The sequence below is a fragment of the Antechinus flavipes genome, chromosome 6, assembly GCF_016432865.1.
Source record: "Antechinus flavipes isolate AdamAnt ecotype Samford, QLD, Australia chromosome 6, AdamAnt_v2, whole genome shotgun sequence".
Lineage (NCBI taxonomy): Eukaryota > Metazoa > Chordata > Mammalia > Dasyuromorphia > Dasyuridae > Antechinus > Antechinus flavipes.
In genome coordinates this window covers 241,646,430-241,718,518 of record NC_067403.1, presented here as the reverse complement: position 1 = coordinate 241,718,518, position 72,089 = coordinate 241,646,430, and the positions used below count along the sequence as shown (strand labels likewise).

The 72,089-nt window shown below is 37.8% G+C and overlaps 1 protein-coding gene across 1 annotated transcript; it reads left to right on the top strand.

The window, feature by feature from the left end:
• Positions 1–26,231: 26,231 nt before the first annotated feature.
• NUP160 (nucleoporin 160) lies at positions 26,232–70,920 on the top strand. Its single transcript, XM_051963812.1, has 36 exons — positions 26,232–26,362; positions 27,801–27,909; positions 29,453–29,663; positions 29,952–30,174; positions 30,997–31,075; positions 31,789–31,903; positions 32,371–32,529; positions 33,257–33,334; positions 33,502–33,599; positions 35,050–35,134; positions 36,225–36,293; positions 42,722–42,805; positions 43,106–43,276; positions 43,466–43,565; positions 43,815–43,980; positions 44,798–44,925; positions 45,032–45,192; positions 45,933–46,066; positions 46,316–46,386; positions 46,494–46,653; positions 47,795–47,864; positions 51,397–51,495; positions 51,823–51,942; positions 56,947–57,042; positions 57,198–57,292; positions 57,369–57,465; positions 57,552–57,657; positions 58,457–58,617; positions 61,299–61,359; positions 61,697–61,807; positions 62,016–62,139; positions 62,531–62,632; positions 64,013–64,154; positions 68,816–68,941; positions 69,588–69,692; positions 69,902–70,920. Exons 1-36 carry the CDS (start codon positions 26,260–26,262, stop codon positions 69,986–69,988), a joined length of 4,206 nt encoding a protein of 1,401 aa, XP_051819772.1. The 5' UTR covers positions 26,232–26,259; the 3' UTR covers positions 69,989–70,920.
• The last annotated feature ends 1,169 nt before the right edge of the window (positions 70,921–72,089 follow it).

Below are 72,089 nucleotides of genomic sequence, written 5' to 3'. Positions count from 1 at the left end.
CCTCTGGTTCTCTTACCTGTCTTACCACTTCTTCTCAATCTCATTGACCAGTATTCTGTTCGCAAACCTCTGTTCTCAGTTATTTTCTCTCTATAAATTAGTTCCTCTGGTTCAATATCAGAAATGGAAATGATTTTTCTGCTGGAAATGACACTAAAAGATGTATTACCCTAAGGACCATAGACAAAAAAAAAAACCTGAGAGAAGCGTCTTCAAAGCATTTGGCAACGGGCAATCAAGAGTCAGACTCTAGAAAGGAAAAGACTCTGACAGGCCACCTGGGAAAACTTTCATCATGTAATACTGCATCCAAGGAAAACTGCATGATGCTCTGCAAAGAAAGAAAAGACTTTTAGAACCTAAAGTACTAAGATTGTGAATTATCTTGGCCACATATGCATCTAATATGTGTCCTTCACTAACCACTGTACTCTGTTTGAGCTCAATCTTTCCATGGATAGATACTGTATATATTTGTGGGAAAGTATGCCCCAATTTTATGAGAAGACTTTTGTTGACTGTTCTTGCTATGCTATCATACTAAATGCCATAATTAAATATTAATTAAGTCTATTAACTGATTGTTAATGTGAAACATATTGGTGGGGGTTCATGAGCAATAATAATAGCCACCTTTTATGGGCCAGAACTTGCAACAAGGTGCTAACTCACTGGAATTGATAGAAACAATACTTATGTACTTAAGTAAACACCTTTAAGAGATCATATATAAGAAGCTCTTGGAGCCTGAATCAGGAGTCATTTGAGATTGAGAAGCCAGAGACTGCAGTCAGGAAGAACTGGGGATTCGGAAGAAGAAAGGCTGAAGCTGGAAGAGGCAAAGAACTAGCAATAGGAGCTCTTGGAATCAAGGAGAGAGAGAGGCCTCTAAGAAAGCTAACCAGGATATTTTGGAAGAGACAATAAAGGACTGGACTTTAACAGCTGGCTGCATTTGAGGTGATTATTACACTGAACTGAAACTAAGGCTGCCTCCAGAAGCCCCCCAGGAAACCTGCTCCCAGAGAACATCATATTTTAGACAAGGAGAACATTACAGCCATCCACAAGATTAATTCTAAAACTAGAGGTAGCAGCTACCCTATCCTTCCTTCAAGTTGGAGTAATAACCCAGAAGTGGTATTATATTTTGTTTTTATCTATTTGTGTGCACATAGCAAGGAGATCTAATTAATCACGTTTCCCCCACCCCAATTCATCTTGTAAAATCGTAAAATGTAAGATTGCTAACAAATACATTGAGATGTAAGGGTTTACCTCTCTCAGACTTTTAAATGGCTGGCATTCCCTGCTGGTAAAGTTTCTATCTCCCTCTTTGTTACCTGTCCCTTAGAACCTGTCATTCCATCAAGTAAACTGGAAGGATTCAATTGATCAATCCTCTAACCACAAATGTAAGCTATTAGAGAGCAAATATCGTTTGAGTTTTAGATCCCCAGCGCCTTGTATGTGGTAATAAATTTACATATATATACTTGAATGAATTAATAAAGTGTATATATACATATATACACAAAACACACATCTATACATGTGTATGTGTATGTATATGTGTAGATAATTGTGTGTATAAATAAATATATGCATATTTATAAATTTATATATAATCCCCCTGTCCAGCTATGACACTTATGAACTGTGGGAGCATAGTCAAGTCATTCTATATGAGTCTCAGTAGAAAGGACACTGGATCGATTCAGTCAAAGGACCTGGGTTCAGGTCTCATTTCTCATACTCACTACTACATGATCCACAGCAAGTCATCTCCTCTCTAGGATTCACTTTTCTCACCTATAAAATAATAGAGTTGAACCAGATGATGATCTCTGAGGTCCCATAGGACCACTGTTTAGTCAGAAGGGACTTCAGGAGTCACCCAATCCAACCTTCTCCCTCTAAAATCCCTTCTAAAAAATGGACAGAAGAATCCAAGGACTTCTTTTTTTCACAGGGCCTTGGTGGGGAAGATGTTTTGCAAATGGCAAAGCAATATGGAAATCTGAACAATCGTCATTCTGGCTTGTGGGAGTTTAAGAAAGCATTTGTTACTCTTTAATGTTTAAAATAAGACCCGCCACCTGCCTTTCTCAAGGACCTGAGTGAATGAAATAATGGTTTTGCTTTTTCTCTGCTCTCTGAGTAATTCAGTTGGACAGATATTTGGAGTATCAATCAATCATTGCAGCACTGAAAAAGAAATATACCACACATCCTGCAGCAATCGTACAAAAAAATGAAGTCAAGATTTCAGAGACTTGTAATTGTTCCAGTATTTTTCCCCCAAGATTCCCATAGAATTATGAGCATGAAAATAGGTGTGAACATTGGTGCACTTTAAAAATTAATGAGTCGGCCTGCCACGGGCTTGAGATTGGTATTGTTCAGGGAAAGAAGTTCCCATTCCCTGATGTTGTTTTGGGCTGAGCTGACCTTGTGAACCGAGTTTCTTTTCAGATGGGTGTATTTTTCCTCACTGCAAATTTCCTTCAATTCATTAGGAGAGGTTCTAGCCACTTTTCTGGAAGTCTGTGACCTTGGCTTGGATAGTGTTTTATATACACCGACGATAAGTTCTTGGATCATTAGAGAAATGATCGTTTATTTTTTTACATTTTCTATTTTCAGTGCCATGAGTGAGGTGCCATGGGGAAGTGCACTAAGTTCTAGAGTCAGAAGTCATTTAGTCAGTTCAGTCATGTCCTACTCTTTGTGACCCCATTTGGAATTTTCTTGGCAGAGATACTGGAGTGGTTGGCGATGTCCCTCTCCAGCTCCTTTTACAGATGAGACTCTGAAGCAAACAGGATTAAGTGACTTGCCCAGGGTCACTCAGCTAATAAATGTCTATGACTGAATTTGAGTTCATGAAAAGGAGACTCCTTGATTCCAAGCCCCGTGTCCTAACCATTGTGTCACCTTCCTGCCTGCCTCTTGTACCTATTATCTATATATCTTTGGGGCAAATAATTTCATCTCATTTTCAGCTTCCTCAGCTTTAAAGTGAGAGGGTAAATGAGATGGCCTTTAAGGGCCTTTATAGTCTTAAATCTATGATCTTATGGGGACTGAAAGGTTTTTTTTTTCCTCTGCCTCTTATAATAGTCTCTTAATCATTCAAGGGGAATAGAAGGGAAAGGGAGGGGAAAGGAAAAAGGAAAGGGAAGGGTAGTGAGGGAAGAGGAGGGGAAAGAAAGGAAGGGGAGGGAAAGAAAGGAGAAGAAGGAGAAGGAAAGGAAGGGAAGGAGAAGGGGCAAGGAAGAGGAAGGAAAGGAAAGAAAGAGGAAGGGAGGGAAGGAAAGGAGAGGGGAGGAAAGAAAGAAGGAAGGAAGGAAAGGAAGGAGGGAAGAAGGAAGGAAGGAAGAGAGGAAGAAAGGGAGGGAGGAAAGATAAGAACAGAGAAAAAGGGAAAGAAGTGGCGTTTATTAAAGATTTATTCTATGGAAGGGAAGGAGAAGGGGCAAGGAAGAGGAAGGAAAGGAAAGAGAGAGCAGGGGAGGGAAGGAAAGGAGAGGGGAGAAAAGAAAGAAGGAAGGAAGAAAAGAAGGGAGAGAAGAAGGAAGGAAGAGAGGAAGAAAGGGAGGGAGGAAGGAGAAGAACAGAGAAAAAGGGAACGAAGTGGCATTTATTAAAGATTTATTCTATGCCTTTTATTATACTACCAGCATGTACTAAGTACTAAGAGATACAAAGAAGATCCTACTTTCAGAGAATGCACTATAATTAGGAAAACCATAAATGTAGGAACACTGAACTGCAGGATAGAAGAAAAGGCCTGGAGACCCCACTGCTACCGTTACAATGCTGATGGTAAAACCCTGAAGTCCTTAGAAGGGGTCTGCCCCATAGAGGAGAAGGAGAAGGGAAGGAGGAGGAAGCACAGATACTAGTTCCAGCTATGGCCCTCCAGCTGCCCCCAATGTCATCTGGGGCAGAAAGACCTATTTTCAAACAGCTATTTAGATAATTATATTGGTGAAAGTGAGTTGAAAGTTTAAAGAACTCCATCCCTATGCTTTTATTCATTATCATTATTTCCTTTTGTAGTTGATATGAGGGAAATCAAAAAAAGAACTCCCTGGGAAAGATGAGGGGAAGCAAAACTTTTCAATTCCTATTTTGCCCCATTTTAGTGTGCCAGGGAGCACAGTCTTTGGATTACACAGGACAGAACAAAAAAAAAAATGGCTAATAGGAATTATGAACCCAAATTGTCAGGAAAAGAGTAAAAAGAGCACCTGGCTACCTTGATAAATTCCAGTTATCAGATCCAGGAAGTGTACTCCAGAGTACTTAAAGAACAGGAGATCTGACAGATATGGATCCTGGGCCTTTTATTATTTATTATTATTATTAAATAAATATTATTTTTTATTTTATTATATGGGAAAGACTGTGTCCAACAGGCAAGATGGTACAGGACTAGAGGAAAGAAAAATGTCTCAATTTTCAAAACAGAAATACAGTCAGCAAGTTCTATACCAATTAGATTGACTTCCATCCCTGGCAAAATTCTAAAATGCACTATTAAAGAATTCATTAGTGGACAACAAGAAGTGACAACTACAATGAATCAGCCCGACTTTGACAAGAACAAGTCATTACAGACTAACCTCAGTTTTCTTTTGACAGGGTCACTGAACTGCTAGATCAGGAGAAGGCAGTGGATATCATTTAACTAGATTTTATCTAAGCATTCAACAAGCTCTCCTATTTTTCTTATGGTCAAAGTGAACAGATATGTTAAGAAGAGTAAACAACAGGGACCACCACCTCCTGAACGAGATTAAAATGTAATTGAGAAATATCTAACAAAATAAATGAAAATATAATAAAACATAGATAATGTGAATATGTGGTTTTCTAAGACAATTTGGTCCCCCAAGGATCCTTGTATATACATTTAGTGGTAGACTTTCATTCTGAGTTTGACATCACTGCTCTAGCTAATAGTCCCACTAATGATATCAGAACTGATTGGGTAGATCCGAAGTCAAAAATGGTTTGCTGTCCATTCAGAAGGACATCTCTAGTGAAATGCCCAGGGGATTTGTACCTGGACCTGGGCTGTTCGACATTTTTATCAAATGTCAGAGAGTCAAAAAGGACCTTGGGATCCAATTAACATGAAGCTAGGAAGGGAAATCAGGTTTGCCTAACTGACCCAGACCCAAGTATTTTGAAGGACTAGATCATTGGGCCAAAACATGAAACTGCACAGGATCTGTATAAAACCTCCACATGGATTCTGAAAACAAACTTCCCAATGAAAAAATCAGGGCTAGGGGGCAACTAGGTGGCAAAGTGGTTAGAGCACCAGGGAACTCAGAAACTTAGCTGTGAAAAGGAAGGGAAGGGAAAGGAAAGGGGAAGGGGAAGAGGAAGGGGAATGGGAAGGAATCTAATGAATTTTAGATTACATTGAAAAGCAGAGGGTCCAGGTGGCACAGTGGCCAGGGTGCTGAACTTGGAGCCAAGAAGACTTAGTTCAAAATGACCTGAGATACTTAGCAGCTAAGCAACTCTCATGTCGTATTGTTTTGTCTGCCTCAATTTCCTCAACTATAAAAAGGGGATAATAGCACATTCCTCCCAGAGTTGAAGGATAAAATATGTGAAAAGCGCTTCACAAACCTTAACATACTATATAAGTACCAGATATTTAAAGTCGTTATGATTATTAACATATTAGTATAAAATAATAGTACATTAGTAGTACTTTATTACCTTGTGTTGTCATATATGTATTATTATATTGATAAGATTAGTAATTTAATTATTTCTTTATTAGATATTGTAATTAATTATTATTATTTATTGTTGTTACTTGTCCTTCCTTCTCAAAGAAGACCATGACAGCAGGGAGTTGATGCTATACATGCAAGGAAATTGGATTTAAGTAAGGGAGAAATAGGCAAAGTCCCCAGCTTCACTCTTTCCTCCAAATCCATCTGGGTCCACTGACAAGATTAGTGGGGCAGCTAGGTGCTTCGGTGCACAGAGCACTGAGCCTGAAATCAAGAAGACCTTAGATAAATCTAGGCTCAGATACATGCTAGATGTGTCACCCTGGGCAAATCACGTCACCCTGTCTGCCTCAGTTTCCTCATCTGTAAAATCAGCTGGAGAAGGAAATGGCCAACCACTGCAGTATCTTTGTCAAGAATACCCAATGGAGTCACGAAGAGTTTGGACACAATTGAGCAACCACTACAACAATATTAATGTTATTAATAGTCCTGTTATACTCTATCCGGATCATACCATATCTAAAGTATTCAGTTTAGTGTATCACATTTTTTAAAAAGACCTTGGTAACTGTTTGTAGTGGCTAGAAGCTGGAAAATGAATGGATGCCCATCAATTGGAGAATGGTTGAGTAAATTGTGGTATATGAACGTTATGGAATATTATTGTTCTGTAAGGAATGGCCAGCAGGATGAATACAGAGAGGATTGGCGAGACTTACATGAACTGATGCTGAGTGAAATGAGCAGAACCAGGAGATCATTATATACCTCAACAACGAATCTGTTTGAGGATGTATTCTGATGGAAGTGGATCTCTTCGATAAAGAGAGCCTTAATTGATCAAAGATGGGCAGAAGCAGCTACACCCAAAGAAAGAACACTGGGAGATGAATATAAACTGCTTGCATTTTTGTTTTTCTTCCCGGGTTATTTCTACCTTCTGAATTCAATTCTCCCTGTGCAACAAGAAAACTGTTCGGTTCTGCACACATATATTGTATCTAGGATATACTGTAACCTATTCAACATGTAAAGGATTGCTTGCCATCTAGGGGAGGGGGTTGAGGGAGGGAGGGGAAAAATCGGAACAAAAGTGAATGCAAGGGATAATGCTGTAAAAAATTACCCTGGCATGCGTTCTATCAATAAAAAGTTATTAAAAAAAAAAGACCTTGGTAAAATTGAAAGAATCTAGAGTAGGACAACAAAGGCCTTAAGACATTGTGGGAATCGTATGGAAAAACTGGACATTGCTGAAACCCAGAGAAGAAGGAGTTTGAGGGAGTGAGAGCGGAAGTATTGCTATCTCGAAGCATTTAAATACTGCCCCTTGGAAGAGAGATTAGATTTGTTCTACCTTCTCAACAATGGGGTGATTCAAGACAAATCCAATAGACTTAGAATGGAAAATGCCATCCTTATCCAGAGAGACTGAATGTGGATCAAAGCAGAGTATTTTCACCTTTTTGTTTCTTTTTTCTATCATAGTTTTTTTTTTCCTTTTTGATCTGATTTTTCTTGCACAACATGACAAATATGGAAATATGTTTAAGAGGATTGTATACATATTTAACCTAGATCAGATCTCTTGATATCTTGGGAAGGTGGAAGCAAGGGAGGGAGGGAGAAAAATTTGGAACATAAAGTCTTACAAAAATTAATATTGAAAACTATCTTTACATATATTTGGAAAAATAAAATACCATTGAGAAAAAAAAAAGATTTGTTCAGCATGGCTCCAGAGAACAGAACTACAATTAAAATTAAATTAAAATTAGCTTCCCATTAGCTGTATGGTATCCCCCAAGATAGTGACTTCTCACTAATATTCTTCAGGCAAAGGCTGAATAAACACATGTAAGATATTTTGTAGGGAAGGCTCTGGATCAGTATAGGGTAGACTGAACTAGATGGACAACAAGGTTCTTTTCAACTTCAATGATTCCCAGAATGCATCCAAAGGAAGAAGGTCAATGTCATGTGTTATTGCCTAGAGGTAAAGGACAGGAAGAAGCAGAAGTCAGAAATGTGATGAATGTTTATGTGTATAATCATAAATCATTGGAAATTGAAAAGAGACATCAATATCTCCATCTAAAGCGTTTGCTCTGAAGATGAATGTTGAAAACTATCTTTGCATGTATTTGGAAAAATAAAATACTATTGAAATAAAAAAATAAAGCATTTTCTCTGGTTCTCATTGGAGGTGAGGGAGGCAGTGTTGTTTTCATTAGACAATGGGTAACAAACTGGATAGAACACTAGACCTGGAGCCGGGAAAAACGGAGTTTAAATCTTCATATCAGCAAGCATTTTGCAAACCTTAAAATGCTACAAAAATGCTTAATTTAGTCGCTTCTGATTCATCACGACCACGTTTCTTGTCTGGAGCAGTTCTGCCGCTTCCTTCTACAGCTCATTTTACAGCTAAGGAAACTGAGGCAGAGTTAAGTGACTTGTCCAGGGTCACATAACTGGTAAAAGTCTGAGGCTGGATTTATCGCCCATGAAGAGTCTTCCCCATGATGCTATGCACTATGGCGCCACCTAGCCGCTCTCCACGCTAATGCTAGCTTGGACTAAATTCAGTAGTGTCAACAATTGACAAAAAAAAAAAAGTTGGATAACGTTTGCAGTAACTGAAGCCATGTGGAAAGGGAGGAAAAGACTCCAAAGGGAAACGTCCCCTAAAATAACTGACCCCTGATATTGCTAAATGAACAAGACTTCCACCCATTGGGACATGGCAATAACTCATCTGTGATCTGTAATGAGTGAAAGCCTTCAGATGGAGAACATTCAAAGCAGAAGGGCTATCTGGGAGCCCCTGGAATAACTCACAGGCTGACATACAGTATTTTACAGGTGAAAGAAAACGTGTCAAAAAAAATAAAAAAAAAAAAAGAAAACGTTTCTCTTTATCTCTGCCTTTAAAGGGCAGAGGAGAAAATATTTGATCCTCAGAACTTTGATTATTGGAAAAAGAAATGCTGCCTTTTTAAATTAAAAAAAGCAACTGTGGGACCTCACAAGTAATATTTGGATTGGAAAAGAGCTAAAAGGAACTAGGATACTAAAGGGTTTAGTTAATGACGCAGAAAGCACAGACTAGGAATACAGAGAACAAGGAAAGACTCATCGCTTTAGACAAAGGAACATTTATAGAGTAAAAAGATAAAGGGCTTCTCAGGTAAAGGAACAGACAATGAAATAACCCAGCCATTAAATACAAATGCATCAAATTAATTGATGTTTGAATTAATTAATTGTTGAGTTAGTTAATTAATATTTGAATAAACATTTGGAGCTTTGGTGGAGAAAAAGCTACAAATAAAATAAAAGCATGTCCACAACATTAGATTAACTTGTATTTTAAGTCTGAACAGTTTGCTCCAAGGGTGCAACAAAGCTACAGCTCCCGGCTTCAGGCTCAGACTTGGTTGGCCATCGATGGGTAACAGATGGTGCCCACTGTACCCTGTTTCCTAGATCCTGAGGAAGTTGGAACCGACACCCTCCACTGCCTGCATCACTGATTTCAGTTCCCTCACAGATGCTGATTTGTAGCTCACGAGCTCAGGTGCTGGGATGCCCCCTCAGACTTTTTAAGGCTCTCTAAGTCATTTCAGAGCACTCGAAATCATAAAACTACAAAATTTTTAAAGGAAGCAAGTGAAATACTCTAGTCCTGCCCTTTGCTCCAAAGCCTAGAGACAGAGGTGGTTGAGTTAAGCATATAGCTAATACACTGGAAGTCTGTCCTTTCACCTGGGAAGTTCATATAGCTAATATACTGGAATCCAAAGCTTCAGCTTGAAGTTCCCACTAATTGAAGTCAACAAGCATTCATTAAAGGTCCATTAGAGTTCCCATTCATTGACGTCAATAAGCAGTCATTTAGGGACCAGCTAGGGATGAGCTAAGAGTCCAAAGAAAGGCATAAACATTCCCTGCCCTCGAGGAACTTAAGAGTCTAAGGAAGGAGACAACATGTAAACAACAAAGTGCAAACAAGATATATATTGGACAAATTTGAGATTATCAACAGAGGGAAAGACCAAACATTAAGGGACCCGTGGGATGCCTTCTTGAAGTTTTTAGTGGAGACTTGAAGAACAGCTTCCTTTTTGGAACCATAGAAAAAGAGAATCATGCAATCTTAGAATAAGAGTTTAGACATAGAGGTCCTCAAACTATGGCCTGCGGGCCAGATGCCACAGCTGAGAATGTTTATCCCCCTCACCCAGGACTACGAAGTTTCTTTATTTAAAGGCCCACAAAACAAACTTTTTGTTTTTACTATAGTCCGGCCCTCCAACAGTTTGAGGGACAGTGAACTGGCCTTCTATTTAAAAAGTTTGAGGACCCCTGGTTTAGAGGATTGGTCTCAAACTCTGGGCCAGGAGCTCCTTTAAAATATTCTCAAGATGTTCCGAATCAGATTTCCAGTGAGGGAAAACCCATTATCTCCCCAATGGCTTGTGCCCTTGAACCTTCTCTTCCCCTATTTAAACATCAACAATATGCTCAATTCATTATTTAAGCACAATTCCGAATCAACCAAACTGTACTATTGTCCAGCCCTTATCTCCCCATTTTGTCCACAAGGATAGAATGAGAGGCTTTGTCAAATGCCTTGTTGAGATATGGGAATCAAATACCTGTATATCTATCAGATTGGGAGTTCTTGACAGCAAGATTTTTTTGTCTTTCTTTGCATCCCCATTTAGCACAGCGCCTGGCACATAGTTGGCTATTACCACATAATTATTTCCTCAACTCACTTGACTTGATGTGCCATTTTTCACTTCCCATGAGGCTATATAAAATGCATACCTCCTGCTCATGGTGAGAGGCAGTTGGAGCCCATGGAACTCGAGTTGGAGTTCATGTTGAAAAATCTGGCTTCCCTGTTTGCCACCCATGTGATCTTGGCTAAATCCCTTTCATCTTTCTGGCCCTTGATTTCCTTATCTACAAAATAAGAGCACTCTTTGCGTTGCCCAGACAGATAAAAGTAATTAGACCTTCAGAAACAGCATAATGTATTGATGGGTGAATGAGTAGACCTAGTATTGTATTTTGGAGTACAATGTAATCACAATGTACTTCTGGGCAAGAAATTAGACCTTTAGAAACAACACGATGAGAGGTAGTTAGGTGATGCAGTGGATATGGAGCACCAGCCTCAGACACTTATTAAAGCATGATCCTGAGCAAGTCACTTAACCCCGATTGAAGAGAGAATGAAAGAATGAGTGTAACATGTTGCTGGACTTGGAAGCGGGAGTCTTGATTTCAGATCCTGAATCTGATACTTAGCAGCCATTGATCATAAGGAAGTCAAGAGAAACTTGAATTTAAATCCTCCATCTGATATTTTTTTGCCATGAAACCTCAGATAGAATTTTCCTCAAGGACAAAAAAAAAAAAAAAAAAAAAAAAAAGCTAAGCTTGAATAGAGCTAATTATGCTATTGGAGAGGCTGAGGCTGATGGTTTGATTGAGTTCAGGAGTTCTAAACTACAATAGAGTAAAAGCCAACAGGGTGTTCCTGAGTAGGAACTATTCAGTCTAGCACCAATATGTAAAAGGAGAAAGGTCACCAGATTGCCTAAAGAGGTGCTAACAGTCACAGGTTGGAAAAAAAAAATGGAGCAAATTAAAGCTTCCAAACTAGATCCCAAATTGGAGTCTCAAATTAGATTCAAGTCTGTGAGTGGCTGCTACATTTCTAGTCTGGGAAAGAGAGGAAGGAGAGGAAAGAAGAGGAAGAAGAGGAGGAGAAAGGAAAATGAGGAGGAGGAGAAGGAGAAAGAAGAAAAGGAGAAAGGGGAGGAGGAGGAGGAGAAGAAATTTGTTACTAAATATCACTAGATTGCTGTGAACATCAAGGAAGACTGTATATTTAAGCACTTTAAGCCTCAAATAACTATGAATATGTCTATTATCGTGATACTTTTATCTTTAAGGGAAAGGAAAAGTTTTGATTCTTTCTGTGTTGTTTTTAGAAGAAAAATAATTTGCAAAAGGCTTAAAGTAAAAAGTCATTAAATAATAGACTTGTCGAACCCTACCAGAGACCTCCTGAGTCGATCATTTTACCAGACTGCATCTCAGTTTCATGTTCTGTAAAACCAGAGTCTTGATACTGCTAATCCAGTTCTCCTAAGTAAATCTTGCAAGAATTAATGAGTTTATGTGACTTGTGTTGGGGGTTTTAAGTCCTGGAGAAGTTTTACAGAGAAAGGCCATTTAAGGAAGGAACTTTGTACTTGGCCAAAGGTCACATTGTTTTTGTTCAAAGGTCTGTCGCATCCCAAGAAAAGAGCATTTCCTCGTCTGGATGGCTTCATGACAAGTGGGGTCCCAGACTCGCTAAGAAAGAAGAGGCAATAGAAAGGAAGAGAGATTGTTCTTCTTGGCCGAGAGTCAGAAACACACAATTCTAGCGACGGACGTTGTCAGCGTTGTAGCTGAGACAGTCGCATGCAGACAGAAAAAGGACTTTACTGTTACCGGTCTATAAACAGGATCTGTAAAGGAAGCAAAAGAAATATAAACAGTGGCCAGGGTGGCCTTGGGATTGCCTAGAGAAGCTTGGGCAGGCCCTGGCTGGTAGTGGCGCTGGGGGCGACAAGTGATCTCCAGTGCTAGCTCAGTATTTGGACAAGGCCAGAGGAGAGGTCCAACAGAACCAAAGTACCGGATGCAGGGGTAGATCAGTCCTTTTAATGAAGGCCTTAGTCCTTATCCAGATCACAGCCCATTTAGAGATCAGAGATCTGGAAATGACTTTTTTCTTTTGAATACTTAATATCTTTCAGTATTTGTGGTAAATTGGAAGAGAAAATGGAGGAGCACAGCTCTTCCTATTTTTATGTTGTAGCTTTTTTTTTTTTTTTTAGGGGGCAGAACTTCATTAATTTCAATAAGGATTAATTAAGCACCTACTAAGCACCAAACATGGTACTAGGTGCTAATGACATGAAGCAAAAAATGAAAAAGTCCATGACCTCAAGGAACTTATATTCTCCCAGAGGAAAAGAACATGTGCATGTAAAAGTAAATATAAAATACAAATATGGGGGGAAGGATTTGGATGCTCTTCAAGAATGAAGGAGGAACCACAGACTTGGCCACATAACAGGCACTTAATAAATGCTCGAGGACTTGACTTAACATAACATAATCCTTTTGGGGAAGATGCTAAATTGTAAGAGATTGTCCTGAAGAGTTCAACTCTGAGGGACAGCTAGCTGGCGCAGTGGATAGAGAACCAGCCCTGAACCTGAAGTCAGGATCTGAGTTCAAATGTGATCTCAGACACTTAACATTTCCCAGCTGTGGGCCCCTGGGCAAGTCCAATTAAACCCAATTTCCTCAGCCAAAAAAAAAAAAAAAAAAAAGTTTTACTCTGGGCAGAAATATAATGTACCAGAGACAACAAAGTCTGACCCTGTATTTTAGAGGCTAGGCTCCCTAAGGACTCACCTAGCCTATGTGAATCCAGAGTTAAAGGCCCTTTGTAGGCCTTCCTTGGCCAGGGGAGCTTGTTACACGTTCAAAAGAAATACAAGATGTCCCGGAAGTCTTAGAGTAAATTAACGCTATTGGGGTCTCAAACTGCATGCATAAGAACACTGATACCTAGAGTCATGGTGAGGTGTGATGGGAGAAGCACCAGATTTGTGTTGAGAGCTCATCTGTTTTAATCCTGTCTTTCTTGTTGCGTACCTTTTTAACCTTAGAAAAGTCACTTAAGGTCTTTCTCTTTTGCTCTGATTTTTCTTTCAAAACATGACAAATATGAAAATATGTTTAAAATGACTACATGTAAAACATCAGATTGCTATCCTGGGGAAGGAAGGCAGGGAAGAAAAAATTTGGAATTTAAAATCTTGTAAAAATGAAGGTTGATGACCTTGGACTAGTCACTTTGCAGTTAAAAAAAAAAAAAAAGTGAATGTTGAAAACTATCTTTACATGTAATTGGGAGAAAAAAAATACTATTGAGAAAAAAAAATGTCACTTAATTCACTGGGCCCATTTCCTGATGTGAAAATCCAGCAGGTTAGATGAAATCATTTGTTATTTTACCTGTGTGTTCTTGGGCAAATGACTCAACCTCTCTGGACCTCAGTTTCTTCAACTGTAAAATGAGAGAGTTGAACTCAATAACCTCAAAGGAACAAGATTTGAACTCAGATCTTCCTGACTCTAGTGCCTGGCACTGTATCCACTTTGCCATCTAGCTGCCCTTTATAAACCTTATTTTTTTTTTCTTTTTTTGCTGAAGAATTGGGGTCACACAGCTAGGAAGTATTGTGTCTGAAGGCAGATTTGAACTCAGGTCCTCCTGACTTCAGGGCTGGCATGCTATCCACTGCGCCACCTAGCTGCCCTTACCTTAAAATCTTAAAGGTCAGCTATCATTAAAATTGGGCAATTACATGGCACAGCGGATAAAGTGCTGGACCTGGAGTCAAGAATTCATCTCCTGAGTTCAAACCTGGCCTCAAACACTAGCTAAATGATCCTGGGCAAGTCATTTCAGCATCAGTTTCCCCATCTATAAAATGATCTAGAGAAAGAAATGGCAAATTGCTCCAGTATCTTTGCCAAGAAAACCCCAAAAGAGGTCATGAAGAGTAGGACAGGACTGAAACTACCCAACAACAGGCCTTCCAGCCTGCTCCTCTCCTCCTCCTGTTCAGTTGTAGGTCCAGATTTGGTTCCTGCCCTCAGGCATTTGTTACTAGCTGAAAAATAACGATTAATATTACAAGAGATACCCTCCAGGTACTCTTTCATTACTATTCTTTTTTTTCTCATCCTCTTCCATTCCATAGCTATTTTTTACCTTGATACTCTGTAGACTTTCTATTTTCCTTCTCATCCTTATAAAAATAGGATCCTTTCCATATACATATGGAAAGGATCCTATTTTTTATATTTATATTTATATTATATATATATATATTATTATCTGCTATCTGTTCCTTATGTTTTTAATTTATTACTTTACCTGTCCTTCAGCACAAGTATCGTCAGTTCATCTTGAGAATTCTGAATTAAAAGGTTCCATATTTAGTGTTAATATCGTCAAGAAGTTAATGTTGATTAACAGTCTGTGATGGTCGCTGCAAAAGCAGAAGGGGGCATACCCAGGCTGAGAGTCATTTTGTAATTTTATTTTATGTGTGGCCTTGGATAGCCCACTAGAGATGAGTCTCTCACTGCTTTTCCAGAGTGGTCCTCAGAAGGCAAACACATCTGAAAGGTCTATATCCAAAAAATGGCTATTGTTCATCTTTCATCCTCAAAGAAAACCGATGACATCAGGAAGGGGAATATCGTGACTTGCAAGTGAATTAGATTTGACTGAAGCAGAGTTGTACAAAGTCTCCAGTCTCACTTTTCTCCAGAATCCCGTGGCAAGACATAGCTCAAGACAACTGGTGATAGTCTCCTCCCAAAAAACGTGTAAGCAAAAAAGATGGACTAATCATGTGGTTACAGTGAGGAATCACCAATGTACATCACACGTGCTCCATTGATAGTCTCACAAAGTCAAGAGAAAGCAATGGTGATCCTAGAACATTGCTGGAACTCCCCAAGGAGCAGAGTGTGCTGCTGAATACTTCTAAACTTGGAATGGGGAAGACCTGGAGTGCCAGATCCTACCTTTCCTTTTGTCTTATACCTGACTCCCTTGCACCTACCTTCCATCCTTGTCTTCCAGCCTCATTATTTCTCCCACAAGACAGTTCATTCCACAAGCCTTTTCACTGGCTATACCCCATGTCTAGACCTCTCCCCCTCCTTATTTCTTCCTCCCAGCTTCTCTGGTTTCTTCCCAGTTTTGGTTAAAATCCCATCTTCTGCAAGAAGCTTCTCCCAAGGGTACTTTGGAGAACACTAGTGCTTTCCCTCTGAAATTATCTCTAATTTAACCTACAGGTTAAAATAGCTTGTTTGTACACAGTTGTTTGTGTTGCCTTCCCCATCAGAATGTAATCTCCTCCAAGGCAAAGATTGCTTTTGTCCTTTACATGCCCCGAGTTTAGTGCCTGGCACAAAGTAGGTGCTTAATAAATGCTTGTTGGCTTGTTGAATTAGCTTCTATTTCCTCAGTTAAAGGATTTATTCTCAATGCCTCTAAAGCCCCTTTCAGCTCCAAATCTAAAATGCCAAGGAGATAGACAAGAGTCACAAGGGCTGTATAGTCATGAATGGGCCCTCTTTCATACTTATAAAGCATCTTCATAAAGAACTAAAGGTTTAAATGGTGCTGTTTTTCATTTATGTCCAACTCTTCATGACCCCATTTAGGATTTTCTTGGCTGGAGTGGTTTGCCTTTCCTTCTCCAGCTCATTTTACAGATGAGGAAACTGAGTCAAAACAAGCTATAATGATTTACCCAGATCACACAGGTAATAAGGGAACTGAGACTGGATTCAGAGATGGATCTTCCTGACTCCAGGTCCTAGGCTTTATCCACCTACTTGCCCTAAATGCTACCAAACAATATTTACTAAGGTCTGTTGTGTACTCAAGCACTATAATGGCTATCATGGAAGATACAAAAGAAGACAGATAAAGGAGATTTCTCAGAAAACAAGTGTTCATTTGGACAGAGCAAAGCCAAAAGCTCGCTTTGGTAATAACCACTAGGTGGAAGCATAGTTTCATTTATTGTTTAAGTTCATTGCAGTCAACAAATTCTTGCTGAGCAGCTCTACTTTATGTGATCACAGATATCCAGAGAGAGAGAGGTGAGGCACAGGAGGGAGATCTTAAAGGGCATCAGTCAAACCTTTCTCTGAATAGAATTTCCTTCTACTAATTTCCATATACCCACTGCTTCCAAGACAGCCATTTTGCATAACTTTAATGATTGAAAAGTTGTTACCAATAATCTGTCTCTCAAAGACTTCTATCCATTCCTCCAAGTTCCTCCCTCTGGGGTGAAGTAGAGGAAATTCAATCTTTCCCTTTGGACAAACCGTCCAAATATTTGAAGACAGCCTCTCCCCTCTAAGTCTCCTTATGTTCATGTTAAACATACCTGGATAGTGCATAGCAAAGGGTCCAGGTCACTCACCTTCTTTCTCCTTTCAGGCAGACTCCCTTCTTAAAATCTAGTAGTTTAGATTTTAGATATAAATTAGATTTAGAAATCTAAAATCTAGTATAGTAAAAGCTAGTAAAATACTAGCATCTGTGGTGTCCAGACTAGTTCTCTGGAGGATCTTGATGTCAGCCTGAGTCCTTAGTCTTAGGAGAGGAGTGAAGATAGGACTCACATGGATGGTCAAACATAGAGTCAATTTATTCCAAATTCTCTCAGCCTTATATACCCTAATACCCTTATGTAACCAAAGCAGCACTGCTGGGACCACATAAACAACTTGCTATTGTATGTAGATATCTCTTTGCCACCTGGTATCACTTTGCTTCAACTATAACAAAGGTTGTCACAGCCCCCTGACTTCTCAGGAAGGCTAAGAGCCCTTAGAAGAGACAGGGAGTCGACCCAGACATTGTCAGTAGATTCCCTTTGGGCTGAAGGGTCTTATACTTCACCCAGAGTTCACCTACTATCTATGGCCCTCTACATCTCTCCCTTTCTTTTGTTTTAATTGCATCAGAAATACATCAATGATTAAATCCATCAGCATGGGAGGAAGCACACAAGCAAGTAGTAATATCACAGAAGCAAGTAATAAAACAATATGAATAAAAAATATACTATAAAAGATTTCCATGAGTCCCAGAAGGAAACTATAGAAAATAACTATCAATTCATAACCACACATATACCTCCTTCAATAGCCAAGAGATAATTCAAAGCCAATCTATTATCCATCACTTCATGGGTCAGGGAATCCAATGACTCCTGCAGGTTTTGAAGTTCTGAATCAGTCTCATTAACAATTTTTGATGTTCATGAGTCAATTACCATAAACATAGGTTTAACGGCCATGCTCTTTCAGTGGTGGATATACAGATGGAACTACCCAATGTTTCTTGGGTCTTCCCTTTCATTTCAAGGATCTTCTCTTTTTCCATCTCTCTTCTGTCTCAAGGTAGATGTGACTCACCAATACCCATCAGATTCCTTCTCCATCTATAGAGACACAGGCAAACCCTTTGCTCCAAGCGGTTAGTCTATCTGATCCCTTCCATTAACCACTCTCCATATCTCTCCACATCACTTGGTAATTGTCTAAAGACACTGAAGCTGTTCGGACTGAACACTGTCCTTCAGGCAGATTATGAAACTTGTCTGCCAGAGTCAGTGCATCTTCATCAAAAACCAAAAAATTAATAGTATAAAGGGGTAGATTTTAAAGTTTTCTAGGGTTGCCCATGGCTCCCCTTTTCTTTTTGGAAGAGCATCTTGATGTCTCTTTCTCCTCTCTACTATTGCCTCTCCTTGAAGTCTGAATATGATGCCAGTGGTGTGTGAAATCTGATATTGAGCACAAAGGTGTGCAAAATGTTTGGAAGTATATATAGGTCCATTATCTGTTTTTATTGCCTGTGGCACACCCATAACTGCAAAGGCCTATATAAGACATTCAGGGACCATTGGGGCCATCTCTTTTGCTGCTGGTATTGCAAAAGTAAATCCTGAAAAGATGTTCCTGACAATACAGATAAAAGACAGACAACCAAAAGATTTATAATAGGTTATATCCATATGCCAAATTTCATTGGATCTCAAACCACGAGGGTTTTTCCCTGGAGGGAGCATAGGAACATGGAAAGGAAGACAAGCTGTACAGGCTTTTATTATGCTCCTAGCTTCCTCTTTTGTTATCACAAACTGCAGATGTAAAGCTCGTGCAGCCTGATGATATTTAGAATGAGATTCTTGGGCTGCCTGAAATAGAGGAATGTTGGCTAAAACAGTGAGAAGGCAATATGCCTTTAAATTTCCATCAAAAATAGGACCTGGAAGTCCTGTATGAGAATAGACATGTAAGAAGTAATACTTACCTGGATGTTTTCTCACTTGCTCCTGAAGTTTCTTAAAAAGCTGAAATACTTAAGATGCTACAAATTTTATTTGGGCTGTGTACCACACCTACTAAATAGGCCGAATCAGAAATTATATTTACATCTCCTGGTTAGTAAGTAAGAGCTAGCATAATTGCATACAACTCATTGTTGAATGGACTGAAAGGAGGTTCTATTTTTTTATAGCTAAGTCATGAGAATATACAGCACAAATAGTATGTTTGGATGCATCTATAAAGATGGTTGGTCCTTTAAGAGGAACCTGTACACCTTTTTAAATACCTTTTCTTCAAGAATCCATTGTCAATTATGTAACAGCCAGGTTTCTTTTAGGAAGATCCAGGTGTAAAATTTGGAGCCGTGGCCAATAAAATTTGCCACTCTGAGATGATTTTACAGCATATGTTCATTTGTGCGTTAGTATAGAAGGTGTATATCTTGTCAGGTCTTATCCCCAGATAATTGTATTATTCACTTAATGGACTTTAATAAGATTCTAGGCACAAGCACTGGGTTAAGGAGTAAGGCTTTGGTATGGTTGTGCCTGGAGGGTCACCCATTCTATCACACTGTCTCCTTGATAAGGACTGCTCAAGGATGTGGGTGTCTCTTGTGTAGCAAAAACTGATATTTCCAAGAGTTTTTGAGTGACTCTTTCAACCACATTGGATAAAGCCAGTTCAACTTCTCTCAAAGCTTCTTGAGCTTCTTTTGTAAGCTGACATGGTGAATTTAAAGCACTGTCTCCCCTTAAAATGTCATATAATGGTTGCAATTGATAGGTAGTCAAACCTAATACCAGACACATCCATTGGATATCTTCTATCAAATTCTGAAAGTCATTTAAGGTGTTTAGCTTTTCTGTTCTTAAGAAAAGTTTTTGTACTGTAAGCACCTTAAGGTATACTTCATATCCTAAATATTGAAAAGGAGCATGTCTTTGAATTTTTTCTGGAGCTATGTGCAATTTGTAGTTCCTCAGTGTTTCTATGGTCTTTTGTAGATATGTTTCTAACATTTGTTAATCAGGTGAATAGCCCAATATATCATCCAGGTTATGTAAGAACATAACTTTTGGAAATGCTTTTCTTACTAAGAGCAGCAGCAACATACATTTGACACATAGTAGGGTTATTTTTCATTCACCGTGGCAAAACTGTCCATTCAAATTTTTTATAAGGCTCAGTTAAATTAACACTGGGCACTGAAAAGGCAAGTCTTTTCATATCCTTCTTATCCAGAGGGATAGAGTAGAAACAATCCTTAATGTCTATAACCCAAGGAGGCCATTCTCTAGGCAATTAAGTAGGAGATGGAAGTCCAGGTTGAAGAGCTCCCATTGACTCCATCATTCATTTACTTTTCTCAAATCAGTCAACATCCTCCATTTTCCAGATTTATTTTTTACAGCAAATACAGGGGAATTCCAAGGACTTAGAGAAGGTATAGGTGTCCTTGGTCAAGTTGCTCCTGGACTATATCTAATAAAGCCTGGATTTTTTTCACTGGTTAAGAGCCACTGTTTCACTCACACTGGTGTATTAGTTTTCCATTGGATGAGGATAGGTGTAAGGGCTGACAGCCCTTCATCAGAGGCCCTGTCTTAAAAAGCCAAAGCACTCAATCATAATCCTAACTGCAGTAAAATGTCTCTTCTCTTTTGCCTTGCCTCGGGTCATAGACTCGTGTCACTGCCCCTTCTGCTGCTTCTCCTCCTGCCCATGAAGGCAGAGTTGAGGAAGGAGGATCTGGAAGCAGAGGATGCCCCAAGGGCACACCTAACCCTCTGTTTGTTTTTCTCCTGATACTTCCTTCTCTGGCTGCCCAAGTTAAAAGCTTTTTTTTTCCTTTTTCTTATATATGGGATTCCTTAAAGCCAATTTTATCCCACTATATTCAATTAGTTGTTCTCCCACTACCGTCCACATCTCTGGCTCCAAACTCTTCTTTAGAGAGCCACAGAGACATGCACTCCAGAGCATCTGAGAACTGGGTGATCTGCTTCTAAGTCACCAACAAACCTTGCTTCTCCACCAACCTCTGTCTTCTTCATACTTCCCTCGGGAGGGAGGCTCTGCTGTAAGCACTTGCCCCATTTCAGCTGAAAAACAAAAGTGACTAGATTAACCCTTACTGAATCTCATCGCTTGACTATTTTTATATTTACTTTATTCCTAAAATCACGGGGACTCTTCCAGTGAACTCCCTGATGGCATCAGTAGAGCTCCTGTGTACCTTACTTTCTAGGGCCCCATGTTTAGGTGCCAAATATTGTGACTAGCTCTCTGGAGGGCCTCAGTGCCAGCCCGAGTCCTTGGTCTTAGGAGAGGAGTGATGAGGTGGGATTTACATGGTCAAACATAAGAGTCCATTTATTCCAAATTCTCTCAGCCTTATATACCCTACTACCCTTATAAAACCATAGCACACTGCATATGTGCTAATTATATACTGCGCATGCAGGACCACAAAAACCACTTGCTATTACATTGTTTGCCACCTGGTATCACTCTGCTTCAATTACAGCACAGGTTGTCACCATCTCCTGACTTCTCAGGAAGGCCGAGAGCCCTTAGGGGAGATGAGAAGCTGACCCAGACATTGTCAGCAGGTTCCCTCTGGGCTGAAGGGTCTTAAGCTAGCTGCCCTATAAGGCACCTACCATCAGATATCACTCTAGGAATTAGAAATTCAAAGACAAAAATGAAAGTCTCTGCCTTCAAGAAGTTTACAATCTACTTCTATTTTTCCTGTGTGTATAAATACAATTCAATTATATTTTTTGTGCTACTCCATGTTTGTCCAGTCTAGAATTCAGTATCAATGTCACTGTGTTGAGGGTAACAGGTATGTTATAGGTCACCTTTAAATAACTGTCTCCCTATTGAGTAAAGGCTTTTACAATAGGTCCTTCTCCATAAAGAAGCTGCCCTCTAGTTGAGAAGTGGGTAAATTTACATACTAACTGCTGGGGGCTGGATTGGGATTGATGCTAATAAATACTAATAGATCCTAAGGTTCTCATCAGCTGGGGGCTGGATTAGTTCTAGAGTCTTATCTGGGCTTTCTTCCTCAAGTTTTTTGATAAAGCAATTTCTAATTTATTTTCTGACACACCTATTTTCATAACTTATGTCAAACTAAACTGACTTAATCTGACCTAGTCCTCTTCCCCAAACCCATGAATTGTTTAAGGCTGACCAGACTAAATCACTGCCAGTCGGTTTTCCATAAATGTCTCAAAATCTTCCCTCCAGATTCCCAAATTTTCTCCTGGGACTTTCTCTTGTTATGCAAAATGAATTACCTGGTAAAACTGAGAGATTTCTTCTAACCCCTCCCATCTGCAATATGGCCCCTCCTACCTGAAGCCTGCCATTCCCAGCTGCATCCTGACCCCTCCCATCTGCAGCCTGCCATTCCCAGCTGCATCCTGACCCCTCCCATCTGCAGCCTGCCATTCCCAGCTACATCCTAGCACTTTCTATCTGCATGCTGACTCCTCCCATTTGCACGCTGACCCCTCCCATCTGCAGCCTGCCATTCCCAGCTGCATCCTAGCACCTTCTTTCTGCATCCTGACCCCTCCCATCTACCGCCTGACCCTTCCCATCTGCAGCCTGACCCCTCCCACTTGCAGCCTGTCTCCTACCGCCTGCAGCATGCTTTTCCCTCTGCCTTGGTAACTTATGCAAACCTTATTTCCAGCCCCCTCCTCAAGTACCCAGAACTTGTGTGAGGTCCCCAACCTGCAGCTCACTTGCCCCTATTAAAGTTTAACATTTTGCTATATTGTTCTTGAATTAAGGTTGACAATTTGAACAGCAATCTCTAGTACAAATGGATTTCCTCACTGGTACAAAAGCATATTTAAAAGATCCTTTTTAGTTTAACTGAAAATATGAAATACTTTTCCAGACCCAAATCCTTTGCAAAGCCTTGGTAATGAAACTTGGAATAAAAAGGGCCTCTTGTCTGATTAACTATTACCTTTCCATCACTTAAGTGGATTGATGGATGACTCATCTAAGGCCAGTTTCCGATTTCTCTCTAGAACCCCGACATGAGGCAGCAGCCATACCAGTCAGGCTCACTTCTAACCAAGCCAGCCTCACCCTCTCTGCAGAATTTCTCTATTTTGCACAGAAACTTCCTTTCTCTACTCTAGCATTTCCCTTCGATTTCCCATGTGCTGGGAATGTTCTTCCTTATCTTTCCCCTGCCTTCTTCAAGTCCCAATTAGTTGGAAAACTGCAGGGATGCCCATCAATTAGGGACTGGCTGAGCCAGTTGTGATATATGATTGTGATGGAATACTACTGTGCTATATGAAATGATGTGTTCAATGACATGGTCAATATGGAAAGACTTGCATGAAATAATGAGCAAAATGAGCAGAGCCAAGAAGACTATACAGTAACAGCAATTATTGTTTTAGAAATGACTTTGAGGGAATAAGTCATTTTGACTACTCTCTCTCTATATATATATACACAAAATAACTACAAAAGACATTTGAAGAAAGACACTATTTACATCCAAAGAACTGATAGAAATATGTATAGAATAATTTTACATATAGGTATAGGTGTGTGTGTGTGTGTGTGTGTGTGTGTATATACACATATATATATACACACATATACATATGTATATATATATTTTTGTATCTAATAGCCATCTCTAGGATGAAGGGGAGAAGGAAAAAAGGGGAGGGAAAGAAACTTACATGATAATTTTATTATGTAGTTAAAAGGAATAACATGTTTTATATAATGGCTTTACAGTTTCATGTGCAATCTTCTTTTTTGTTATACTATGTTATGTAAATTCTTGTCTTATCCCATAAATTAAAAATTAGATGAATGTGGGGAAAAACCTCTTCTTTTCTGCTCTTTCTTAATTTTAAATTACTCATCTTGTAGCCAACCAGGTGATGAGTTTTTCCCACCTTAGACAACAAGGTGACCTTCAGACTGATGGGGGGGGGAACCCTGAAACTGTCTTGACTTTGGGGTAAATGCTTGCGAAACTCTCCTTGAAGGGGAGAAACTCTCCTGGGAGAGGCCTGGCTCAGAGGATCAAGATAAAGTGGTTTCATTCTGTTACTAGGGACTACAACTGTGACTAGTTGAATCCAGGACCATTCCTTACTTAGCTCAAATTTAAGTAGTCTCATTTAGCTGGAAATCTAGATTTCTATGGACCCCCTATTGAGCTGAAGATTGGCTCAGGACCACTTCCAGTAAATGGTCCCATTCTACTGAAAATCTAGGCCTGGGGACCTAGATGGCATTCGATTGGAACTTCAGTCTCAAATGTCTTTTAAAAAAAAAAACAACTTTGGGATCATTTCTTGGCAGAGGCCCAAAGCAGGAACATGCCAACCAAGGGATCTCGCCTTGGCATAGTTGCCTGTGAGGATCTTCTGCCTCTTTATCTCTCTGCCAGGATATCTTTGCTAGACCTTTATTTTTCTGCCAGGACCTTGCCACTGAGGAAATTAGCCTCCTAGCAAAAGCTGACTTCTAGTGCCAATAAACTTCTTTTTGCCAGTCTACCTTTTCGGGTTTGTAAATTCTGTTACGCTGACCAGAAGGGGTTCCCACAACTCTCTGCCCTGCACCAAACCTTATCAAGACAACAGTATACAGCCCATCACCAGGCCTGAATTTGAAGACTTTCTCATCCACAAGAGCCTTCCAGAACTCACAAGTGACTGGTATCACTTTCAATAACCCAATTCACTTACAATGTATATTAAACAAACATTCATCACATGGCCAGAAAAGTGCCCACATTATTGACACTATAAGAAAATTCATTCAAAATTTACAAAGGAAATATTGAAACAAAATCTCTAAGCTCTACACTGGGAACTGTCTCTAGGGGTGGCAAAAAAGCAATCTAGGTGGTACAGTGTATAGAACACAGAGCCTGGAGTCAGGAAAATCCAAATTCAAAACTGGTCTCAGACAATAACTGCAACCCTAAGCAATCACTTGAACAAGAAATCATAACCATTCTGTTATCTAACCAAGAAAACCTCAAATGGGTTCATTAAGAGCTGGATTTAACTGCAAGAAACAATTGGACAAACCTGGAGTTTTAGATACAGAGACTGTTAACTCCAAATGATAAATACCAACATTGAAATAATTTTTAAAACCCCATATACCTAGTCATCTTTCTTTCTTTTATTTCAAGTTGTATCAAAAAATATATTCAATGACCAGCAGGATGAATACAGAGAAGACTGGCGAGACTTACATGAACTGATGCTAAGTGAAACGAGCAGAACCAGGAGATCATTATATACCTCAATAACAATACTGTTTGAGGATGTATTCTGATGGAAGTGGATCTCTTCCATAAAAAGAGCTTTAATTGATCAAAGATGGACAGAAGCAGCTACACCCAGAGAAAAAATGTTGGGAAATGAATATAAACTGCTTGCATTTTTATTTTTCTTCCCGGGTTATTTCTCCCTTCTGAATTCAATTCTCCCTGTGCAACAAGAAAACTGTTCGGTTCTGCACACATATATTGTATCTAAGATATACTGTAACCTATTCAACATGTAAAGGACTGCTTGCCATCTGGGGGAGGGGGTGGAGGGAGGGGAAAAATCGGAACAGAAGTGAATGCAAGGGATAATGCTGTAAAAAATTACCCTGGCATGGGTTCTGTCAATAAAAAGTTATTTTAAAAAAATATAAATAAATAAATAAATTCTACATGCTATTAAAATATATATATTCAAACAAGACATTTTTTGGAAAAGGACATCTTTTGTTTGCATCTACAAAGCATAATATAATCTACTGATATCAAATTAGCAGATACATGAAATTATCTGTGCCCTAAACATCTCATTTGAGAAACATAAAGTGCCATGTAAGTGGTCCCATCGCCTACAGGAAGCCTTTTCTTCACTGTGGACGGACAGCAACATCACCCCTAACCAACGGCATCTAAGTTCAAATCCCACTGCCGGTGCTCGCTATCTGTGGGACAGTGGGCGAGTCATTTAACCTCGCTGGGTCTTAATTACTGCAAATAAGAGGGGTTGGGCCGATGGCCTTTCAGTTCCCTAGCGGCTTTAGGTCTAGGATACTGGGACTCAGTTTCTTGCTCTGTAACACGGCGAGACCAGCTGCCTCCCAGCCCCACCACGCCACAGCCCCAGTAGCTCTGCGCCTGCGAAAGAAAACGAAACTGCCGCGGCCCCGCCCCCTCTGGAGTCCGGCGGAAATGGGTTCGGGGTGGGGGGCTCGGGGCGGCCTCGGGGGGCGCTCTAGCCAGGAACTCGAGGCTTAATCGCTTCCTCGGCTCCGAAGGCTCCAGGAATGAAGCGAGTCGCGCCGACCCCGACAATTCTCTCGGCTTCGAGGCGCCGCCGGAAGTGACGTGAAGAAGTCGGATGGGCCCGCGCGTCCCGTCGGGCTTTGCGGCGGCGGGATGATGGCGGCGGCGGGAGCGTTGGAGAAGAGTTTCGTGGAGCTGTGCGGCGCCGAGCGAGACACGCAGCGGCACTTCCGTGACTTCTCCGTCAGCTGCTCCGGTACTCGGCGAGCGGGCCTCGAGGCCTCGGCCTTCCTTTCCCCCGAGATCCCCGGCCTTGCAAGCCTGGCATGTCAACGCCCCCCGAGGCCGCCCTAGGTCTGAGACACAGTGCCGGCCTCGGGCGGCCCGGTCACCACCCCCTCCATGCCTCAGTGTCCCCGTCTATAAAAGGAGAGCTTGGAAAGGGAGATGGGATGGGCCTGCGGCTCGGACGTTCCCTCTAAAGATCCCTCCCCGCTGGACCGGTCTGGGTTCTAAAGGCCCTCCCGCTCTTTCCAATCTGGTTTTAAAAGGCCTTCCCGCTACCCTTCCCCCTCTCTCTCCCGCAATCTGGGTTTTAAGAGCCTTCTCGTTCTCCTGCAGTTAGGGTTCGCTCTCTCCAGTCTGGTTTCCAAGGGTCTTCTCGCTCCCTTCGCCCCGCTCCGCAGTCTGGGTTCTAAGGGCCTCCCGCGTCCCTCTGCGGTCTGGGTTCACCCTCTCCAATCTGGTTTCTAAGGGCTCTCCCATCCTTGACATTCTAGGTTCTAAAGACCCTCCTGGCTCCCCCTCACATCTGAGTTCTAGGAGCTCTCCCATCCTTGACATTCTGCGTTCTATGGACAACCTTCATCCCCTGACCCCTGCCTGAGTTCTAAGAGCCCTTCCGCCCTTGACAATCTGGATTCTAAGGATCCTCCCTCCCCTTACTCTCTGGGTTTTAATGTCACATTTTCTCTTCTAAAGTATCTACCTTTCTGACACTTCCAAGGAACCCTCTGACAGTCTTTATGTTAAGTCCCTCCCATCTCTGACATTCTGGATTCTAAAATCCTTTCCAGTTCTGATATTCTAGATTCTAAAGCCCTTCCGAACGCTTACATTCTTTGCTTCAAAGTCTCTTCCATCTCTGACGTTCTCTGTTCTTGTAATGTTCTGGTTAGTTTTCTGGAGGTCTTGGGACCAGCCTTTGTTTCAGCAGAATAATCATCATGAGAATAGCCAGGGATAAAGTCCAAAAGTCTTTATTGTCTCTTTCACAGTCTGTCTCCTTGCCATGGTGCCCGGGCTAACTTTCTGGAGGCCCTTCAGATGGGCCTTGGTCTCAGTGGGGGACGCAGGACAGCCACCACCACAGTCTCTATCTTAAAGTCTGTCCCTGGCTCAGTTTGTCTCCAGTTTATATGCTCTTATTACTCTTACATTATTACAGTATACTGAGTATAAACCAATCATTATATCACTAGGGAACCATTATCTGTTGTAAGATTGAACTAGAGAATTCACATGTTAAACTAGATAACTATTGTCTTATCATTTCCACCGAATTTACACCTTGTTTAACACTTCTCCAGAGTTCTGCCCTTTACATGTTCTTATGTCCATTCTAGCTCTAATGTTCTGTGAGCTATTCTGCTTTCAACTCTTTTAAGTTTCTCTCTCTGATGTTCCCTTTGCAGAGCTTGTGGGTTTATCAGGAGCTGTGAAATATGGGGAAAGTGCTGGTGGCTTCTACTATATGGAAAGCAGCAAGCTGTTCTCTGTCACCAGAAACAGGTTCATTCATTGGTGAGTGTACATTACCACTACCAGAAAGGATATTTGGTCCATATATTCTTGTAAAATGGGGTGACCTTACCTCAAGTGAATAATAGCTTTGGGGAATGGGAAGAGATTTTTTGAAAAATCTAATTTCGAAGTTTTATAGAGAACAAATGTAGCAAAGGGAAATTCTGATTTATATTTTGCTGATTCTCTCCCTGTATAACTTTGGTCACATTTAACATCCCTGGATATCATTTTCCATATCTGTAAAATGAAGATGTTGGACTGTATAACCTCTAATGAATGGCCTTTCTTTCCCACTACAAATTTGCCAGGAGACTAGAAAAGGAAGACAGCTTTATTAGATAGTCAAAAGTAAGGAGTTCTTTATTTGGGACAAAGATAGTATTGTAGTTTATGTACTATGATGAGGAAATCATGGATATGAGGATGGTTGTCAGGATTTTCAATGAAGACTAAACCTATTTCTCCAATTAATCAGATTAGGATTATTTTTACATGTTGAAAGGCTATTATGTTCCTTTTAATTGCTAACTAAAGTAATGGTGTGTAAAGATGAACAACAAATACCTGCCCACATGCTATTCATTCAAGCCCTGCCATAAGTTATAGAAATTAACGATGCATCACCCAGGTTTGTGGGAATTGCCTTTGCTTGATATTATATATCATGATGTTCATACATCACTGTAACTGCAACCATTCTGCATTCATTTGGCATTTACTCTCGGTTTTCTGGGAGAAATTATTAATAATATATTAAACTTGGTATTTCATGGCCAATTCATGGAAACGTCATGGCAACAATCAATTCTTCCATCATATTACATTTTATCATTTCTTGTTCTAGCTTCTTTTAAAGCTCTTGCCTCAAGGGTTATTTCCCATACTCCCACATTTCCCACACAGGTTATTTCCTGAGGTTACTAACAACCTCCCACACTCCCATAATTATTTTGTGTGCATCATTGTATCCCCATTATTCCACCTCAGTAAAACATAAATTTCGTGAGGACAAGAGCTGTTAAATACTTTTTTCTTTTTCTCTCTGGTACCTAAAAGTACTTTATAATACCTAAAATTTGTATAGTGCCTTTGCAAAAGTCTTTACAAATATGTGATTTTCATCACAACCTTTGGGAGGTAAATGCTTTCATTGTCCCCATCTTACAGATGAGAAAATTGAGGCAAACAGGTTAAGTGACTTGTCCTTCAATTTGAAATAACTGAGACGATTTAAACTCTGCTCTTCCTGATTCCATGTCCAGTGCTCCACTTAACTGCCTGGGTTCTTTAAAATGCTTCAAATGAAACTTTTGTGGCGGTTTTTGAAATAGTATGTTCTCTGTATTTTAAATTCAAATATGATTTTGTTTTTGGGACTCTTAGACAGCAATGTGTATGTAACATTGACTAGAAGTCTTTTATCCAAGTTCTCAAAGGGGGGATATTTGCATATAATATTTCATATACTGTCATAAGTTTGATAACTACCAGGAAGTCAGTATTTCTCTCTCTCTCTCTCTCTTTCTCTCTCTCTCAACAGGGTCACTTCTGGCGATACTTTGGAGCTGGTGGAGGAATCTCTGGACATAAATCTTCTGAATAATGCCATCCGCCTCAAATTCCAAAATTGTAATGTTTTACCAGGAGGTGTTCATGTCTCTGAGACTCATAATCATGTGATCATTTTGATTTTAACCAATCATACAGTACACAGATTAGTACTGCCACACCCTTCCCGGATGTATAGGAGTGTAAGTTTGTGAAGTTTCCAGAATGATTATGACTCTCACTAACTCCTAACCTCCCTTTAGTTATCCCTTAGAACATTATCCCCTTGGATTGTGAACAAACTTAATTTCCTTACTAGAATTGTAATTACCAAATGTGCATCAGTTTAAATATTTAAAGGTCTCTTGGAAGACCTTTTTTTGCTTTCTAGTCATCCATTTTTACTTTGAAAGGGAAAAGAGTGATTATTTTTAATATAAAAGTATAAAAGAGTGATTATTTTTCATTTATAAATGGTTCTTATTTTGCAGGAGTTGGTAACCGAGAGTCAAATGCAATCGATATTCACTGATATTGGGAAAGTTGATTTTAGTGATCCTTGCAACTACCAATTAATTCCTACAGTTCCTGGACTGGCCCCCAATTCTACCACTTCAATAGCTTGGTTAAGCAGTGAGGGGGAAGCAATGTTTGCTCTGCCTTCAGCTTCTGGGGGATTATTTGTCCTTAAACTGCCTCCTCATGATATACCTGGTAAGATGGGAATGTGGCATACATCCTGTAATTGTCATATGAGAGGGAAGAAGGGGGTTCTACATCATCTCATTCTGCCTCCTTCCTCAGAAGGAAGAGTCTTCCAAGCATTCCTAACAGACTTTCATTGGCTTAATTCAAGTAATTCCATCTTCCTGTATTTTAAAGCATTGAATCCATAGCCAGTGTTATTTGTTCTATAAATTTGTAATTTATCCCCCCATGCTAGAGTGGAACTCCTATGAGTTTTGCACATAGTAGATACTTGATTAATATTGGTTTGAATTGAGTAAGACCATTTTTGATGTACAGGTCTGTCTGATTCATGTTTTAGTCATGGATCCAAAGTGCTCCTAGAAAGATGAAACCTCTAAAAGAGTAGGAAAATTAAGATTGAGCTCTCATTCTATATAATCTACTCCAGATTATACAAGGGATTATTGGAGATGATAGGACTAAAACATAGGCTCCTATCCTGAGTCACAAACTAATATATAAAATTATAACTATAATAAATAATATTATGGATAATAAAATGTAATGATAAATAAATAATAGAGATATTTATGTGACTAGAAAATTCCAGTAAGAAGTAAAGGGTTTTTGTAAAGCTAGACCCTGATAGCAGGTCATCTTGTTGATGACATATTTTTGCTCAGTCAACATGAGACATTTTTTAATATATTCATTCCCCTTAGGTAAAGATAAAGCCCAGGTTTCTCCCTTCAGTGTTAAATCTTTTATTCTATTTTATTTTGTTATTGAGGACTACTTTAAATAAGGAGAACCTCAAATATATTTTGTTCCTTTTTGTTCTTCTAGGTGTTATGTCAGTTGTGGAATTAAAACAGAGCTCGGTGATGCAACGTTTGCTTACGGGCTGGATGCCCACAGCTATCAGGTTAGTAGTAGCTTGTAAAGAAGTCATAAAGATCTGTACTGGTCTAATTTATGCCTTGGCCTTGATTTTTTTAAAGGCATACAAAAACGCCAACTTACAGAATTTGCCTTCTAATAGAGAGTGTTGTATTAATTCCGAAGTATTTGTTAAGTATTTTGTAATTAATGGCATTAAATAACATTCTAGAGAGGAAAAGTTTGTAGCATCATATATGTTGAAAATAAACACCAGAGAATCTATTAGTTATGGTTCGTTTATACATTTTTCATATATTTCCCACAGCATCCATTCTGTCCAGCACTTTTCATGGCATGGGAACATATACACAAACATATGTTTATATATGTATATGTTGTGAAATTTCTAAATCCAATTTCATCTAGAATAATTAGTAGAAAATGCTTGTTTCTTAGAACAGATTAGCATATGAAGAAAACATACTGTTAGAATGAAACAGTTTTCAATTATCAATTATTGTGTTAGGTCAAGTTCAAATGTATTGTACAAACTTAATACGAGTCCAAAATTAGCCTATGTAACTGGTAATAATCCTATTCTAAAACAGTATTTTTAAAGTACTTGAACAGATGATAAACTATTGCTGCTGCTTATTGATCAAAAGTACCTGAAAATCTCCAAAACTCTATTATCTGTGTACCTCCTAAGTGACTACTCTCTGGTTCTGCTATAGTTCTGTATGCTTATATTTTCAGGGGTGACCAGAGCCCTTCTGACCGCCCCCTCAGTCTCTCTGTTCACTGTGTGGAGCATGATGCCTTCATCTTTGCACTTTGCCAGGATCACAAGCTCCGGATGTGGTCATATAAGGTAAAGGCCTGAGGAGCCATTGACTTTGGGCCCATTCTCATTCTTAGATTTATATTGGAAAGTGAATGATGAGAGACTGAAACTGATTGTGTTGGTCAGAAAGATAATTAGATCAGAATTTGTGGAAATCTTAACTTTGTCAAGAGATTTGTTTTCATACATTTTAGTTTTTACTTATAATTTCTAAAATATAACAGGAATAGATTATAGTCAATATAGTCAGTAGTATTATATTTTGATAAAATTAAACATTAAAAAAAAAAACCTAAAAAAATCATCATGATACCAATTTCCTTTTTAGCATTTGCCAAACTGAAGAGAAATGTTTCACCATACCCTTTTATGTAAATAAAACCTAACAAGTTGTTTAAATAAATGGTGATAATGAATTTTGTGGTAGTGTACTTGGCTTGAACATTTCTGATGATAAGAGGAAGGATCTTTAACGACTTTTTTATCTCAAACAGGACCAAATGTGCCTGATGGTAACTGACATGCTAGAATATGTACCTGTAAATAAAGACCTGAGACTAGCAGCTGGGACTGGCCACAAATTGCGCCTTGCCTATTCTCCTTCCATGGGACTCTGCCTGGGTGTCTATATGCATGCGCCAAAACGGGGGCAGGTATATGATGATGAGCATTTTCATTAACTTTACATGGATATTTTAGAGCCACTTTATAAAGTGAAACCCTTTGTCTTTTAAAATCTAATCTCATGAATTTATCTTATTGAATATTTCATACAAAAATAAATTATCATTTGTGAGACACCAGCAATTACTGTGGGAACATGGATAAGTCATTCTTATAGCTCTCATAATTAGGCATTTTCTTAAATGAATGAATCTATAAGAATTTAATTGCTTACATACAAGGAACTGCATTAAGTGCTGGAGATACAAATACAAGTGGGATAGGCCCTCCCCTCCAGAATTTTTCTTTCTAAAAGGAGGAGACACATAGAGGGAAATGTTGACCAAAGAAGGGAGATTTATTCTGAGGAGTCATAGGAACATTGAATTGATCAATACAACAGTTATTTAGTAGCACTTTCCAGAAGCAGTTCATTTGAGTACTATGTCCAAAACAAGAGATGAAAAGCAAGTTGAAACATGCAGCAGTATACAGATGGGAGGTGGGTAGATGATTAGATGAATGCCCCCTTGTTTTCTTCATTTTAAAGAAAATGCTGACACTTCCGAAATTTGCCGTGAAATTTCTAGTTAGTTGCAATATTACTTTGTGGTTCAAAAGAAAAATTTTTGAAAGTTAAGAATAGTATTTGAATTCAACCACCCTTGATTATGCTGATTGTTTGATCACCCTCCTTAAACATTTGTATTTCAACAGTTCTGCGTTTTCCAATTGGTGAGCACTGAAAATAACCGCTACAGTCTAGATCACATTTCTTCATTATTCACATCTCAGGTGGGTTCCCGTGGTAAAAATCTCCATTTATAAACTAGTGATCAAGACCACAAAACAGTATGGTTTAAGAGGCTTCATGCTATCAAATAAGATTTTACTGCACACATGAATGTGGTACTATCCTTTTAGTTTTTGATGTAGTTACCTTTTCTCTTCCTTTTTCTTAGGAGACCCTGATTGACTTTACCTTAACACCCACTGATATTTGGGCTCTGTGGCATGATGTTGAAAACCAAACAATTGTAAAATACATCAATTTTGAACAGTAAGAGTTTTTTCCTTTTTTATGACCCTACCCCACTGAAAACATACCCATCCTTGAAAAACAGGATGACACGATTTATAACTGTGGTTTGTTTGTTTTTTTCCTCAATAATATTTTTCCAAATACATGTAAAGATAGTTTTTAGTATTCATTTTTGTAAGATTTTATGTTCCCAGTGTTTTCTTCCACCTTCCCTTCCCTTCCTTCTGCCCAAGATAGCAAGTGATCTGATAAAAGTTATGCATATACATATATATGTCATGTACATATGTATGTATGTGTCATTTTAAACATATTTACATAAATATATTTCCATGTTTATCATGTTATACAAGAAAAATCAGCTCAAAAAGGGGAAAACCATGAAAAAGAAAAGGCATACCAACAAAAAGAAAAGGTGAAAACAGTATGTTTTAATCCATATTCAGTCTCCATCGTTCTCTCTCTGGAGGTGGATGACTTTTTTCATCCCAAGTCTAATAGAATTGTCTTGGATTGCTGAAAAGAACTAAGTCTATCATAGTTGACCATCCCATAATCTTGTTGTCACTGCATGCAATGTTCTCCTGGTTCTGCTCACTTCACTCACAGTATCAGTTTATGTTAAGTCTTCACAGACTATTCTGAAATCAGCCTGCTTATCATTTCTTATTGAATAATAATACTCTTATAATCACATACCATAACTTATTCAGCCGTTCCCCAGTAGATAGGCACCCAATTTCAGTACCTTGCCACTACAAAAAATGCAGCTACAAACATTTTTGTACATGTCGGTCCTTTTCCTTCCTTTATGAACTTTTTGGGATACAAATCCAATGGTAATACTGCCAGATCAAAGGGCATGCACACACTAGCTATGGTATTTATGAAAGATATGGCCTTGGATTTGACCATTTTGTTAGACTTGAATTGCCTTCTTTTTAGAGAAAAATAGCTCTATTATAAACATAATTTATCCTTGTAAGTTTTAACAGAAAAGGAAAATACTATTTCTTGTAAGTAATGCTACATTTCTGGAACTTACTCGTAATCTGTGTTCACTGCTCCCACACTAAGACTATTATTAGACATATAATTTTTTAAGCTTTTCAGATCTTTCTGAGTAGCAATCTTGGTAACATAAAACTTGTGCTGTCTGGAAAATGACCAGAGTAGCACTGCTTAGTTTCTAAGGGTTCCTTCCAATTCTAAAATCCTAGCATGTAAAGAGGAAGGGTTGCCCTGGCTAGACAACTCCGACAAGTGAAAGGGTTTTTTTGTTTGTTTTGTTTGTATTATTCTTCTGAATATTGGAAGGGCTGGCAGTTTGGAATAGCCTGCTGGACACTTACTGAGAGCGTGAGCTTAAAGTAAAACTCTGTGGAGAGTTGGTTATGTGGGTCATGATGTCATCAGCTTGTCTTTGGGTGGTCAGTGTTACTGTCCTGACAGGTGTGTTCTTGTTCAGTAATGTTGCAGGTCAGTGGAACCCAGTTTTCATGCAGTCTCTGCCGGAAGAGGAAATCACTATCAGAGATGACCAAGATCCAAGAGTAAGTGACACCCAATTAAAGTCAAATCTTAAGGAGTAAGAGGTGACTAACTTTGTGTTCTCACTTTCACTTTAACTGGCTTTCACAGATGGAAATCCCACTCAATTAAGCCCTTATGAGCTCTCAGAGGATCTTGGAGGTCCATTGCAAGAGCAGTAGGGGTAGTCAGGAGACCTGGCTCATTAACATTGGTCCTCACCTGCCAAAAGGGAGTAAAAGTACTTGCCCTCCCTAACCCTCAAGGGGTCAAATGAAAGTCAAAAAACAGTTTGCAAACTCAGATGGTATTCCTATGGAAATTCATGGTGGTGGTGTGCAAAAGACTAGAGCTGAAAAGAAGGGGAAACACTTCTGCCTGATTAATTTGGGGGCCCCAGAATTCTGTTCAAAACCCCTATTTGTTTTCTTTTCTAATGTGAAATACTTCACATTAGAAGCCAGTGTTCCCTAGAGAGCATCAGTTTTGGAGGCTTTCCATGTTGCAAGGCTCAGCATTTTACCATACAGTCACCTTCAAGTACTATATAAATGTTGGCCATAATTAATTATTACCATTTACATATAAAACGGGGATGATGGCCTCTGCAAACCTAACCCACCAGGTTGGCTTAAGAATCAAAATCATCTAGATAATCGATAGAAAATCCTGTGAAAACCTTAAGAAATGATGCAAGTAAGAATTCTTCTCTTTGAGCTACAGTGTAACAATGTATGGTCTAAAAAGGCATTTTCTAGTAGGGAATTTCCAGCAGAGTTGTAGTGCTATTTTAAGTGGGCAGTGCAGCTTCCTATTCTCATCCTCATCTGCCTGTAATCCATTTAACCTGGGACTTGTGCAGCTGCATTCTTCCAAGGAAGCCCATCAAGGGTAGCTTCACCTAGTAGAAGGAAAGCAATCATATTTCATTTCACCTTGTAGAGATTTGAGAGCTGCTTTTCTGATCAAATACAGACGTAATGTCCATATTGTGACTAATGTGAATGAAAATGAAGGAATTTGGGCTCTTTTTTTTTTTTTTTTTAAATGAAATTTTTCAGGATCTGTTTTCAATCTCTTGGCTTTTGCTGACTTTGCTTTACGTTCCTACAGGAGACATATCTAGAGAGTCTTTTCACACCTGGACGATTCACAAATGCCGCTATTTTCAAAGCTTTACAGGTTAGCAAGAAATTAATCCATATTTGTTACTAATATTTTGTGTTTTTATGCAAGAAATAGTAAGTGATAAATGCTTTTCATTTGTTAATTACAATGCATCCATGTGAAGAGATATGCTAACAATTACAGTGTAAAGAACTACTATTTTTTCAATTAAATTCAGCAAGCATTTAATCAAGGACATACTTTGTTCAAGGCAGTATATAAGGCAATGGGGATATTGTCCCCATCCTAAAGCAGCTTAATTCTACTAGGGTATAGAACAGATAAGTAAATACAAGATAATTTGAGGAAGGAGAGAGCATCAATAACTAGGGGATCAGGAAATCTTACGGGGGAACTCCATGAAGGCAGCTAGGGATTCTAAGAGGTAAACAGCAGTGCATTTAGCTATAGAGGATAGTTTGTGCAGAGGCAGGAGAGAAAATGTTGAATTCCAGAAACAGCTAGTCCAATTTGGCTGGGACTGAGCATGCAGTGACAGGGAGTAGTGTGATATGAATTTAGAAAGTAACCAATGTTAGAGCCAGATTGTGCATACAGGGATTTCAGTACTAGGCTAAGTTGTTCCTACAGGCAGAAGGGATGTTTTTGAGCAGGAGAGTGATATGGTCCAGATCTGAGCTTTAGAAAGAACTCTTAAATTAAGAGGCTATTGCTGAAATCCTAGAAAGGGGTTATGAAGACCTGGATTAGAGTGATGAATATCTGTATGAATGGAAAGAATGCAAGAGGTGTTTTGGAGGCCAGATTAATAAGGCCTAGTAACTGACTCTAGAAGGTGAGGAAGAATTAAGAATTGCATTGACTTCAGCTATAAAGATTTAAAGATAGGGGGAGTGGGGCACTCTTTAATAAAACCTCTAACTTCTTGGTGAAGGAATTTCTTACAAGATATCCTTTCCAAATTCCTGCCAGTATTTCCTGGCTGTAATGCCACGAGACATCTCCTTCCAGTATAAAATGACAGCTGAGCTCATTCCTTAGATTGTCCACCCTTGGAAGAAGTACTGGGAAGACCTGGGCTTCATCTTAATTGGTAATGTCAGGCTATAATAGAAGGAATGTGGGTTTCTTTTGGTTTAGAAAGCATAAGGGATTATTTTTTACCAAAGGATTTTTCATCCTAAGTTTTTCTGGTAACGTTGAGATAAAATCATGAATATTAGAGTTGGGAGCAGCCTTAGTGAACAGCTGTTTTAATTTCCAACAGAAAGCAGAAATCTCTCGTATATCATCTGCCAGGGCATCAAACCTTGGATGTGCCAGGGCTGCATTTGGGACAGAAAAACCATTACCTCACACAATAGAGCTCTAATTGTTAAAACTTGTTAAGTTTAGGTACAAATATGCATCCTTTAAAACTTCTAGCCACTGGACAACAACAAAGCAAGTCTTCTCTTTCACATGACTTTCCAACTACATCTTTTTCTTTGACTCCACATACTCAGCTCCCTCCATCCATTATATGACAGAATTCCAGGACCCTGGTCACTTCAGTCAGATCCTGTAGAGCACATTGGTTTGCATATGTCCCTCCTAAAATATGAAGCCAACTATTGAACACAATCTTCAAGGTGTGATATGTCTGTTAATGAAGCCTAGTATTACAGTAACTGCTTAGGCAGCCCCATCATGCTATTAATTCATATTAAACTTGGCAACTAAAATTTAGATCATTTTTCATGTAACCTTGTTCCCTTCCATGTCTCCTCCAGTCTGTGTAGGTACAGTTGATTTTGAGGGGATAGAATTGAGTTTTATTCGTATGATATTTCATGTCATTGATTTGAGTCCAACATTTCAGCCCCTAAGATTGTTTGAATCAAAATTCTGTCACCTCACTTATTGTTCATTTGCAAAATAGTTAAGCATTTCCTCTACTTCCTGAAAGATGTTGATAAAAGTATTGAATGAGGCTAGACCAAGGGGAGAGCCCTGTGGTGCTCGTTATCTCTCTCCATTTTAACACTATGAGACTATTATCTGGCTTTTAGGTGCAGGTACATAATTAATTGGAATTCTACCTTATAATGCAATCATGTAACCCACATCTTACTGCTTTCCTACAAGGATTCCATGAAAGTCTGTCGATTATGATGCTAAAGTGAAGAATCAGTATGACAGTCCATAAATCTACCAGCCTAGATATTTGTTTGTAACCAAATATTTCCCTTTTCAAAAAGTAAATAATTTTACCTAACTTTTTCTTCTATATTTTTTAACTTGTTTTTTAAGGAAACAAAGTTTTACACAAATTGTTCGTTTGTTTTTTTGTTTTTTTGTTTTTTTTTTAACATAGGTTTTATGGATATCTTGCTTTTGTATCACAGTCATTTCTGGATATACTTTGCCTCCCCACCAAGCTTTGGAATTGATTCCTCCCTTATAAGAAAGAAAAATAATTCAGCAAAACCAGCTGATAAAGTGATTATATCTGACAATGAAGGCATAATTAGGCCCTTATTGTTTCCCATCTCTATGCTGAAAGGAGGAAGATAGGCTTTCCTGACTGTGTTTTATAATCATTATTGGGGAGGGAGGATTTTCCTTTATTAAGCCTTTTACTTGCTTTTAGTAATCTTTTTATCTGTATTTTTTTTTAGTACTCTTCTAGCTCTGCTGCAAATCATAAAAATCTTCCCACATTTCTCTGAGTTGCCCTTTGTCATTTCTTACTGTACAGTAATAATCATAGTATGCTTGTTTGTTCAGCTATTCTCCAACCAATAGGTAGATAATTTTGTTTCCAGTTCTTTGTTCCACAAGAAGTGTTACTGTGAACATTTTGATGCATATACTAGACGTTTCTACTTTTTAATTGCATGGGAGTGTATTCCTACTATTAGGATCAACTGTAATCTTTTTTTCCTCATGTAAGTCAGATTTCTTTCCCAAAATGCTTGAATCACTTCCTAATTCCACCAACAATGTTTGGTTTGGCTTTTTTCTAATGCTCCACCTTGTTCTTTTCTAAAGTCTAAAAGACTTCCTTAAGATTGTTTTAGAAATTTGCCAGTAATTACAGGCAAGCCTGTTTTATATCAACAGAGTTAATCTCTTTGTCCTCTTAAAAATAGATAGTATTTGGCTCATCTCATCATTAGCATCTTTCTTAGACCCCAGTTTCTGCTCCTGATTCTCCTATTCATTCACTATGTGGTCTCAGATAATTCAACTTCATTGAACTTTCACTTCCTTATCTTCAAAATTAAGGTTGCATTAAGGTATGGCACCTTTCCCTGGTCAGATTGGCAAAAAGAATTAAAAGCAATGAAAATCAGTGTTGGTGGAATTGTGAAGAAATATATATGCTCATTCATTCCCTTCATTCTACTCATTCAGGTGGAATTGCAAATTCCAAAGCAGAATTTGTTTTGGAGAGCAGTCTGAGAGTACACAGGAAAAATTAGAATAATCATATCCTCTGACTTAATAGGGTAAGACTACACCCAGTACATGTTGTCAAAAGCAGAACAAAGGGATCTGATAATGTTCATAAATGTTCATTGCAGCATTCTTTGCAATTGCTTAAAAACAAACTGGATGCAGCCAAATTGTCAGACTATGGGCATGGTTAAATAAATTATGATAAATGTGAATTCTATAATGGAATACTCTGATTCAGCTAACAATGACAAATATAAACTCTATAAAGAAATCTAGAAAGATCTTTATGAAAGAATTCAAACCGCACCCCCCACCTTCCCCAAAAAAAAACACCCCAGAAAAACAGAATACATTTTTAATTCTGCCTGCAAATGAATAAAAGTAAACTTAAAAAAAAAAAAGTATGGGAGATCTTAGGCCAATGACTAAAAACCTATGATAGCTTATGTGTTGAAATTAAATGGTTCTAAGCAAGCTTAATTTTATTGATGTTCACTATTATGTTTATAATCATTTGATGTGAACTAAAATGAAGATGTAGATGGTCTCTGGTAGTTTTTTCAGTTTTAGAATTCAAATTCCTTCAAAATCTATGCTCATTGGAAAAGTCCCCTGTAAAATGGGGATTCTTGCAGTTTCTTGTGTTCAGGACCTGGTTAGCACTCTGGTGACAGCCATGGAATCTTCACAGAATAATGATTTTAGATACATAAAATAAAATACAGAGGATTACCTCTTCCCCCTCCTCCTTTAAAAAATGTTGAGATATAGTTACCAAAAAAATACTGTTTAAAAACAGACCTCAGGCTAGGAATCCCTAGTAAGCCCTTTTCTAGAGTTGTGGCTTAAATTATTGGAATGATGAGCCTGACTAGTTACAAAATCCCTCTCATAGCAATTATAGACTTGCCAGTCTGAGAGTATTTTTAACTGAAAACAGTAGTTAAATGATTAGGGCACAGGAGGGTCTTTTGCCTTATTCTATCAAAACATTTGATCAGTGACTTGGAAGAAAATAGGTTGCATATTTATCCAGTTTACAGACCTAATGAAGCCAAGGGGCATGACCAAGTTAAGCATGTCCAACGTGACCAAATATGATGGCAACATTCTGGAATGAAGAGCTAAATCCAGCATGATGAAATTTAACAAGGGTAAATTCTGAGATTTGAAAATCAGGTATGAGATGCTTACAACCCTTTCTTTGAAAAAGTGGTGTTAAGTGAGTATAAGCTCTTTATCAATCAACAGTGTGTATGACCCAGCTCCTAAAAACACTGCTGTGATCTTGGGCTGCATTAACAACTCAACAATAGCTAGCCGTACTATAAGTTAGCCGATAATCAGAATTACCATGTTCCTTTCTGGGTACTACATTTTATTCATTTATTCAGATTTTTTGTTTTTATTTAATTCTTGATTTTTTTATACCACTTTCATTTTCAAATATAGTCTTTTCCCTCTCCACACCTCTAACCAACGAGTCAACTAATAGAAGAAGAAGGAAAGCAGTTAGTAAAACTAAACACAACAGCCAAGTCTGACATTACATGCAGTATTCCATATCCATAGTAGGTACACACACATACACATACCCTCCAGGAAGAATATTAAAAATCTCTAGCATATCCAAAAGAGGAGATTCAAAACTCTGGCTCTTTGAGAATCTCTTGATTGTTTAGAATGTTTAGTCTGAAAAAGAAAAGACAAAAGGGGGATTCTTGTATCTGTATGTAAGTTTGTACTGCCCAGCGCCTAGTATATAGTGTATCACACAGAGTAAACTTTGATGACTGGATGAATGAATGAAAATGACATCTACGAAGCACTCACAGAGGAAGAGGGTTCAGGCTTGTTCTGAATTGTTCAAAGAACTATGAGGACTAAATGATGGCAAATAGAAGAAAGCAAATTTCAGCTTGGCACATAGAAATATCTAAAAGATAGATCTAAAGATAGAGTGGACTGTCTTAGATAACTAGTTCCCTATTACTGGAGATGTTCAAGCAGATAAACACTTCTTGAAATCATTTAGAATAAAAAACTGCTTTAGAGCTGAGGTCCCTTCCAATAAAATGTTTTCCTTTTTCTCTTAATTAGATTTATTAAGAATTACATAGCTAGGATTTCTTTTTTTTTCTTTTTTCTTTTTTAAGTATATTCTGATCATTGTGAACAGTTTATCTTTTTAGTCTTTACCCATGAGATTATAGCAGTATCTTTTTGCTTAACTCTTTGGAGCCTAAGGTACATTTTGCTTTATTTTATTGTTCTTTCTTATTAGCTACTTAAGGTGGGGATTGTTTATTTACTTTTGCAACCCTCCGTAGCACTTAGCATAGGACCTTCCTTGCACCTAGTAGGTACTTTGTAAATATTTATTGAATGAGTTAGTGTCCAATTATGCCCCCGTGTTTCCTTTCCTCACTAATACAAACTTCAAGATGACGTGGTCACTTTCTCCCAAGGTTCCTGTCACTTCCACGTCGCCAACCAGTCCTTGTTGATCAGAATTAAGTCTAGAATAGCAGTATTCCTCGTTGCTTCCTCTACCTTCTGAGAGATGAAATTGTCAACAAGGCAAGTCAAGAATTTTAGATGCTCTACTTTTAGCAGAATTAGATTTCCAACAGATGTCAAGATTATTGAATTTTTCTGTTATTACTATAGCTAGCTTCTATACCGTTTTTGTAATCTGTATGAGGAAGGCATCATCCATATCCTCTATCTGGTTGGGTGTTCTGTAGTATATCACCTCAGTATTGCTTCTAGTCCTACTTTTATCCTAACCTAAATGGTTTGGGCACTAATATTCATCACTCTTTATATGAATACATAGAAATCAGGAGGAAGCAAAACCAATTCATTTTGCAAAAATGTAATTTACACAACTTTTCAGGAAGATATCTGTTACAGAAAACAAAGTATACCTATTCAGTACTGTACATTTTCCTGCAGTATTATGATGCCATCTTAATTAGAATGTTTTGATTAGGTTTGGTGTATTGCATGATATACTAAAATGTGATTTTGTTTAGATTTTCCGTCGAGGAACAGAGAGAAATTTGGATCTTTCCTGGAGTGAGCTCAAGAAAGAAGTTACTTTAGCTGTTGAAAATGAGGTGAGATTTAAGTAGAAAAATTACAACTTTATAGAACCTTACATGTTTTTTCATCAATATTGGTAAGAAAATAACTTTTTATTAATAAGAAATATAAATATGTGAACTTTTAAAACTAGAGCTTCATAGGTAAATGTGTAAATTTCCCTAGTGAAAGAAAAAAGTGAGACCAGTATAAAGTCATAGCTCCATTTGAACCATCTTGTATAGAATTCTTTTTAATGAGAATGCTATTACTTTGGGAAGAATTGCATTAATTGAATTGAACTAATATTTTAATTTTATTTATTCTTCTGCCAGCTCCAGGCAAGTGTGACAGAGTACGAATTCTCACAGGAAGAGTTTCGACAGTTACAAGTTGAATTCTGGTCCAAGTTCTATGCTTGCTGTCTTCAGTACCAAGAAGCACTCTCACGCCCTCTTGCACTGCACATGAACCCTCATGCAAATATGATGTGCCTATTAAAAAAAGTAAGGCTAGAAGCATGCTGAAGGACTTCCTACTCTTCATTAGAATCCTCTGAATGATCATCTGCTACTTTGTAATTCCTTATAACCATATCATAATTTTTCCTGTAGTATTGCAATTCATTTGGAGTAAGAGATTGTCCCCTATTTCTTTGAACATATTAAAATTAACCAGAAGATTCACATTTCCAGGGGTTCCTCTCTTTTCTTGTGCCCTGTGCCCTCGTGGATCATCTCTATCTCTTGCCTGATGAGAATCTTTTGACAGAGGATGAGACCACCATTTCTGATGGTAACGATAATTATTTCCTTTTTGAATCTCCTTCTTCAGCCTTTTATTCCCTCTCCTGATTTCAGAGAGATACAATACATGATATTCTCTAGAAAAGTCTTTGCCACCATAGGTATTCAAGCAAAACTGATTGGGTACAAATGTTTTCAATGTGCATGCTTATGAAAATTGTCAACCCTGCCTGTTTAAAAAATACTGTTTTTTAATATTCACGTCTTTAAAGTTAAGTGGGATTTCTTTTCCTTATAGATTTAGATATTGCACGTGATGTTATATGTCTTGTCAAATGCCTCCGATTGATTGGGGAATCCATTTCTCTGGAAATGTCATTCATGATGGAAATGGCTTGCTATCACCTTCAATCTCCAGAGAGGGCTGCAGAACAGATTCTGGAAGACTTGATCGCGAATGATGTGTAAGGGAGAACTTAGGGTAAAGTCTGTTTCATAATGGAGATTTTAAAAAATCATTGGTATTAAAGTAATATGGTAGAAATACATTTCAGATGAGTACTATGAAAGTGAGTCAGTATTGTTAATAAGTAGGTGAGCTAACTTATGCATGGGAAAACCAGCAGATTCTTTTACCTGTATGAAAACAGGTATGTGAAATATAATCCAGATAATATAGCAAGAATTATTCATTGCATCAGCATCTTTAAAGAGTTCTTCTTATGAATCATAAGGAAAAATGTTCTCTTCTCCAATGGTGGATCTTGGCATTTCTGAGAAACCAAAGGAGGCAATTACTTGACACATTGTACTAGAGGGCAATTTTTTTTTTCTTCACAGTAGTATTTTATTTTTCCAATTTAAATGTAAACAACGTTTTCAACATTCATTTTTGTAAGATTTGTGTCCAAATTTTTTTCTTCCTCCTCTTTGGTCATCCTTCCCCCAATCTGATATAGGTTATGTATATACAGTCATTTTAAACACATTTCCATACTAGTCATGTTATAAAAGAAAAATCAGAACAAAAGGGAAAAACCTCAAGAAAGAAAAAGCAAACTAGAAAGAAAGTGAAAATAGTATCCTTCAATCCTCATTCAGTCTCCATAGTTCTCTCCTAGAGGATAATTCTTAACTCTTTTTAAAGCTTTGTTAAAAGCATTAAAATATATCTTTGCTTAATGACTTTGCTGACTCTTGGGTCATATCAATGGCTCACCTGCTTCTTAGGATATTTTGTTTGAAGTCCTTTAGTACTGATTTCTCTTTCTATTCCTACAGAGAAAATGTGATGGAGGATATCTGCAGTAAATTGCAGGAGATCAGGAATCCAGTCCATGCAATTGGACTTCTTATACGGGAAATGGACTATGAGACAGAAGTAGAAATGGAAAAGGGGTTCAATCCTGGTAAGTGGCACAAAAGCAAGCATTCTCCCTCGGTTTAAACAAAAGTCACAGTTTTCACCAGTACAGCTCCATTATCATATGCACTTCTTTGTTTTCCTTGATGCAGCTCAGCCTCTAAATGTTCGCATGAACCTTGCTCAGCTGTATGGCAGTGGAACAACAGGGAATGTGATTTGCAGAGGTGTGTGTAAAATTGCTAGTACTCGCTTCCTTATCTGCCGAGATCTATTGATCCTACAGCAGCTATTGACGAGGCTAGGAGATGCTGTAAGTATAAAACTCAACTTTAGAAAACTCAACCAGGTGCCCATGACATAGTCACAAATTTAAGTGAAGTGTGAATGCTGTAAAGAGCATTTTTCTCCTTTTCCATTAGGATACTTCTACGTTTGTAAAATACCAAGGAAATCTAGAGCATAGTCCTTAGGAAGGGGGCTCAAAGGTTGATACTCTCTTCTTGATTTAAATTTTAACATTAGGGAAGTTACATCTTTGGAAAATTGCATCTTGTACCTCCATGTCATAAAAGAATCCTAGACAATTAGAACCGGTATGCTCTAGGAAAGTTTCTATTGTGGATCTAAGAGAAGAGACCTGCCTAAAGTTACACAACTTGGGGCAGAGCCAGGTCTCTTTGAGTCTCCACTGTTCTTTCCACCACCCCACCCTGTCTCTCATCTGTAAAATCAGACTTATAATCCTTCCACTTTACAAAAGTCTTACAAAGACCCAAGATGTCTCTAGCTTTGCTGGATTCCATATACTGTGTTATCTTGTACATGAGATAATTGCCATCTCTTTAACCTTTAATATTGCACTTAGTGCCCATCATTACATAAAGTGGATCAGGATGGCCCTTGTTACATTTCACTCAATGTCTCTTAGCTGACAGACTTTATGGCATTCTGTCAGTAAACCATATAAGCATGTCACTTTTCAGACTTTTAAAAAGTATTGTCATTGTGTCTCAATGAATCTTAAAGTCAATCAACATTTTATTTTCTTAGGTGCTTTTAGGAGGGAATCAACTGTTCCAATCTCAGCAAGACCTTCTCCATCGGACAGCCCCCTTGCTGTTATCATATTACCTCATTAAGTGGGGAAGTCAGTGTTTGGCATCTGAAGTTCCAGTGGATACACTGTGAGTTTTTTTTCCCTTAAGTTAGTTGGTAATGGATTTTTAATTATTATTAATAACTAAAAGGCTTTTCTGAATACTTTTCATATATTGGGACTTGATTCTAGTATTGCAGCTTAATTTATGATTTGTCTTCTTTTCCATATTCTGGGGATGCAGAATTTCTTATCCAATAATTTAGAGAGGTTGCTTTAACAGTTCAAGTGTCTCAGTCTTAAAAGATGTGCTAAATGAGCATTTCTCCTCCTCTAGGGAATCCAATCTACAGCATTTATCAGTATTAGAGCTGACAGACTCCAACACTTTGACGTCACATAAACTTGGTAAGGACTGTTTCTTGGCAGTCTTTTTTACTTTGCTTGAAGCATTGGTAACACATCTCCTGGTGATTAATAATGTCTGCAAACTTTTTTTTTTTTTTTTTTTTAAGTATCCAACCCTCAGACAATTGTGGAGTTATTTTTCCAAGAAGTGGCCAGAAAACACATTCTGTCTCATCTCTTCTCCCAACCAAAGGCTCCTCTCACTCAAACTGATGTGAATTGGCCTCAGCTGATTACTACAATTACCAATTATTTCTTACAACTTTTGTATCCTTTTATTCTAAAACTTCTAGGAAATTTACTTCTCCCTACTTCAAGGACATTGTTACATAAATTTTTAATGAATTAATTGCCCAGAGTTTTTGATGGGGGTGGGGGTGGGGGTGGAGATATTGCATTGATGTTATTTTTATATAAAGATGTCACTTCTGATATGTCATCATTAGGGCATAAGATATAGATGACATTCAGGATATAGTCAGTGACATTAGATCAGGGCAGAGGTAAAACTATTTCACATGAACATTACCTTTTTTAAACGACATTGGCTTAATTCAGCGCAGCAGGTATCTATCTATTCAGTTTATAATAGGCTATGTACAAGACCCCATGAAGACCTATCCCACGATTAAAAATTAAATGGGCCTGATGTTCAGGAAACCCAGGTTATCTTGGAATGAGGTTGTAACACACAGCCTAGAAAAACATTTGGAGGAATTAGGAAAAACTTGCTTTAATGTCTGAGTTGAGCTGTTAATGGATAAGGAATGATTCCCACACATGTGGCTGTCATGTTTTTTGTATAGAGAGATGTAGCAATAGAGTAGGAAAAGCAGCTCAAAGTCCATTTGTCAAGCTATGGGATATCAGATGTAATAAAGTTGGAAAGGGGGCCAGATTGACTTGAGCATTAATTGCTAACCAGTTGAGCCATTATGGACAGGCTATACAGATGACTGAACACTTCACATTTATCTTCTTGATGTAATTATTTGATGTGATCTATGTTATTACCTCTTAATTATGAAAAGAATATATATCAGACAGACAGGGTGATGTAGTGGATAGAGCAATGGACTTGGAGTCAGAAAGATCTGGACTCAAATCCCACCAAGCTGTGCAGCTCTTGACAAGCCACTTAGCTTCTCAGAATCTCAGAATCTTCCCTGTAAAATGAGCATAATTATAACACCTATTGTGTTGTGAGAATGAAATGAGGGAGTAGATATAAAACTTTTTGTAAACTTTTAAAATGTTAAGTGATTGTTAGCTCTTCTGATTCCTTCAATCCATTTATCTCATCCTTTAACTTGGTTTTTCAAAAGCTTCTGTGTCCCAGCTTATTCTATAGTGTTCATTTAATTCTTCCGATAACAGTAAAAGATCTTTTTTCTTAGCTAATAATTAGATGGCCTAGCAATCCTGGATGCATCTTTCCAGAGTGTTTGATGGGAAGCTGTCAGTACACACAGTTACAGGTAAGTTCAATATTTCACATTTGTTCATTTGAATTAGCAGGGTCATTTTCTGAATTACACATTTGGATATAATTACTTATCTTGGCCAAAACTATAGCTTCCTCTTTAGTCACACAAATAGTTCTCTCTTACTACTGTCTTTCCATCAATATATATTACAAGTTTTCAGGGGAGCAGGGGTCCCCAGAGATCATTGCTTTCTTTTTCTCTACAATACCATTCTCAAGAAGTTAGCTATACACATCATATCTCTACCGTAATTCCATACAAGGAATGGACTCTCTTTTTCACATGGAAAGCACAGTCTTATGTTCAAAGTAGCAAACATTACCCTTGACCCAGCAGTATTTCTACTAGACTTATATCTCAAGAGATCTTAAAAAAGGGAAAGGAACAAAAATGTTTGTGGGAGCCTTTTTTGTAGTGGCAAGAAACTGGAAACTGAGTGGATGCCTATTAGTTGGGGAATGGCTGAGTAAGTAATGGTATATGAATGTTAAAGAATATTATTGTTCCATAAGAAATGATCAGCAGGATGATTTCAGAAAGGCCTGGAGAGACTTACATGAATTGATGCTAAAGGAGATCATTGTACACAGCAAGAAGATTATACGATGATCAATTCTGATGGAAATGGCCCTCTTCAACAATTAGATGGTTCAAACTAGTTCCAATGATCTTGTGATGAAGAAAGCCATCCATACCCAGAGAGAGGACTGTGGAAACTGAGTGTGGATCACAACATAGCATTTTTACTCTTTTTGTTGTGGTTTGCTTGCATTTTATTTTTTCTCATTTTTTTCCTGTTTGGTATAAATATAGGTGCCTATGTTGGATTTAACATATATTTCTACCAAGTTTAACATATTAGATTATGTGCCATCTTGGGGAGGGAATGGGGGAAGGGAAAGGAAAAGAAAACATGAGGTTTTGCATGGGTTAATGTTGTTTTTTGTTTTGTTTTGTTTTGCTGAGGCAATTGGGGTTAAATGACTTGCCTAGGGTCACAAAGCTAGGATGTGTTAAGTGTCTGAGACCAGATTTGAACTCAGGTCCTACTGGTTTCAGGGCTGGTGCTCTACCCATTGCACTACATAGCTGCATGGGGTAATGTTGAAAAATTATCCATGCATATGTTTTGAAAATAAAAGGCTTTGATATAAATAAATAAATAAAACAGCATACATTCTAGTATGTGGATATAAACAGAATCATCATGAATCCGTAAAATCCTCTTTTATAAAAACATTTTAAACAGTGAATACCAGAATTTGGAAACTTGCTGAATTTATTTGTGAAGGAAATAGCCTGTACTTTTCTTGACTCTTCCTTCACTTGTAAAAAAAAAATATATGCCTTTTGACAACATAATCATTTTCTAATATGTTCCCTACCCTCCCTGCCTGCATCCTTCCATGTAACACAATGAAATGGAACATCCCTCATTCTATATCCATAGTCCTTATCCTCCAGAACTAAGAGAAGTGATTGAATTTCATTTGAATTCATCTGCTTTTTAGCCTTGGTTCTATTAGGATGGTTGTAATAATTGTGTATCATTTCCCCCTATACTTTCTTCACTCTTTATTTCTTGATACAACTTGCCTTGTGTTTTTCTTCCTCATTTTTGTCATGTCTTGCTGTGCAATAATAGTCCACTACATCAGCGCACTAAATTTATTCAGCCATTCCCCAGATGATTGCAATGTTCTACTTCAATTTATTGCTACAGTAGAGTGTATGGATAGGATCTTGTTTTCTGTTTTTGGCCCTGAGGCATATGCCCAGTAGGGGGAATGCTGGGTTAAAGTATCTGAATAGTTGAAAGACTTTATTTGCATGGTTTTGGATTATTTTTTTAAACTATGAGGGCAACAGAAGTGAATGCAAGGGATAATGCTGTAAAAAAATTATCCTGGCATGGGTTCTATCAATAAAAAGTTATTTAAAAAAAAAAAAAATAAAGACCTAAAAAATTAAATAAATAAAAATAAACTATGAGGGCTATTGTAAAATATGTGTGTAAAATGGTTACAAATATTATCATCCCAATTTTGTAAATGACAAGAAAGGTGATGTGTTTATTAAACATATGCCAGGCACTGTGCAAAGCACTTTACATATATGATCTCTTTTTATCTTGTGAAGTAGGTATTGTTGAGGAAACCGAGGAAGATAGAGGTTAAGCAGCTGATCGGAGTCTCATAGTTAATGTGTCAGAGGCTTTGAACTTGGGTTTTCAGGCCCAACACTATCCACTGAACCACCATCTATTTGGTTAAGAAAGAGTTTCTCAAGAGGTTTTCACTTAACAAAATCAGTGCAGCCACAATTGAAATTGAAAGAAAGACCAGAACTGGGGATATGATTTTTACAGCTAATTTCACAGATAAAGGCCTTATATCTCAAATATATAGGGAACTGTGGCAAATTTGTGTAAAAAAAAAAAAACCTATTCCTCAGTTAAAAAATGGTCACAGGATAAGAACTGACAGTTTTCAGAAGAAGAAATCTGAGCTCTCAGTAGTCACATGAAAACATGCTGTAAATCGCTACTTACAAGAGTAATGCAAATTAAAACACCTCCAAGGTAGCACTTCACACTTATTAGCTAACATGACAAAAGAGGAAAGTGGCAAAGGCTGAAGGGATGTGGAAAAATTGGGACACTAGTGCACTATTGATGGAGCTGTGAAGTGTTTTGACCTTTCTATAGAGTATTTTGAAACTAAACCCAAAAAAACTATCAAACTGAGCATACTCTATGACCTACCAATATCACTATTAGGTCTGTATCCCAAAGAAAAGGGGAAAGGATCTATGTGTATGAAAGTATTTACAAGAGCTTTTTTTTTTTTAGTGGCAAAGAATTTAAAACTGAGTGGATACTCATCATTTGGGGAATGGAAGAACAAGTTATAGTGTATGATTTGATGGAATACTAATATACTATAGGAAATGGTGAACAGAATGGTTTCAGAAAAACCCGGGGAAACTTTATAGAAACTCTTGCAAAGTGAACTGAGCAAAACCAGGAGAAAGTTGGTCAGAGTAACAGTGCTTTGCTGTCAGGTTTAACTGTTCTGATCAAGACAATTCCAAAGGAGCCATGAAAAATGCTGTCTATCTCCAGAGAGAGAACCGATAAACACTGAGTGCAGATTAAAGCATACTTTTTGCGGTTTTGAGGTTTTTTTCAACATAGCTAATATAGAAATGTTTTGTATGATTTCATATTGATAGATCTTGCCCTCTCAATGGATAGGAACGGAGCAGGAAAGAAGGAGATGCTAAGCCTTGTGTTATTTCTCTCAGTAATCACATTCATATCCTGCTTTAAGATTGACTAAACTTTTTTCAAGGCCCTGCAAGTTAGTGCAAATGTGATCCATTGTTTACAAAATAGTTTGCTGAGCCATAGTGAGATGGAGGCATTCTGTGAACATGAATTCATTCTCCATTATTCCTGGCTCTCCTGGTTCTTGCTTTGCTTTTTTCCTATTCTAATAAAAGAATTATTTTTGTCTTTAAGGAATACATTCGCCTGCTACAGCCTTGGTGTCAAGTGAGTGTTGGCTCTTGCCGATTCATGATGGGCCGATGCTACCTGGTTATGGGAGAAGGACATAAGGTACATTTAGTCTTTTTCTTTCTGCTTGATTAACTGGAGAGTCTGGAGCGTAACTGTTTGCTGTGAAGAATCGTTGCCGGGGGGAGGAGGGGAGGGGGCGCAAACTTTTTTCTCATCCCAATCATTCAAGTGCCAACTTTAATTTGCTGCAGCATTTGGTGCCCAGAATTCACAAAACTCCTTGTTTTGTTTTGAATGTTGTTGTGAGCATCAAATGAGCTAATATTTGTGAAGCCTTGTTATAATGCTTGACACATAGCAGACACCTAGAAGATAAATGCTGGTTTCCTTCCTCTTCCCTTCCTTGTAATTGCTTTGTTTTCTTAGGCTCTGGAATGTTTTTGCCAAGCTGCTTCTGAAGTGGGCAGAGAAGAATTCTTAGATCGATTGATCCGCACAGAGGAGGGAGAAATAGTTTCTACTCCCCGACTACAATATTATGATAAGGTATTAAATCTTACAGAATGCATGTTTATTGATTTTTGGACCACATATAATTGTATTGCTGTGTCTTGGAAAAGTAGGGGGAAATGCTTTGTAAATAGAAATGCTGTTAAATTGTTACTTACCACACCTCCAGTGAAGTGCCAAGGGAAAATGCAGCGTTCAATGTTATTGAGTAGTTACAGACTCAGAGACACTCCCAAGCAATTACATTATTTCCCAGTAGATAGTAAATATAAATTGAAGGTAACTATAGAGAAGAAGCTGATACCACTCAATATTCCATCCCAGGCATATATTATTGGGCTCCAGAATTTATTTCCTCTTTGGTAAAAATAAATAGTACCAATAAGAAGCCAAACTTATTTTTTCATCATATTGAAATTCCATGCGAAATTATTCACCTGCTAATAAATTCAAAGAGCTTACAACTTCTAAGTTGATAAAACATATTAGTACCAACATAAATCATTTGTCAGCTTTCATCTGTGCATCCTTAACCATCTGTAGAATTGGTTTTGTGAATTTAGATGAGAATGAGGAAACTAGACTAAACTATCCCAATTAGAGACACTAAAAGTACCAGTCTCCTCACAGACCAAACCCTCCTCCCCAAAAAAACAACAGATAGAAATGCAAAGAAAAACATATAAACACAAGTAAACCAAAGAGGCCCGCACAATGAAAAGGTATAAATTTCAAAAGCATCTTGGTACTAGAAAGGCAGGAGAAAGGAAACTGTAGAAGTTGTGAGAGGTACCCTCAGCCAGATGGCACAGCAATTCCATAAAGATCAAAATTATCAAGCAGGAGTACTTGAAGAAAGCAAAAATGACAAATTTACAAACTAAACACTTAGCCAGCAGATTCATATACTGCTTACTTTGCCATTAAAATTTTCTTAAAGTGTTTTTTTATTAAGTATTTTCCAGTTAAATGTTTGTTTTTGTTTGTTTTTGCTGAGGCAGTTAGGATTAAGTGACTTGTCCAGGGTCACACAGCTAGGAAGTGTTAAGTGTCTGAGGCCACATTTGAACACAGGTCTTCTTGTCTTCAGGGCTGGTGCTCTATCCACTGCAACACCTAGCTGCCCCTCCAGTTAAATGTAAAAAAAAAAAGTTTAACTTGCATTTTTTTAAGATCTTGAGATCTAAGTATTCTCCCTCCTTCATCCATCCATTGAGAGGGCAATCTATATATCAGTTATACATATGAAGTCATACAAAACATATTTCCATATTAACCATGTTGCTAAAGAAAACACAGACCAAAAAGGAGAAAAATAAAATGGAAAAGTATGCTTTAATCTGCATTCAAAGTTCATCAGTTCTCTCTCTCTCTCTGTGGAATTAGATAGCATTTTTCATCATAGGTCCTTTAGAATTGTCTTGGATCATTGTCTTGATCAGAACCGTTAAACCTTTGACACATCATTATTACGAGATTGCCGTTAAAGTGTACAACTATCTCCTGGTTCTACTCACTTTTATATAAGTTTATCTAAGTCTTCTCAGGTTTTTCTGAAACCACCCTCCTGCTCATCATTCCATCCTAATCATATACCACAACCTGTTCATTCATTCCCCCACTGACAGACACCCCTTACTTTCAAATTATTTGCCACCACAAAAAAGAGCTGTTGTAAATACTTTTGTATACATTATTCTTTTCCTTCTATTTTGATCTCTTGGCATCAAATAATAGACCTAATAGAGATATTGCTGGATCAAAGGCAGTTTGACGGTTTTTTTAGATATAGTTCCAAAATCCTCTTCAGAAAGCTTCACCAGCAGTGCTTTAGTGTCCCAATTTTTCCACATCTCCTTCAACATTTCTGTCATGTTAGCTAATTCATAGATGTGAGGTGCTATCTTGGAGTTGTTTTAATTTACATTTCTCTAATCAGCAATTTACAGCATGTTTCATGTGCCTATTGATAGTTTTAATTTCTTCTGAAAACTGTCATTTTTATACATTGACTATTTATTAACTAGGGAGTGGCTTTTATTTTTATAAATTCACTTCAGTTCTTTACATATTTGAGCTATATTTCTTTCTTTTTTTTTTTTAATTTACAAAATATGCATGGGTAATTTTTCGACATTGACCCTTGCAGAACATTCTTTCCAGATTTTCCCCTTCTTCCCCCCAGCCCCTCCTCTAGATGGCAGGTAGTCCAATACATATTAAATATGTTAAAATATGTGTTAAATCCAATATATTTGTACATATTTGTAGTTATCTTGCTGCATAAGATAAATTGGATCTAGACAGGAAAAAAAACACCTGAGAAGGAAAACAAAATGAAAGCAAACAACAGAAAGCGTGAAAATGCTAACACTACATTTATTTCTAAACTGGATATGAGTTGAATAGATTGTCTAGTTTTTAGGGAGACAAACCAGTGGACCAAATGCAGCAATTATCATCATCCCAGAGAATGTAGACAACCAGAAATAAATAAATATATATATATAAAGAACCAGCAAAACATAAAACTGTGCAAAGGCAATATCATAATTAAATTACAACATTATAATGTTACCAAAAGTTCCTAAATCACTTACCAAGAAACTATAGCTTGGATCCCAGTGGAATGTTCAAGGAGATCCGAGGAGAATCACAGAAATTAAAGTGCATTATGTACAGAATTAAAAAGTAGGGATCAGCCTGCAAAATTCAGCATTTTCTAAGAAAGCTGGAGACTTGTGTGTGAGAAGAAAACAGATCTAGAGACTCATTCTTTTAATCTTCCAAAAACCTTGGATGAGGCTCGTGGCCAAACAAGGTAAGTGTTTAAATCAATCTAAAATAGTTGGCTAACTCTCTGAAGGTTTCAGAAAAATAACTTGGAGTAACAGGAAAGGGGAAGAAGAACATTTAAGAGGGTGATTGGGAGTTTGGAGAGAAGGATCCTAAAGTAAAATCCTGTCTTTGAGAAAAGGGAGTTTGAGTTAAAACACAAGACAGAGGATCTTTTTTCAGTGTGGTTCTCTAAAATTTGACTAATAAAAGAAACTGTAAAAATCAAAAAATCTGTATTCCTTTTCTGTAGAATGTCTTTTAAAAAAAATATATGTTGCAGTTATAATACTCAATAAAAAGGGACTGAGCATCTTCATAAAATGAAAAGGAGCCACAGATTGGATTACAGTGCAGACTGGTGATATATTTTGAGGAAGTACTTTCATCAAAGAAATAATTGAATAGATTCCAATATCATGCCAGTGTCAAAACACAAAAAAACCTTAAAAGGCATTAATGATGTCATACAAAATTGACTATGCACTAAAAAGTACAGGATATTAAAGGAAATAGAAAAAAATAATATGATGCTATCCAGAATAATGTACCAGTCTTAAATATGTATTTATCTATATGTGGCAGATCTCCCAAAGAACTTAGTCTTACAGGAAGATTGCCTTTCAGTCATTATGGAAGATTTAAACACCTCAATATCAGTATATGTTAAATCCACCAAAAAGATGAGAGGAATTACATCATTAACTGGTGAATTGAGTATATAAGGAGATAATTTGGTTAGAAAAAGAAAGTTTTTTTTCCCAGACTTCATAGAACTTGGATAAAAGTTGACATATTTTGGGCTGGCCCACAAAGGCAAATATAGAAGAGAGGCCATACCCTCTTTTTAACACATCATCACCAAATCATAGTAATATTACTGTTTGTGCTGCTGCTCCTCCAAGGGCTCAAGGATTCTTCCCTAAGTTATTTTTAAAAATAAAGATTTCTTCAGTAATTATGGGGTAAAAGGGAAATGTTCAGAACAGCAAAGATAAATAATACTATTGCATCAGAGTTGCATCAACAGAGATACATCAACAAGGGAAAAAAGTAATTGAACCAGTAGCTTTAAACAGGAAAAAAAAAATAAAGATGGAACCAGAGTAAAATACAAATGAAAACAAAACAGCTAAAATGATGTCTTTTTAAAAATTTGTTGACTTTGAGCAGTTAAATTTAAGCAAAAAAAATGCCAAATTAAAACCATGCAAATTAAAAGAAAGCAGAGCTTGTGAAGGCAAAGGAGATTGGGGAAATTGTCATGGATACACAACCTTATGCTTCTAAATTTGTGGATCTAACACGAATGGATGATTACCTACAGAAGAATATAATGCTCCCAAAGTAAATGACCCAAAATGATCTCCCTCAGAAAGAAAAATGCAACAGACCATTAAAAACCTGCTCCAGAGTAATACAACATGCCTTTACAGATTGACAGGCAAATTCTCAAACTTCTAATAAGCTGCAGTAACTTCTCAATTACTAAATTGCTTACTACAAATAATAGAAGAAGAAAATAGTAAGCTCTCCAACTTCTTCCACAAGGCATATATGGTTTTGGAAAACTGGGCCAACAGCACTAATGGTAGTACTGTAAAAATACTAAATGAAATATTAATAAAAATTAAGGGAGGATCTTATCCTCTCTTCTTCTAAGAGAACTTTTAATTGCAAAAAGCAAGAAGCACTTATGTCCAGGCCTCTAGCTTCTTAAATTTCCATTTGCTTTTCTATCCTTTGGCTGCTTAATTATTTCCTAATACATCCATTAAACAAATGAAGAATATTGAGCTCAAAATCAGTTGATCCTTTCAGGTTTTGTTATATTGTTTTTTTGGTTGTTGTTATGTTGGTTTGGTTTTGTTTTTTTTACCACTTTTATGCCTATAAAACTGACACAGATAATCAGAGTTAACTAGCATGTAAATGACATCATTTTTATAATGTTTGAGAATAGAAGTGGAGGGAGGTTAAAATTCAGCATTATGTGGTAACTGTAGAAGCTCAGGAAGATGCACAAATAATAGAGCTAACTATGTGGTGGTATGCCTCGTGATACCTCATTAGCTTGAACTTGTCATATAGTGTCTTTCATTTTTCTAATTGGTTTTAGAACCAAGTGCCTAATTTTATTTCAGTTTTATTATTCACTGCTTAAGAGTACATTTGTGATGATCAAAATTGCTTTTATATCCTTAGGTTTTGCGATTATTGGATGTGGTTGGTTTGCCTGAACTAGTGATTCAGTTGGCCACATTAGCTATTACTGAAGCAGGTGATGACTGGAAAAGTCAGGTAAGAAGAGAAATTTTTGTTTCTTTTTACTAATTTTTATTAATCTTTTTTATGTATCACCAGTTAGCTGGGTTTTTTTTTTTTTTTTAACCTAAAACTTTGTACTATAATTGAGGTTTTTATACCCCTTTCTTTTTCCTTTATCTCATTTCTAGGCTACTTTGAGGACATGCATTTTCAAACATCATTTGGATTTAGGACACAATAATGAAGCTTATGAGGCTTTAACTCAGAATCCAGACCCCAGCAGGTAGCTAGTGAGCCAATCCCCATTGCCCCTTGGCCCACAAAAAGAATCGTGCTTGACACCCTCTTTTCTGTTCTAGGCAGCTAGATTGCTTGCGACAGTTGGTGGTAGTTCTCTGTGAACGTTCCCAACTTCAGGATCTGGTTGAGTTTCCATATGTGAACCTGCATAATGAGGTAAATTAACCTGGCTGAGAACACAGGCGAAGAACTTTGGTGGCTTTGTCAGCCACTGAAAACTCACCTGGCTCTTTGTTTCTTAGGTTGTGGGGATAATAGAGTCACGTGCCCGAGCTGTAGATCTGATGACTCATAATTATTATGAACTTCTGTATGCCTTCCACATCTATCGGCACAACTACCGAAAAGGTAAGGCCTTAGGGCAAACTAATTGTCATAGAATGTCAGACCTGGAAGAAGCCAGTTAGTCCACCTTATATTGGTTTACAGAATGGAAGTACACTCACCCAAGGTGCTACTGCTGGAGAGGGGGAATACAAGAATTAGGCTTTGGAGGGAAGAGTATCAATTTAATCATATAGTAGAAGGGGAATGCTGAGCTTATCTCATCAGTACTCCTTCATTTTATAGCAAGATGACTGCTTAATAACTTGATCAAGGCACTCAACGGGCAGCTCTGTGACTACAGCTACAAAATGTTGTATAACATATCTCTTGTCTCTTATTTGACTACTAAGAATATTGTCATTTCACTTGGGAAAATTATGGCTAATTATAAATAATACATATAATATATTTAATATAATTATAAATAAAGGTTCAAGCTTTATATCCTTGATTTCTTGTCCTTGAGCATGCTGTAAGAATAGGGTTTAGAGCTGGAAAATCTAGTCCAGGTATTTCCTTTTACATAACTGTTAATTGATTTGTATCCTGAAACCAATATAACTAAAATCTGTGTAATAAGAGTCAGTCATTTGAGTTCAGACATTTGCTCTGCAGACCATCCTGTTTTCCATTCTGGGTTTCAAGGTTCTCTCCAAGGAGGTTGAACTGGTTTAGTATATGTAAGAAAGCATAGGCTTTATTGTAATTGTAAGTTAACCATGAGCTTGTTTGTTGGTTTTGGCCCCTGGAAAGTGGCTGTGCAGCCCAGGAGAACAACACTAATTGTCATTCTGAAGTCTCATCTGTCTTTGCTCCACAGCTGGTACGGTGATGTTCGAGTATGGTATGCGTCTTGGTAGAGAAGTACGGACTCTCCGGGGACTTGAGAAACAAGGAAACTGTTACCTGGCAGCCATCAACTGCCTGCGGCTGATCCGTCCAGAATATGCGTGGATTGTACAGCCAGCTGCCGGGGCAGTGGTACTGAAATGTTCACTCTTTTAAATTTTGTATTGTTTTATTAACAGCAGCAACAATGAAACCCTTTCACGTGCTACACAGCCACATCTCTCATCTCATTTTCTCATTATCTCAACTTTTTGGACTTTTTCTTATTTAATAACATTGCAGTAGTTATTGTTAATGCCCAATTAATTCTCCTTTTCGTGATGATTTTAACTATCTGATTCTGATTGAGCATCCTCTTTTCCCAATACAGCATTAGCAAGAAAGTGAAAAATTTATTGATTATATTTATGTTCATGAAATTCATATTAGCATTTTCCTGTCCATAATACTTGCACTTAAAAGTTTTCTTTAATGGTGATGAATTTGCTTAAATCCATCCACATTCTTTGCTCAATTCCTATTGCGACCAAAGATACAGATGGCTCACTTCCAATCCTTGCCATCTGCCTTGCAAATGCATTGGAGTACATAGCCTTGGAACTGAGTAAAGCTAACTGTATGATGTGAGGATCAGATCCAAGCCCAGGACTCCTCAGCACCATTTTTTGAACACCAAAACCTCTTTTATTTGGTCCTTATTATTTGAGCATCTGTGCAGGCAAATGATGTTCCTTGTACCAGAGAGTCTATACTAACAGACTCAGATGCACAAAGTTGGAAGGAGAGGGGATTTTTTTTCTTTTCAGAAATAAATGTTTATTGTTATCTTTTGTTCTAACATTACCTAGATTTCATTCTGTACCATCCCAGCAATCCCTTATGACAAATAATTTTTAAGAGGAAGAAGTAAAAATAATTCCACAAAAGAGATCTATATCTTAACAAACATGGCCTCCTGCCACTGCAAGGATGGTGTTGTAGTTTGGTTTGAGAAAGGGTTGTCTTTTATCTCTTCTTTGGGGTCAAGCTTATATCTTGTAACTTCGCAACATTCATTTCCTTTTTCTTTTAAAAAATTTTTGTTGCCATCTTTTGTTTTTACATTGATTAAATTTCCCCATATACTTCCATTTCCCCCTTTCCAAAGAGCCATTTCATAAAGGACACATTTTTTTTTTTTTTAATAAAAAGGGGAAGGGAAATCAGCAAAATTGATTAATGCGTAGGGGAAAATAGTTTAAAATATATTCAGTCTCCTATAGCCATGATACTTTATTACTACCATCACCTCTACAAGTGAATGCGAGGTGGTTTCTCTTAATATCACTTCTTTCTGCCTATGCTTGTTCTCTGTAATTTTCCAACCTTCACATTGGATTGTATGATAGTGGTTGGTCTTTCCACTTATATAGTCATTGTAGGACATCATTGTCTATATTGTCTTCAGCTCTGCCAACTTCCCTCTGCATCTAGTCACAGAGGCCCTTTCCTGCTTCTCTGTTTTTATCACTTACATCATTTCTTGCAACCCCATTGTATTCCATTACCTTCAGGTTCTACAGCTTATTCCGGTTCTCTAGTTGATGAGCATTGCTTGTTTGATGGACATTGTTTCCAGTTCTTTAGAGTCACAAAAGGTGCTTCTGTGAACATGTTGACATGTGATGCCTTAGCTTTGTCTGTGACAAACAGTTCCATATTGCTTTCCAGAGTGGCCATTCCCATTCCTAATCCTTGCAGCAATAACATCCTACTAGCACACTCATCTCCCCATCTGCATGTGCATTTTGGTTTGCATATCTTGCTTATTTTTACTGACAGCTTTCTTTTATATATAATTATTGATAATTTGCTTTTTTCTCTTGATATTACTTGTTCATACCTTTTGACCACTTACCTTTTGGGAATAGCTCATGGCCCCAAATCTCTGGTGATTGTCTATGGAGAGGTCTTGGATTCCAAGTTGTTAGAAAGACTTTTTTCCCTAGTAGACTGCTTCTCTTCTTATTTTTTAACTTTGCTTGTGCAAAAACTTTTTGTAATCAAATTATCTTAATTTGCAATTATCTCTATCACATGTTTGATTACGAATTTGCTCCTGCTTCTAACTGAAAGGTGTGTGATCTACTTTCTAAATTTTTTATTGTGATATCTGCCAGATTGCTTTCCCGTTATATCAGATATTTTTATCAAATGGGAAATTATTTTCCTAAGAAATTTGTGTTTCTGAATTTATCAAACACTGAGCTCCATTATTTCTGATTCTTCTTTATACTGTCAGTTCTATTAATTTTGTTCCTTTTTTATTTAATCAACACCAAATGGCTTTGGTGGCATATGTTTTATATTGTTGAAGTGTCCTCAGTCAGCATTCCTAAATCTACTTTCATTAGTTCTCTTGATATTCCTCCAAGTGAACTTTCTGTAATTGTTCTCTTAATAGATAGGTAGGTGATGGACCTGGAGACAGGAAGACCTGAGTTCAAATCACACTTACTAGCTGTGTGACCCTAAGCAAATCACTTAATCCTCTTTGCCTCAGTTTTCTCATCTGTAAAGTGAGTTGAAGAAGGAAATGGCAAACCATTCATTATCTTTGTCAAGAAAACCCCAAAATGGGTCCCAAAGAGTTGAACATGACTAAAAAATGGCCAAACATCTAAACATTATGTTGTTTAGCTCTCTGATGGTATGGCATAGCATTAAATATCTAAATTAAGATTGATATCATTTTTACAATATTTGCTTAGTTTAGTTGATTATTTCAAATTAGAATTTTCCATCAGCCAGCTAATTACTTTTTTGTCTACTAGTATGAACGCCCTGGAGCCTCCCCAAAAAGGAATCACGATGGAGAATGCACAGCTGTCCCAAGTAAGTGAGAACTTTTAGCTAAATGTTGTCTGATTACCATTAAATCTGAACATTAGTAGCTACTTAATTCTTATTTGATGATCTTGTTCTTGACTCTGTTCTACATAGAGAATTAATTAAAATAGTAATGTTACTTTGATTTTTTTTTTTTAAGGTCAGATATTTGGGCTATTGAAAGACCAACTATTTTCTGTTTTCTTCAGAAAATTTTTAGAAATTAGGAGATTTTTGTTTATTGACTGCCCAAGGATTGATAAGTGGCTAGCCTGCCTGGCACTATCTGGTGCTATCTGATTTATTCTGGGGTTTTAGAGTCTCTCTCTTTGTGGTTTTATAGCGAGCCGACAAGTTGAAATCTTGGAACTAGAAGACCTAGAAAGGGAGTGTTCATTGGCCCGCATCCGCCTCACTCTGGCTCAGCATGACCCCACCGCAGTTGCCATTGCAGGTAGGAATTCCCTGATTTACATTTCTCCTCAAATACCATCAGAAGCATAAGGACCCATCTACATGTGCATTCTTTCAGACCATGTACACTCCACAACAGGCTAGAGGCTTTCTTTAAAAAGCTCTTCAGTAGGACATTTTTAAATTTTTTTTAAAGGACATTGCTTTATAAGTGGGAGTAGAAATAAATATATTTCTCATCTATACAGGAAGCTCATCAGCAGAGGAAATGGTCACTCTCTTGGTGCAGGCCGGCCTATTTGACACAGCCGTCTCACTGTGTCAGACTTTTAAACTCTCCCTAACACCAGTCTTTGAGGGACTTGCTTTCAAGTACGTATCGAATTATCCTGTTATCAAACATTAACAACCTGCTTCTTGTTACAAGACATGTCTGAATTATAAATTCATTCTAAAGTACCGTAGTGTACATTATTTAAATACAATTTCATTGTTTTCTGGGGGGAAAATACATTTATAATGGAGATTTAATCATGTAAAATTTATTTAAATGTATTAACTGAAAAAAAAACTTTAAATTTATAACTTATAACTGTTGACTTGTCTTAATCATAATTCAATCCCTGTCTTGATTGATTGGCTAACTGAATGTTTGAAAATATTTCTGAATTTTTATTGGGAATTTAGTGGGAAAGTAGACTTGTGACACAATAATAGTGACTATTTGAAAGAAGAGGGTTTAAATGCTTACTTTCTATTACAGGTGTATCAAGTTGCAATTTGGTGGTGAGGCAGCACAGGCAGAGGCGTGGGGTTGGTTAGCAGCCAATCAGCTTTCATCTGTCATCACCACCAAGGAGTCCAGGTACCTTACTAGCATTAATTCCGGCATGTGTTTTGGATTTAAATGTTTCAATCCTCTATCTTATTTCAGTGATTGAATTCTATAAATTTGCTTACATAGAGAGAACTACCTTGCTTTTGGGGGGTTACATCTATGAAAATGAAATAATAGAGTAATATTTGATACATCCCTTAATATCCAACAAAAAATTCTTAAACCAGTCAGCCAGAGACCTGTTGTAAACAGTTTTGTGATCCCATATTTACAGTAAAAATATGAATTGGGATTAGTCAGAAGTCTGTATTTAATATTATTTCCAATATTATATCCCTTTCTCCTTTTCCCTTACCTCTAAAAAAACAAGACCTTCTATTTAAATGTCATCTATGGCTTCTTAATATCCAACTGCCATTTAATTCTGGTTGCTGTTTAGCACTTCTTCTGTTAGACTTGATTTTGATTCCCTTTTCCTGGATTTACTCCTGATAATAGTTGTTTAAGACTTCAGTTTCTCTCCTTATGCATTTCCCCTCAAAAACAATGAAGTTACATATTTCTGAGCCACAGATCAGGTCTTATCCATCCTAACCTAGCTCACAGTGACCTTTCATTCTGGTTTTCCATGGCACTTCTAGTCTTTATCATACAATCTAGCACATAGTAAAATTATTTGAGAACTAGCAGGAGAATTTAGAGATTATTTGAGGCAATCATCTTATTTTACAGATAAGTAGGCCCAGAAAAATGAAATGGCTTGTGATTGTACAGCTACTCAAGACCAAAACCAATTCTACAATCCAGGTCTCTGGTGGGAAGAGAGGAGAAGATTCTGCAGCAAAAGGATGGGGACAGGGACAACAACTAAGTCTTCTATTTCTAGCCCTATAGAGCCTGAGCCAGTTATGATTTATTGAAAGTTAATATACAGATATTACAGAATTTTTTATTGCAAATATTTTCTTGAAACCAATTATTTATTTTCATTCCTATTTAGTAAAAATTTTTTTAGGTTTTAATTGTTTCCATTCATCCTTTATATTTAAGTTTTAATTAATTTTTGTTACATTCTTTTAAAAATTCTAAACAGATGCGGAAAGGGAAAATCCTTTCTTTTTTCTTCTGGTGCTCACAAATAACATAAATAGGGATAGCCACCATGGGGTTTTTTTCAGTGTAATTCTATATTATATTAGCTTTTTGTCTGAACAAAGCGTATCATGTTTCTTTGACACATTTTGGGTGTAGGATTTATATATATATAATAGCTTTTTATTTTTTCAAATAAATGCAAAGATAATTTTCAACATTTCCCTTTCTAAAACCTTGGATTTTTTTTCTAAAAAATTATTTTAAATTCTGCTGGTGTAGCTTGTGAAAGAATCTGAAAATCATTTTTTCCAGTTCTACTGATGAAGCGTGGAGGTTGTTGTCATCTTACCTGGAAAAACACAAATGCCAAAATAACTTATATCATCACTGTGTAATCAATAAGCTACTGTCCCATGGGGTTCCTCTACCCAATTGGCTTATAAATAGTTACAAGGTAAGTAGTGCCTTTGTTTTCATAAGAACTTTCCATCCACTTTTCTTCATAACCTGATTAGTAGTGAAGCAGCAGTGCCTTGGAAGAAAAATCTAGCTGTAGTTTAGTGTGTGATCCTGTTGCCTTTAAGTATAGGGCATGTTTTACTAGGTAAAAATCCATCATACATCATATAAGATCTCTAGTTCTTTCATATTTTCAAAGTGCTTTCCCCACAACAGTCTTCTCATCTAGCTAGTGTAAATATTCTTTATTTTAACTCCAACCTAGAATTAGAAGGAAACTGAATCCAGTTCATACTCTTATCTAGAATCCCTTGACAAGGTAGCTTCCTGCCCAATCTGTTTTGGAATAGCTCTGATTGTTGGGAAGTTCTTGCTTATATAAAGCCAAATTTTGCCACTTTATTAAACCTAAGGCTGTTTCATGAGAGCAGGCACAGCCTATCTAACCTTCCACATACTTCTCAGGGACTCCACAGTTTCTTCTCTCAACTAAATATGTGCAGTCCACAAACCATCCTCATGTTGCATGATCTCAGGCATCTTCTTCACCATCCTGGCTATTCTTCTCCAGCCATTCTTCAGTTTCACTGATCAGTGTCCTTCCCAGAAGTGCCTAAAATGGGCCAACACTTCAGCTAGTGCCAGCAGAGGCAGAGGACTCTGGCAGCTCAAGGACTCTGACTTAAGGTATTTGGCTTCTCGGCATAGTTTAAAACATCAATTTTTTTGGCTGAAGTGAAGAAATGGAACTTAAGACACACACCCTAGCAGTCAAGAGGCTGGCCTTCAGTTGCCCACATCAGGACTCCTTTAAGTGGCTATTCAGCAAACATTTCTGTTGAATGCCTCCTACCAGCCTATTTAACTTGACAACTTCCCTTTCTATGTATGTGGACATAAGGTCCCCATCTCCCCTCACACACATATGCAGTGACACCATAATTGGAGCCTCCTTGGCTTGCAAATAATTCACATTTAGGTTTATCAAGCATTTTTCCTCCTAGGACCTCTGAGGGGTAGGAAACACGGTAGTATGTATCCCCATAGCAGAGATGAAAAAATTGAGGGGAAATGGTGAACTGACATGTCTAGTCATACAGCTTAATAGTTGGCAAAACTGAGATTTGAACTCATCTTCCCCTATTTTTAAAGTTTTATTCTATCCTCCACATTGAAATATCAAGGAGGATCTGGGACAACCTTCATTACAAATAAATTCCCAAGAAAGGAAATTATATTAGGCAGAGAAGGAGAAAATGCTTTTAAGAAAACCTGCATTTTTTGGTTTTTCCTTGAGGACACCAAGCTCTCATCAGCCACTGACCACTTATTTCTATTCTCTTGAAGACTGAGGGTTCTACAGATTCAATTGAGTGCAGATGACGTGGCAGGGCACATGGCAGGTACAGGCAGGTTTGATTGTTGAGAGAGAGAAGGTAAAACTCAAAGCTTAAAACACATCTAAAACTGATGTGTAAAACATTGAGGAACTAATAGACTAGGCTAAATAGGATCGATGAAATGGCAACTGACAATCGAGGGAGATGAGTTTCATGGTAGAATGGAAATAAAGGTTCAATTTGGAGTCAGGACTTGCCTCTGCTCCTTGTTAGTTGTGGGTCCAAGTCACAGAAGCTCCCTGAGCCTCAGTTTTCTCCTCCAACAAGAAGAGTTGGCCTACATGGGCTTGAAGGATTCTTCCAATGCTAGATCCACCTGATGAATTGGGAAAGGTTTTCAGCAGAGACTTGAATCCAGATCTAGTTAACCCTTTTATAATGGAAGGGGCCCTGACAATCAGTTGCTTCCAGGAAGGGGAGATGATTGGTCCTCATCACTTAACAAGGAGCAGAGTCAGGATTCACACTGGGATCCCCTGACTCTAGATTCCTTGCCCTTTCATTTTGAGGACTTGGAGCTATTGTTACTTCCATTTTGTTCTTTGAGGTCTTTCCCTGTTATGAGCCAGAACTTGAAACAAGATGCTAAGCCAGTTATCTAATTTAGCCTGGTACTTAACAGTTCTCTAATTCAGTAATGTACTTAGTATTTATTAGAGTTCTACAAGAGTCACATCTTTAAGAGAGCATATATAAGCTAGGAGTCTCAACCAGGATTCAGTCCGGGAGATTCAGAAGCCAGAGCTTAAACTCTCAGAACCAAGGAGAGAGATAGGCCTCTAAGAAAGCTAACTGGGCCACAGGAAAGAAGACAAGACTTTGAAGGAGACAGTAAAGGATATGGACTTTAATACCTGGCTGCGTTTGAGGTGATTAGTGAACCGAAAGAAGGCTGCCTCCAGAGACCCCAAGGAAACCCCAACAAGAGATTACATTTTAGAGAAGAATGTTACATTTCCCTATAAATACTGTTCTTATTTATCTGCTGTTCTGGGAAATACTGGCTGGCAATATTTTCATCTGTTCTCGACTAGCCTGCAGATAGAACAGAATGCCTTCCTCGTTTGGTGACTTTACTGCTTTTTCAGATTCCCAACTTGCCTAGCTTGAAGGCCTGTCCAACTCAATACAACTCTCCAAATGTTGCCCTTCTAGATCTTAATCCTTCCACGTGGCTTTTCAGAGTGCCTGTTCCATAACACACAAAAGTCTTGTTTTAAACTTACCTTCTTACTTCTTCCATCTTCTGACCTTCACAGAGACCTGGCTGGTTCCTTGCTACTTACAAATTGTTAAAAAAAAAAAAAAAAATCCCTCACTTTATTTTAAAACAAAAAACAAAACCTTTTTTGATGTTGCCATCCCAGAACCCTCCTTCCCCTCATTGCTGAACTCCTAAATAAAACCATCTGTCATAGGTTCCTTCTCATCCCTCCTTTCATCTAAAACATCTAGCTTCTGTATCCAGTCTCATCATTTAACCAATCTACCCTCTCCCGAGTTAAAAGTGCTTTCTTCATTATTAGATCCAGTGGCCTTTTCTCAATTAACCATCCATCACTCATTCTCAGTAAGTCTTCCTTTGCTGGTCCTTCCTCTGAGTCACACCTCCTGGAGACAGGTGTCCTCCAAGGCTCTTTCCCAGGATTTCTTCACTATGTACTCTCATTTGGCCATCCCATCCGTTCCCATGGGGCTAGTAAGCTCTAGCCACATGATTTCTACATCTGTATGTCCGGTCCTGGCCTTGTTCCTGTGCTCCAGTCCCATGTTACCAAGTACCTTTTGGAAATTTTCAATCGGTTGTTCTGTCTAAAACCAAAATCATTGCCTTCCCTGCCCCCTCCCCCCCCCAAAAAAAAAAAAAAAACCCACAATTCTCTTCTCTTATGAGCTTTGCTTTTAACAGTTCAAGGGAACCAAAATCCTCCCAGCTGCACTGGCTCACAACCTCAGAGTCATGTTGAACTTCTTTTACCCCACAAATCCAACCCATTGCCACATTTTGTCATTTCTATCTTCATATGTCTGTCCCCTTCGGTCACAAAGCCACAACCTTAGTTGAGACTTTCCCCTTTTTCCTAGGTTGTGATAACAACCTTCTAATTAAGTCTCTCTGCCTCAAATCTCTCCCCATTTCAATCCTCCGCTCAACTACCAAGAGACTTGCTTGTTTGTTTTGGTTTTTAGGCATTTGGAGGGTGAGTGACTTATCCAAAGTGACTTGTCGAAGGCCAGATTGGAACTCAGGTCCTCCTGACTCTAGAGCCAGTGCTTTGAAGGAGCTTACCATACCACCTAGCTGCCCCAATTTTTCTAAACTGTAGATTTCATCATGTTAGCCTCAGTGAGCTCCAGAGCTTCCTTATCTAATCACCCGCAGGATAAAATAGAAGATTCTTTGGCTTTTAAAGCCTTTCGTAACCTGGGCTCTTCCCCCAATCTCCTCCACATGCTCTCTGACCTGGGAATGATAAATGATAGCTTCCTTGTACTTTCCCATCTCCATGCCTGGAACATGCTTGCTCTACACTTCTTAGTTTTTCTTGGGCCTCCTTTAAGACTCACCTTAAATTCTACTTTTTTTCTGCAGAAGACTTTTATCCATCCTTCCAGTTGTTAATGTCTTTGTCAAATTCTCTTCCATCTACTACTTTTTAATTTTGTTTGTAACTAATAAATGCTATTGACTCCTTAGTATCTAAGGCTAGGCTTTGCCTTTTTTTGTATGCAACACTTAACTATATTGCCTGCTTTGTATGTTATAAATGCTTATTGATTGAGTAATTTTAAAGTATTTAAGTTCACTTAAGTACTTTGCCATACAGCTATTAAATGGAACAAGAGAGAAAAGGCACAAATCTAGGTGTTTAATTGCTACAAAAATATAATAGTGTTCTAGAAAAATTTGAAGTGTCTCACTTTTTTTCAGTTGATCTGCACTTCTTCATTTATCAAACTAACTAGCAATACAGTTCCCATAAAGATTTGTTCTCTTTTGGAAAATTGCCTGTTGCAGATTTTCCAAGAATAACCAGTCTTTAAATGATACCGTTCCATCCCTAAGAGATTTCTAAAAAAAAAAAAAAAAAATCAGTTTCTACAGAATGCATTATTATTAAGTATTAAGGCTCCAGAACCCTAGACAGTGTTTATATGCCTTAACTCACTGAAAGTTTCAGTTTCTTAAACGTAATGTCTCTGTAAGAAGAGAAGTCAACAAAATACTGTACTTTGCCATCCTTCCCTTGTATAGAAGGTTGATGCTGCTGAATTACTCCGTCTGTACTTAAACTATGACCTTTTAGAAGAAGCTGTAGATTTGGTTTCAGAATATGTTGATGCTGTACTTGGAAAAGGACATCAGTACTTTGGAATTGAGGTGAGCACAAATTAACTTTTTTTATTGTTACACCAGGTTCTGTAATTAAGCTTCTCTTTGGGTGTTAATACTATTCTGTTTCTAATTAATTATATCACTGATTTTCCTCCCTAAAATTTAAATATTCAGTACCTCTATTTTTCCATTTGTAAAATGGGAATAATATCTCATTTTCTCCCTTTAGGGGTTTATGGTCAGAATTGTCCTCCATAAAAAGAGTTGTATAGATGGGTACCATGTTGTTTTTCTCTTTTAGGCAGCAAAATACAAAGGAAGTCCACATCAGAGCACTTTTTTTTCCTATTAATTAGTCACAATTTCATTGTCAAAATGGTGACTATGTTAATCCCCAGAGGAGAATGTTCTTTCCAAAGAAAATTTAATGCTAAGTGAAACTAGAATTTATTTTTTTTAGGAAGGAAAAAAATGGTGTGCCTAAAAGCAGTTAAATAAAGAAAGAAAATGAGAGGAAAAAAATCTGGTCTGATGTATAGCATTTACATTCTTTTTGTTACTGGGAGGCAGGAGGAGCTCTGAAGAAAAAATTAAAAGCATATACTCTGTTAAAGGTTCAGAATAAGAGATAAAAACCTGAGAATTTTTCAAGTGATTTCATTCACTTTATAAAAGTTATCTTTCCTTTTAGTTTCCTCTGTCTGCAACCTCTCCGATGGTATGGCTTCCATACTCTGCTATTGACCAGCTTCTTCAATCATTGGGAGAAAATAGTGCCAACACACACAACCTTGCTGTAAGTGATACTCTTCACTGGGAGCCAAGGCCCATGGCACTTTTTTTGCCCTTCACTTCCTGAGGCCTAGAAGGGAAAGTGAATAAAGCAGAGAGTTTGCTGGCAACCTCTTAGGCTTCTGGGTTGTAACTGGTGCCAGGAATAAGCTTGATTTTTAAATTCCTGAACTGCCTCATGAGCGTTTGGTTTTTTTTTTTTCTCTCTCGCAGCTGCATCAGAAAATACTTGACAAATTGAATGACTACCAGGAAAAAGTTGACCGGGCAACACGGGATTTGGTGTATCGCCGACACTAGTATCGTGGACATTCTAACCTTTGCAACCTCTTGGTGCCTCCCAGGGCTTGAGACCTGATTCTCCAGGAACCCTGCGCTCAAGGCTGATTTCTACGAAGTGTAAATGATATGTACAGTGTTATGCCTGAAGTCTACTAGAGGCCAGGAAGATAGAAGTCATGCAGAGGTCCTTGTACTCACTGGCTGGTGGTGCTAATACACAATTTCTGGTTTTCACTATTGGTCTGAAGCAGCTGCTTTTGTATATGATTCAGGAGCTTTTGTAGAGTTTATATTTTTTTAAATTACTGAAGACATTGTTTATCTGCAAATTAAAACCACCTTCAACCAAGAAAACTTGGTTGGTGATTTGTTGTAGTGAGCAGCCAAAATCAGCCACTGCAAACCCTCTAATTCCCCCTCACGTTTTGTAGTTCAGTGGAATCATTTTGATCCAGAACTGACATGTATTTTCCATACAAAAAATAACCCCAAAACGTTGCTCCCTCTCTTGATCCTTCATGTGGGATTGTGTTACTGTTGTTTTTGTATGACCGTCAATAAAATAGAAAATATCTTGCCCAAGCCAGGACTCAACTTATGAGCAGGTGCTTGAAGAGGATGGCATATCCGATTTTGACCCTGAAGCCAAATTTGAAATGACTCGATTTTATATTGATGCAAATGTTGCAAGTTTCAAAGTCTAGCTGACACAGAAACAGCAAATTTCTACATTCATTTCTGTCACAATGTACTGTCTCAACCTAATATAACCTGGCTGGATGTGAGTCATTTATTGATTCCATTCAAGCTTTACTAAGGGCTGGACCAAAATGTAAACCTCCGTACTCAAGAGGCATATGGGCCTCAAGATTTTGAAAGAAGATAGGAAAATCTTCTGTGATTTTATTCTGTATATTAAAATTTATTGATCATCATCTTCTAAGAAATAAGCTGTGTATACTTTGGTTATTGTGCATATTGTAGTTTTTGGATTTTTTTTTTTTTTTTACTATTCTGTAAGACTGCATTTTGGGGCCATAATCAGAACCAAATTCATTGTACTTCTTTCTTGTTTGGGTTAAAAAGCCAGACAGACTTTAATTTGTTTACAGTCATTGATTAAATGATGGGTTACATTTTAGCGATGATGAGATTTGATGTGTTTATCATCTGGAATTGAAAGGCTTTGTTCCTTCTTAGAGGAGCTTCAGGAATCAGTCAACACATAAACCACCATTCAACAGACGATTTGTGCCTTGATAAGCCAAAGGACAGACAGACTGCATTTCTTTACCACTCATAGTGTGTCATGCACTGGGAATATGAGTACAAGAAGAAAGTCAGACAAGTCCTTGTTCCCAAGGCATTTACATTCTAATGAAGACAATTCAGGAAAGAGAGCTGAAGGGAGGGAGGGAGCCTGAAGGTAGGCCTGTTTTTGTCTTTTTATCAGGAATTCTGGGAACTTCATTTACAAGATTATCATCTAGAAAGATACCTCAGCAATTCTAGTCCTCCCTCATTTTGTAGCTAAACAGATTCCATCACGTCCACCCAGCATTCCTAGCTCTGTCTGGAAATGTGGGCGTGAACTCCCCACATCAGCACTCTCTTAGTTGCTATTTAGAATTCAAATAGAACAAGGCAATCGGGAATCACACAATAGCTAAGAAAAGCAAAGTTTTATTTGTCCTAACACCAGAAGAATGTGCTACAATGATCCAAAGGCATTTAGTTTCTTCAGCATCCCACATCTCCATATAAAATGAGTGATTGTTAAGGTTGAAATAAAAGACAGGACCACTCATGGCCTTTTGAATCCACTTCTGAGGGACCTAGACTCCCATAGTTAGGGCTTTTTATTCCATTAGATGTCCACGAGGTTGTGTTAACAAAGCCAGAAGCCAATTGAAGTCAGCTCTCTTTTTTTTATGGAAAGCTTCCCTATGCTGTTGGTCCTATCACAGAGGCTAAACAGGAAGAAATTAATCTCTTCCACATGACAGCTTTCATATATTTGAAGACATATATTCAAGTCTTTTCCAAGGAGTAGAAAGGATACCAGGCCTGGAACCAAGAAGACATCTTTTTAAATTCAAATCTGGCTCAGATACTAGCT

Coding starts and splice junctions, on each gene's coding strand:
- NUP160 (XM_051963812.1), top strand. CDS start 26,260: ATGATGGCGGCGGCGGGAGCGTTGGAGAAGAGTTTCGTGGAGCTGTGC. Junction 31,076..31,788: donor TGGATGCCCACAGCTATCAG/GTTAGTAGTAGC, acceptor TTATATTTTCAG/GGGTGACCAGAGCCCTTCTG. Junction 47,865..51,396: donor GTCAGTACACACAGTTACAG/GTAAGTTCAATA, acceptor TTTGTCTTTAAG/GAATACATTCGCCTGCTACA.